Here is a 72,089-nt window from a genome sequence, read left to right on the forward strand (position 1 = left end):
TTTTTTTTTATTTTTTTCCCCCCCCCAGAAAATTAAGTAAAAGACAGAGTAGGCCCCAGGAACAATGCTAAGTGAGATTTGGCCATATCCAAGTTGTGAGAATTGCTGCAAGGGGCAATGGAAATTCTGTGCAGCTGGTGAACCTGAAAAATAATAACAGAAAACAGTACACCTCTGTGTTATACAATATCTTTCATACAACATGTATCCCAAAATGCTTAAGATAGAATTAAAAACAGATTTAATTTGAATAACAGGTAATTTTGTTTATTTAACGGAAAGAAAAGCATAGGACATTAGACTGAACTAAAGCTGGTGTAAATCAAATACGGTTCAATTGAAGTCAAGTGGCTTAAAATATAGATGCTGTAAAATACACAAGGATTGTAATCTGGCCTATAATATTTTACATTTACAGTGTGTAGTTTTGGCCCTTTGGAGGAGGTCAGGTAGAGGCTTTCCCAATTTTCATTCTATTTCCTTTTTGTCCTTATATTGAATATATTATTTTCTTGTGTTCCATTATTTCTTGGTTTTGTCTTGATTTCTGCTAGAATCTGCTTTTTCCAAAATTCCCTCTTTCAAAAAGTTTCAGAGGGAAAAGCAGGGGAAAAGGCAAAAGGAAAAAAGGTGCTCTTCTTTTCCATGTCTTTCTTGCCTCCCTAAAATCCTCCTCTCCCCCAAGAAAAATGAAAAAAAGGTCTACAAGAAATTTAATCAAACTCCCTGGCAAATAATATAAGGGGGAAGTTCATATAGAAAAGCAGAAAGGTAGTAGAAAAGCAATTAAAATGTTGATATTTTTCAGTGCAAATACTAACGGGTTTTTTTCTTTCTTTTTTTACGTTTTTTTTAATCTTGGCAAGAATAAGTAGTGAAACCGGAAAAATTCTACAAAACCTTTGTTTAGGGCCACTCATTTTTTTTTCCATTAAATTTATAAATAAGTTTAATTAAAAGAAACACCAAAACATTTGTAAAACAGAAATATGCATTTGGAAGACTTAAAATTCAAACGTTTGTTCAGTGTGAATACCTGATTTAGAAATAGTACAAGCTTTACTCTGTGGTGTGTCTCCTCTCTATGGGTGCAAATAAGACAAAGAACCCCCCTACTTTTCTTACAGAAAGTACACCCATTTATCCTGAAAGAGATACAAATGTGTATTTCTGTATTGATATATATATATTTTTTTAACATTAAATGTGAACTGAGTACTTGCAGCTCACTCATGTAGTTCTCTGTGCTTGCAGCTGGAGGTCTCACTGGTGTTTAACGTTTGCCCTTTTGCCTGTCAGGCTTCCGTGACTGGGTTGTAACCTCCAGTAATCCTTCTGCCTACTGGAAATCTGCAGGAAGAATTAGCAGTTAAAGCTGAGCATGGGGATATTCAGACAATCTGCCTCCTAATTTGGGGCGTAAGTGCCACCTCTGGAGGATCCCAGGAAAATTCACGGTTATGTACGCAGTGGTCAGGAGCAGGTTTGGTCTCTGCAGTATGGTACATGATGAGAGATTGCTAGTGACCATCCCATGGCATGTCCCACTGACTGGTTGTCGGGGTAATGCTTCTTTGTTCTGTATTGTTAGTTGCAAAATGTCGTTTGGGGCAAATGACTGCACTGCTATGAAATGTTTGACTAACCACAGGCACACACACACAAAGTGTGAGGGCCCTAGCTTCTCCAAACTAGGCATCCAAGCTTAGTGGTGAACTTTGTGGTAAACTCTTTGCCTGATCTTCAGCAATGTGACAGCCTGTGCTTAGTGCACTTCATGCACCACATGCAATTCATGCACCACAACTGCTGGGTTTTGTAGCTGGTTCCTCTGGTAGATCCCCCATGGCATTTAAATGTTTTAGATGCCCTCAATGTCTCTCAAAATCTAGGTTGTAGTGGCACAGTCATAACTCTGAAATGCAGAGATGCTTCTTGTATTTTTGCCTCCATACCATCTTATATGAGTAGATATTGTGAAGTAAATCTGTGTCTTTAAAGGACATAAAAGTTGCTGCAATGAGAAGCATACAAAATACACACCTAGGTTTGGAAGTCTGTATTTGACCAGCTTGAAGAACCCAAGTCATGGTCTGAATGCTAGTTAAAAGTGGAATACACACCCACACACCCATCCACCCCCAATACTAAATAGCTTGTTTCTCTACAAGTATATCTATATATCATGTTTTCATTAAAAAAAACCAAACCACAACAACCAACCAACCAACTCCTTCCCAATGTAGATTTAGTGTTCCGCCCATCTATTTCTGATTTCTTCGGTCTTGAGCAGCATGTTGGTCTGGCAGCAGCTGCCCTGCAGTGAAGTGGGTTGCTGCTTCCTCTGGAGACAACCCTATCAGGGTAGCGAAGCAAAACCTGTTTCCATTTCCTCAGAGATGCTGCAAAACTATCTTCCCTTCAGAGCAGTGAGGTACAAGGTAAGCCTTGCCCTGTTGGAAAGATACTCATTTCCATTCCTAGTAAATAACAATTAATGCCTGGAAACTTGGTTGAATCCAGCTGACTGATGACCTTCATACTTAGCTGAATCTGGACTGAGTTGAAAAAATGAGTTTGGATACCTCTTCTTAAAAATCAGAAATGCTTTGAGCATTCCTCCCTAGTTTTTTCCAAATTTCTAGTGGTTATGAATATATGGGGACTTGGTTATTTACATCTAAGGAGTTGGAATGTGGCTTGATTTTTATATGTATTAATACAAGTAATAATTTTAATAAGGTATTAATAGGTATATATTTAACTAATTTAGACAGAGCCTACTTACAGTCTGGTCCTTTAGGTGCTGTGTGCCTCTCTTTAATACCACACATGTCCATTTATTTCAAGAAGGGCTGAATGATAGTCACATGAGGTCATCATACTGTGTTTTTATTGTCATGGATTCTCTTTGCATGTCTCATCAGTTTATTTTGTCCTCTTTGTAATCTTCCCTTATTCAAGGCAACTCTGGTGGAGAATACTCCACCAATGAATTATTAATTTCTGTTCCTTCCTGGGTAAGAGAAACACAAGTGAGATAACATCCCAAAAATTTGTAATTTGAGGGGGGTTGCAATTGCTGTCACCAAAGTTAACAAATCAGTTAATAGATTCAGAGCCCAGTTAAATATATCATAATTTCTGAGTTGTATCAAGCATTTTGGAGAAGGGGGCTGTTTGAAGTGTGAATTAACACAACCTCCCATATATTTTGATCAATAGTACAGACCCACTTATAATTTTTTCAAATGTCTTAGGAATGAGAAAATGTCATTTTGCTTGTCTGGTTTTTGTGGTCATCTTGCAAAACCTGCTGACTTGATGTTTTTACAAATTTGGCACCATCCATGAAGCAGGACAGATCAGGGCTAAGGCTTTGTGGTGGCATATATGGAGAACACCAGGAAGAGAGATGTGAATTGTAACTTAAGTGCAGTTTATTTGTCCCCAGCAAGAAAACACAATGTGACTAGGGCAGTCCATTATCATAGGAAGAGGAAATGCAGTATTAACTTGTTAGAAATCAGAGAGCTGTCATCAGTTTGTGTTTCTCCACTTGATCCTACATGAATGGGTGGCTGGACATCAGCCCTCCCGTGTTTGTGTGCGAGGCTGCATATGCACGTGTGTATATACACCATGTATGTATGTCTGAGTGGATTGCTTGATTTTCTGTGGCTGTGATTACCCATTTTGTGTGTGTCTGGTGTTTATATGGCTCTCTGCCAACTTTCTATGAAATTATCTGTTAGACCTTTTCTTGTGGCCCTGACAGCTGTTTGCTTTTGGGTTTGGGAGGGGTGAAACACCAGGAGGGCTAGGTGACAAAAGTCAGGTCAAAAACAATCAAAAAGGATTGGCTTTTATCACTTTCTTGTGAAATTGAAAATTCCTTTCTGATCTTTTAGAAACATTTCCTTACAAATGTCTTCAGGAATTATCAGAGATGAAGACAGAAACATAATTTTATTTTATTTAAGGCTGCACAAAGATGGAAGAGAGGAAATGCTGTGAAGGAGGCAAACTTTTTTTTTCTTCCATTCCTTACTCCTTGCAAAGCTAAATCCAGGAATTTTGATTCTGAACCTAATTGTCTGAAATCAACTGTTAATAAAATTGCTTCCAGCTTCAAAGCCAGTAAATGTGAGCTCATTTGAAGCCCAAGCCAGAGCAAAGGTCATGTTCTGTAGAACAATTTAAAATCAAATCTGGTATTGGGGGCTGATATGTCATTTCATTTGTTATTTTAAAAAATAAAATAAAAATCAGTAGTAATTGCCTAAAGTAAGAGATCATTAGATAAAGATTTAAAAAAATAAATCTGCCCTGTGAGATGGGATTAAATCCTCCCAAAGAATTCTAAGGTTTGAGCTGTGGAAAAAGCTGTAAATTAATCTACTCTTTGCAAGATGCTCTGTTTAATACAATACAAGCCCTAACATGAGAACACGTTGCTAGCAGTCACATGTCGATAGACAACATTTTATAAAACTTACCCAAGGTGGTGTGGTTCATGGAGTACTCCCTGCAGAGAGCAACTAAGACCCCAGGACGGCTTCTGCTGACTGAGTGGGAGTAGAAACACTGGAGGCCAGGAGTGCCCAGCTTCTTGCCTTAGCAACTTCCTTTTCCGTGGCTGTTAATTCAGAAGAAATGAAATTTCAGGTGTGCATTTCTTCTTCACTCCTTCTGCCACGTAAAGAGGTAGCGTAACTGGAAAGGATAACTGGTGAGATGCTTAGAGGAGGGACCCCTTGGGAGAGGTGGTAAACGTGAAAATTCTCTGTACTGTTCCCAGCCAAGGTAACGTTCGTACATGAACCTGTGGGACAGCAAGAGGGCTGCTCCTCTCACCATCTTTTTTTCCCTCCACCCCACTTTCACATGTTCAGGGGAAAGACAAGGGCTTGTAGCTGCGCAGTACACAAGTGCCCCATAGTGATGTCCTCTGCACTAAATCTTTTGCAGGTAACAGGGAAAAGGAAAGAGCTGGGTTTACCCAGTTCTGCTAATTTTGTGCTCCGCGTGCCTGTTTTTTCTCCGTGTACCTTTCTTTTTCTGAAACACAGTGTTCTGGCGCTGCGGCAGGGAGCTGCAAGTGCCTTGGAGCGTGTGGGTGTAGTTATTAGCACCTGGATGTTTTTGAGCGATCAGATGCGTGTGCACGTCAAGGACACGGAGCAGGTGGCTGCACAGTAAGTCTCTGGGGTGGGCAGTGGCACTGCGGTACTAGAGGTGTTACGTTTAGGAGTAGCGCGGTGCGTTAGTGGCTGGACGTGCCCTTTAGCTGGGCAGCGGACTGCAGGCGCGGCTGCCAGATTTGGCAGGTTTGCGCCAGCCCCTTACTCGTACCGCAGGCAGGAGTAACGCGCTCTGCGCCTCTGAGCATTTCGGGGAGCCGGAGCAACTCCACCCCCTGCTCCGGGGGGCAGCGCCGTGTGGGGAGCCGGCCGGCACCCCCACCTCGGGGCTGGATGCCGGCGCCGTGCGGCCCGGGCCGGAGGGACGGGGAACCCCCCAGACCGGGGGTGGGACTGGCGGGGGGACGCGACGGGAGGGGGCGAAAGTGGCTGCGCGGCGCGTCCCTCCGCTGGGCTGGGGCGAGGGGACACCCGCCGGCGGCTGTAATAATAAGGGGGGCAGCGAGAGCCTGCCGGGGACCCCCGAGTGCCCGCCGGGGGTCTGCCCCTCGGCCCCGGCGCCCCCGTGGCGGGTGGGGGCCAGCCCCGGGTCCCTGCTCTGCCCGCTCCGCCGGAGCCCCCGGCCCCGCACCGGGCGGGAGGAGGAGGAGGAGAGCGGGCGCTTTCACTCCTGCTGGCTGCAGAGGCTGAGGCAAAAGACAGAAAAGGAAGGAGGAGGGGAATAAAAAGTCAAGAGAGGGGGAGAGAGAGTGAGAGAAAACTAAGCCCAGCTTTTGCCGGTGCTGCTTGGATTGGATCTGGTTTGAGTTTCCTCTCTGCTGGCTTGTGCGGCGGGAGAGGAGGAGTGGGGGGAAGGAACTCCGCGCTCCCTCCCTCCCTCCCTCCCTCCCTCCCTCTTCCTCTGAAGCTCAAGCAAACGCGCTGGTGGGGAGCTGCCCTGGGTGCAGTTGCCTCGTAGCTTATTGCTCTCAGTCATTAAAGAACCGCCTGGACTTCTTGAGGACCTGGAGGAAAAAGCCATCGCTTCACAGACCCGATAGTTGCTCAGTGCCTATAGACTTGACACATCTTTTTCCTAGGAGATTCTTTTTTAAATTATTTTTCTCCCGTGTCTCTCAGAACAGCAGTTCCTTGAGTGTGTGGCATTGAAATCCGTTGCTTCGTTAACAACTTTGGGAGATACTTTTCAAAACTTTTTCCCCCCCCTCTCTTTTGTTTTCTTTGCCTTAAAAAAAAAAAAAAAAAAAAAAAAAAAGCTAATCCTATTGGGGGGAGGGGAGATGATCGTGCTGATGTGGAATAAGTGCTCCTGCTGTCTCCTCTTACTAGCCGCGGTCCTGATCGTGGAGAGCTCCCAGCTAGACAGCTCCAGCTCCAAGGTGAACTCCATCAAGTCCACCCTGATGGGGGAGGCTCCAACTCAGGCAACCAACAGATCTGCAGGCATCCACCAGGGACTGACGCTTTCTAGCAGTAAGAAGGGCAAAATGCTAGAGCAGATGGGAAAACCTCCCAAGCACTATCACCGGCAAGGAGAGGTAGGACATCGCTTCATTGCTCGAGTGTCTGTCCGTCTGCGTGCTATATGCAAATAATTGCTAGTCTTGCCCTCACATTGTTTTCAGCACTTTACAGTGTTTAATTAATTACTTTACTTCATTGGGATTGTCTGGGACAATATCATCTCATAATTGGTGTTAAGAACTGTGCGAATGGGAGTTGGAAGGTTTTAAGCCTTTCATTTTTCTCTGTCGGATGAATACCTGATGGAAGAAAGAGTAACCGAAAAAACTGTAATCTTCAGCATTTCTCTGACTCCTTCAAAGGGCTGCTAGAAGTAAAGGAAGACATTTCTTGTCATTCTTAGACACTAAGTGAACTGAATTTCAATAGGTGAGGAAAATTTGAGCATGAAGCGAAAACTGTGTTTGCGGCAGTGAAACAAGATTGGTTTTAAAAGTCACACCTAGAAAGTTGATCTCTGTTGTCTTTCTCCACGGTGAGAATAAAATACTGTCCCAGTGGTATAGTTTAAGGCACATTCATTTGCTTAATATGACAGAAAATAAGTTCCTTGTCCAGAATATGCTCCAGTGGTTGTGGAAGTTACGTTTGGTTATGTCTAGTTGAGATAAGCAGGGAGTAACAGCCCTGAATTTGAAGTTTGAATGTTAGGAAGAAAGAAAAGATTATAGAAACTTTATGAAAAAAAGACCCTGAGTTGTATATGCAGTCATCTTTCCTCTCTACTCTGCTTGGAATCTTGGAAGTCTGATAGAACATTATCTTTGTTCAACTATCTTTGCGGTAAACTCTAAATCAGCATTTTAAGCCATCAGTTCTCTACTTCCTTATCAAGTCTCAACTTGGATGGTATGAATGTTGCACATTGTGGTGTTGAAGGATGTAGTCTTCAGAAAGTACAGATTTTATACTACTGGGTATTATTAGTACCTCCAAATACAGCTGCTTTTCATAAGCAAGAAACAGTGTAGCAGCAAGGGAGCTGCCAACAGCACTAAAAAGGCAAAACACTCAACGCCTGAAGTGTCTGTATCTTGCCTACATTTTCCTTAAGGCAGCAGAGAAGCTGCAAATGAGTGAAAGGTAATCCACTACATTTGCTAAAGTCTGTCACATCAGCTTCCTAATAATTGAATGTTATCATTTGGGTTTGTGTGCAGGCATAACAACAGTGGTGGTAGTTTTGGGTTTTGCGTGTGAGAAATTTGTTTTTAATCTGCTCCAAGCTTTCTTTCCCTAGCCACTCAATTGTTGTATAATTTACCCAGAATCTGGTTGCCTCTCCTTACCTCTGAGCAGTTTAGTAACAGATGCTGTGCTGAAGTTTCATATTACTGAAGCATTGTGCTCTTTTCTAGTGCACGTTGCAATAATTCCTATGTTAAATCACCTTGAGGAAATACAGGAGCATGGGACCATTTCTTATGTGTTCTCCCTGGGCTTTCTTTTGTTTTCTGTGTATTCACAAAAAACCAATATATAAGACCTATCTTCCTCCTGAGTGTTATCTCTGCCTCATGAGTTTCAGTGTGGGTTCTTGTGGGGCTGCGCTGTACAGCCCCAAACACAATATATAATTTTTGCCTCTTGGGGAAGTCTTGCTGCCTTTCCCTATGTGCAACATCTTTAGCACTTCAATGTGTATTCAGCACAATGTTGAGAATGATTGATTATAATTCACCCAGTTCCTGGAAAACAGGTTGCACTGCCCACCAGTCGTACTTGCAAGATTTGCCCCTTGCCAACCTGGATTGTTTGCTGGGGACTTCTAGTTACTGGCATGAACTCACAAGGTACACTGCAAGTCAGAGACAACACTGTAAGTATCTGTAATGGTAGAAGAGGTGGCATGCATGTTAAGATGTCCCGTTTGTAGCACAAGCAAAGACCCCTGGAGAATCAGCGACTTTGCCTCTCAGGGAGCAAAGCCTGACCTCCCGTCAAGGGATGTCAGTGCTGGTTCCACCCTCCCTGGGACTCCATCCCTGGCTTCTGCACAGGCTCATGCAGATATAGTCCACGTAAATGTTTTCAGCCATCTGCCTGAAGCAACACAATTAACACAGAACTACAATAAAAAGAAGAAAAGAAAGGAAGAGAATAGAAAAACAAACAAAAAAAACCCTTTTGTGATAATTCTTTATCTTTAGTAATACTTCCAGTTGCGGGGTTGGTAAACTGCTGCATTTTTTAACAGCAGTGTCACACATCTCAACGAATTAAGACATGAAATTTTCATAATTTTGTTTTAAAGTATCCTTATATTAAGTTAGTACTTGATTTGTTTAGATTATGGGACTTTGTGCTGAAGTTTTGCATGCTGTTTGCTAAAAGAACAGGTTTATGCTTTTCTTCCTAAAACAATCTATTGCATTAGTTGAATTTATAATGTGTCAGAAGTGGGAGTACCTTTTATATCTTGGTAACATTAAATGGTGAGCTCAGCGTCTTGTTTACAACTAGGAAATAGTCTTAGTAGGGACCAAGGATATGCAGCTTAAAAGAAAATTAATAGAATTTTGCTGTATCAGCTCTGAGCTGTGCGTTCAAGTCTCTGCAGATATATGTAGTGGAAATCAGAGGGCTCTCGCTAAAACTGATGAAAGACCATCAGCCAGCAACCTATTTGCTTATTCAGTATGGTAAACTAATGCACTTTCAGAACATTTCTCTAACATGTTAATGTAAGAGTTTCAATTATGTTAATTCTCAGGACTAGGAGCAACTTGGGAGTCTTTAATCAGCAATAAATCATAAGATACAATAGTTCATGGCTTATCTAGAGTGCTGATATATTTCAGCTGGTAGTGTCAGTGCTTCTGCCCAGAAAGAGAAGGTCCAGCACTCCTTCATCAGGCAAAGTTCCAGTTCAAATTAATGAAAATACTCACAGGAGCAAAGCAAGCTGATCCCGCTTGCTGGAGGGACTGGCAGAGAAAATGTGGATTTTAGTAAGACTTGCATTTTTATGTCTTTCTGAGGAATATTATATATTTTCTGTTCTTATTCCCTTTACTACCTTGGATCAGTAGAGAATAGAAGCACTGACAGGCTAAATCAGTGAGATTTCACTGTCTTCGCTTTCTTCACAGTCACTCCTGTTTTCTCCTTTCTGCAAACCGTTAATGTTCCCCCAATTTCACAGAGAATTGGAAAGTACCTACAGCATTTGCACACGGGAAAAATATGCTCTGAAATAGGAGTGTACAGTGCATGTTAGACTGGGTTACTTTTTGGGGGGGGCAGTACTATATAGTGTCTGCCATCAATTTCCTTTCAAAACTTGATTTAGAGAAATGGCTTCTAGGAACAGCTAACACTTCAGTACTGTAGCCACTCTGAGAAATTGTTCTGGATATATAATCTTTCTAGATAAATATGATACGGTAAATAGGATCATATATGAAAAAGGACAGATTAGCAATGATGGTGGCTTAGATTTTCTGCACGTTGGCTACAGCTTCCATTGTGTTAGGGCAAGCTCTTCCGTGTGAGTGCTCTTGCTCAACTATAGAGATGCAATTTGAAATGGAAAATCCCACGTACCGTAGCTGTGAGTGAAAGGCATAGCCATTCCATAAATTCCTGAATGATGGCTCTGTAGCATCTTTAATTCACTTCACCATCTTTTTGACTGCTTGCCTCTGGATTATAGTCCCCTCTCCTCTCTGAGGCTTGTCTCCTCCATCAGTGCTAGGGTCTGCATTCCTTCACAGTCAACCACCTTTAATGATCTCGTAGGCTGAGACCTACCAAACGTTATTTCTAGCCGTTTTCATTCTTTAATCCATGGGCGATATTATCTTCTGCCCTTTCCAAGTCCTGGCCACAAGCCATTGTTTCAGCTCTTTCCCCAGCAAGATGTGTCTCTTGTTCCCTTTGCTGCTGCATAGCTAGTTGAGTTTGTGCTTCCCACTGGGACTGTCCCTCCCACTTCCCCCACATGCACGAAGGGCGCAGCAGCGATGAAGGGAAGAGCTGGGACAGCCAAGAGAGGGGACCGGCACAACTGTGGGGCTGAGTAAGAAATGAGGTCTGGAAAAGGGAGAGAGGAGTGAAAAGCTGGGACAAGTTTTAGCACTGCAGAGGCACAATAGACAGATCTCAGATAAATCTTTCTATTCCAAATGTACTCTGTTTAAAATGTACTTTTTTTTGTTTAAACTCTATCGCAGCTTGAGCTAAGAGGCTTGAGACCACAGAAGCCAAACTAAAAAGGCATTAATCCAAATGGCTAAGTTGACACTGATCTCATACCTATCATCGCATGGACATACATGTGTTTCTTGAACAGGACGTAGTTACCCACAAGGACTTGCTAGAAAATGCTTGGATGATGCTTTGTAGCAAGTAAAACAGCATGAGATGTAGTAATTGACTGCAGTGCCCTGAGAATGTTACAATAAAATGTACCAAAGACACCAAAAATGTAACCACAATATCTTAAATAGCTAGCAACCAAGACAGTATAAATTATTTCTCCATGGAATTAAAAATAAATTAATTACAATACCTAGACATTACATCCAGAAACAGCTTGCTTTTTTTTTTTTTTAATACTACTAATAAAAAACCAACAGAATTGCTAAATCTGCAGAGGTCACCAGAGAATGTGTTCTTTGCTCTTGCTGTTTGCTGTTAGGAATCTGGGAGGCATACTGGTTTACTGGCAGCAGTCTTGCTAAATAGCCGAGTGGCTTGTCTCTTGATTGCAAAAATGGGATGCAGAGTATTATCTCCTTCCTGGGTCATGCTTCATGTCCCCTTCAATTTGTTGTTATTATTTGACTTCTTCATATAGAGCAAAACCTCCTATAAAGTGGCTTTACTACAACTATTTCCTATTAATGTTGCATCAATGCCTAGAAAAGTTCCAGGACCTTGATGTGCTATTGGGTGTGCAAATACTTAGGAAGAGTCAGTCTGGAGAGTCTGTCAGAGTCTAAGGACAACACAAAAGATGATGAAGAATGATTACATTTTGCCCTCAGAAAAATGAGTCTGATTAACTCATTATGTTTGATTAACTGATGTTTTGCAGATGCAAATACAGCACAAGTTTAATTTCGATTTTAATTATCTCAACACCGGATGTATCTTGCAAGCACTTCATATCTCATGGTTTGTCAGTTGAGCCTTTGGTCCTTTTACAGTTGTACTTACAAATGCCTCACCCTGGAAATGTCGTTTAGGAGGAATTTAACTCTGCAAAGGAGGAGTCTCATGAAGCTCACGCTTCTGTTTGTTTCTTGAGCATTGCTTTCCTCTTCGGGTTTTGCGTATCTGAGGTTTTTTAAAGTATATCCAAACAAGTTTTATATGTATGTAAAAGTGTTAATTTGGACAACACCTTCAAAGCAGAAACCTTCCCTTCCTGCCTCAGCTTGCCAAGCTCATGCTACCCCTACATTTACACACTGGTTGTGGCTGGCAAAAGTCAGGGTGTAGTGGGCTGGACTTGGAGGCAGCAGCCCCCACTTGGCTCCATCCTCGGCACATGGCTTGTCACCACGTCCTGCTCCTGGGGAGCTTCGTGTTGGTGTCAGCACTGCAGTTGTTAGACATTTGATTTGAGGAGCTGAAGTTTGTATGTCACTGCAGAAATGGGGAAGAAAACCAGAAGCTGCCTCTGCTTTTCCTGCATCAGTAAAACTAGGTGTATTTTAGATATTTTTAAAATATTTATTTTTTTTCTTTTAGAACTGAGGATAATTCTTTGGGTATCCTTGTTTTACAGTGTTATGTTCTAGGCCGTGTTTCTGGTACTTTTAGGTTGAAAACAGCTTCTATGAGCTTCATATTCATGGATGTGAAAGGCCCATACAAAAGCTAGGAAGATCAGAAGGTTTGTTTTGTTACTTTTTAAAAATTAATTTTGCCTGCAAAAGTTTTTATTTCTACTAGAGAACACGAATATTAATCTCTTCTTTTTTGATCAGTTATAGGATGCGCAATGACTGTATGTGTCCCCAAAGGTTGCTTTTCTTCACTATAATTTTCCCCTTTCTGATTGAAAGGCAATCAATGGAAAATTTCATGAACACAAAGCAATTTTCAAATCGCAATGAAATGCAAAAATAAGTGAATTTGTGATACTTCCAAGTTCATTGCAGAATCCTTTGTTCAAGAATGAGCTACAGAAAGTAGTGTTAGAGAGAGAGAGATGGCATAGAAGGATACATATGGTCATACTAAATGGCCAAAGCACAGCTATTTTCAAATAAAATAATGAGTTTTGTTCATCTCAGTTACAGTATTGATGGGATCAGCCCTAATCCCATCTATGATTTATACAGTTGTGTTCACACACACAGAACTTGAGTTATGAAAATTAACAGATGTGAACACAGTGGGGATGGGGAGTTCACTCATTTAGCAGCTATTTTGTTCTTAGTAAAGGAAAGACCAGGGCAACGCTACAAAAAAGAAAATCAAGTTTAAGAGTTGTTGGATTTTTTCCCCCTCAAAGTGCATAAGCACACAGTTCAGCCTCTTGGGACTTTCTTAAAGCTAAGCTTTGATATGATTGAATTTTCATATGCACAGTAATGAATCTTGGAGACATGCATGTTGCACATATGTAGTGCAAATGGCACTGGTTTAGCATTTTTAGCAGTTAGCGAAGGTGGACTGTTCTGCACATGCTTGGGAATGAGGTGTTGCTTCACTCTGGAAGCCCTCTGCCTCATTCTCTGTGCATCATGTAAGTGTGAATCAGGCTGTGCATGCTTTTAAAAGTGTATTTATCGGTCCAGTGAATGAGCAGACAGGGTTCAGTTCTACACATTTTGGCAGCTTGCGTTGAGTAGAAGCAGTGACTTGCTGTCAGTGTGATCTCTTCCCTGCAAGTCTGAAATGCCTAAAGCGGAGATCTCTTAAAAGGAATTGCAAACGGAGTATGTTTATGTTGCAGCAGGAAACTTTTACTCTTGGAATCTCATTCTTAGCTAGAATGGCATCAGGGAAAGTAATGCATCTGATGGGGACGATGCTCCTTTATTTTTCCTTTTGCACAGAGCAGGGTAGTTTCCAGAATTTTTTCTTTTGCTATGTGTTCTTACAGGAAGTGGTGCACCTCTTCTTGACAGCCTGCAAAGGTCCTAAAGCTGGACATTTTGCTGTAAAACAAGGTCTCTGGAAGCCAAGGAGAGAACCATATGTAAAACCACTGACAGAAATACAAAATGCTAGTTCTATCTAGTAACTGCTTTAGTTGGCATTAACTTAGTTAAATTAATTCTCAGAAGTATCAGAAAAATTTAGACTGTGTAAAAAAAAATAATAGAAAAAAGGTACTGACAGATATGCTACCATCTTGTATTTACCCTCTTTTGCTTCTGTATGACTTTCTCCCCTTCTTTTAGCATTTTTTTTTTTTTAGAGCAAAAATCTAGTGTTTCATGAAGTACAGCCACGGTACTCTAGATGGCCAGTCAAGTGTTCATGTCAGCTCAAAAGAAGCCATAGAAATCTAGGACCTGGGCTTGGGTCCCATCTCAAATAGCTTGTTTGCTGAAGTCACTACTGAAAATAGATTTTGGGCTTCCCAATGCTGCAAGTTCTAAGGAGGACTGCACCTGCACCCACTCTTACAGCTAGATTTGCTGGCGTGCCTGAGTGCTTTCCCTGATTTTCTTACCGTGGGTGTGTCCATATGGACCATAACACAGAGATGCTTTGGCTTATATGGTCTCTATTCAGGGTGAGTTTTTATAGAGCATGAGTTTAAAGGAGGAAAAACCTCTTTCCAATATGACATAGAGCTGCAAGCAAGAGATTGTGTTGGGGAGCCTTGGGCTTGGCAGAGAGTTTGCCTTCACAGTGTGTCTTCGGTAGCAGCTGAGTGAAAAACAGCCAAATGAAGCTTCTGTTGTTCTGACCTGGCAGGGCTAGCACAGGCTGCAGAACGTGCTGCATTTCTTTGTTCCTTTGCTTTCATCTTGAAAACGAGAGAGCAGAGCCTGCCTCCCATCCAGTTCATTGTGAATTTCCTGGGAGACTCAGGATCTTAAAAGAGAAAAGTTTTTGTTTCTATCTTGTGGAGCATTGGGTTGTCCAGGACACAGAGTCAGATCTGTGGATCTCCTACTTCTCCTCTGGTAGGAGGAGTACTGAGGTGGATACTTACTTTCTTTTTCAAACATAATCTCCCCTGTCATTCTTCAGGCAGGAGGGAAGAAGAGAGGAGATGTCAAATGACCATTTCCTCCTTCAGAGGTAGACAGGACAACGGCATTCCATACCAAAGAAGGAGTTACAAATTGTGATTAAATAGTTAATGTACAGCTTTCACATAGAGAGAGAGCATATGGTGGGTAACATGAAGGGATAATCATAATGGAAGAAGCAGAAGGGAAGAAAAAGCTGGCTACCATCCTGTGCTTGCGTCAGGGAACGGGGTGACCATTTGGCAGGCTAGAGCAGGTGGCATGGCTGGTATGTTCTCTGATGATAAATTCATGGGAGATAAACAGCGTGGTGTCATTAGTCTTCTCTTTGTGGGGGCATTATCTCATTAACTCCCTGGGGTGATGGGAGCCACCAAGTAGATGTGAAGACTGTTTCCTTTATTTAGCATAGCCTGAAAGTTTTACCAGACTTGTCATTCTTAAATTTCAGTTTGCCATCCACTCAGGTAGCAATAATTATACCATCTGACCCACGTAACCAACCACATGCCCTAATGTCTGAGCTGAACACTATGGGGTTGCCCAGCAAGACTGCAAGTTGTTCCTCCAGACTGACTCAGTTCCTATTACTCCCCAAAAAGCTACATTTGAAATGTATATACTTCATAACCACATAATTCAACCAACTTGTGTGGTGGGGAGAGAAAGTGGATGTGGGTCAGAACTGAAGAATGGAAATCCTGGGAGCTGTGGAAGGACTGGGAAACCAGGGGGTTGCCACACCTTTGCCAGGGTGGAGCCAAGTTTTGATGCTGTCTTGTGTGTCATAGTTAGGGTTAATGAGGAAAACTGCCTATCAAAACTTAGGCTTAAAAGTCTACTTTATATTTTGATGGAGGGGCTAAACTGCTTAGCTGCATAAATTGTCTGAATTGTAATTGTTTGAATAAATAGAGGGTTTTTGAAATGCTGTTCAGGAATGCTTGCAATCTTCTGTGCTTGGTTTTGTCGCTGTTGCTATCTTACAGACATCCCACTCCTCGCCAAGGAAATGGCTTTTTAACAAGAAGAATCCTCTGGAAATTACTTTCTGAGGGGGTCCTTGCCACAGCAGCTGCAACAAATTGAAACTGAAATTCAGTTCCAATTGTTTTTTATTACTAAAAGGATAAGTGACCAAGTGAATACTTGTATTATAGCTTCACGACAATTTATTAAGTATCAAATTGTAGTGTGTGGTGGTGTCTAACCAGAAGATTAAGGTTTTCTCCATGGAGGGAAATTTCTCTCAGACTTTGTACCAGTGCTTACGCTGAAAGAGGCTGCGGAGGTCTTGCCGATCCCAAACTGTCCTGTGGTTAGGCCAGATTAAAGGTTTCCTTCCACGGAACCTTCCACTGAGCCAGTGATGTCAGTGCAAGCAGTGTACAACCAGCACGAGGCAGCCCAAAAGAGAAGTCATGGCACTGCAGTCCAGTGTGTGCTGATCCACTCCCCACTGCGTAAACAAGTCCCTGGGGGACATTTTCTGAGCAAGCTGGTTTTAAGTAGCAGCATAGCTTTAGCATAGTTCAGATTATGTTAATTGGGAAGCATTACTGCGTGATTTTCCACATAAGCAACATGGAGTCCAGGGAGGTCAAGGAAGGATGGAGTAAAAACTTTGGATGGTACAGGCTGCTTCCTTGTGTCTTTGAGCAGGGTTTGCTAGCTGGAAACGAGTCACAGGTCCACTTGCCTTCCCCTCAGCCTCCCTGCTCCAACTTCAGGGTCATAAAGGTAGATGAAGGACTCTAGAGAAGCGACTAGCAGGGGAAAGAAGATGCATCTTTTATTACATGGGAATAGGAGGTTCTACATTTTGGTATTGCACAACTATATAAAATGTATTAGTGCAAAATTTTCTAAGGACTTCAGAGGTAGGAACTCAGACTTTCTTAGCCCGTATTTATATGCATAAGAAAATCTTGGTTTAAGTATTATCTAAACAACAGTGATAGAGATAAATCATAAATCAAAATGCATTAATATTATTTTTGAAAATGCAAGAGCTTTTTTTATCTTTGCATTTCAATAGAAGTATAGAAGAAACAGCTGGCTAGAGCACTGACATGGGACAGTTATCAGGTGGTTGGAAGAATGAGTTTGAAAGTCAAAGTTTCATGTTTAACTTTTCCCTGCTTGCTTTCCTGGTTTGCCAAACAGGGAAAGACATATTTGGCCCTGTGCTTGACAGGAATTTTGGATGGCTTTATTAAAAAACATTTGTAAAATGTTTAAAGACCTTCATGCATGGAGAAGCCTGATAGGCAGAATATGTTAATTTGAAATGTAATGTCAGTTACTGGTGCACTTCAATGGATTCAGTTATGCAGGGTTTAAATACGAGACAGCAAAACTAGAGGCACTCTTTAGTCCCTGGGAAAGCAGATTTTCTGATGAGCTTCACGGGTCAGGTTCCCTCCTTCCCCAGGCACGCTGGCCTTACTGTCACTGCTGTAGGTTTGGGATTTTGGTTTTGTTTTGTTCATTACAGTTGCAAGGATGGTGCCTTTTCTTAAACACTGTCCTCTTAAGTTATCAGTGAAAGATAGATAAGAGAATCTTTATTACAGGCGCACATGTGCACTGCAGGTGTGAAGGGAGCTCTTAAACTGTTTATGAGTGCACAAAGCCCCACGAACAAAGCAGCAGAAAAGAATGTTGTCATTTTAAGGAAAAATATGTTTTAAGGCCCTGTTAAAAATAAAGCCAAAAAGGAATAGCGAATGGGCTGCAGATTGCGTAACAAGGATTAGCACTGTGAAAATCTTTAAATTTTCTGAACAGGTATGTATCACAGACAGGGCCAGCGAGCCCAGATGCCACTTGACACTTGCAGAGCTATCCACTTTCAGGCTTTTGTCTCAGTGAGTTACCCACGACGCCCCCACCCCCGCAATAGGAACAAATGGACAAAGAGTAGGACAGCACTGTCTTGGCTCTGTTCTAAAGGTTTTAGATGAATAGAAGTCAATGCATACGTTGTATGAACAGGTATGATAGTGAGGTGCGAGTTCTAGGTCTGGGGTGCAGTTGTCACTCTTGAACGTGGTGGGGCTAAAGTCTATTTTACAGCTAAAAGGTCAGAACAGAAGGGTCAAGGATGGGAAAATGGGAGAAAACCCGTTATCTTCTATAGCAGCCATATGATGATATCTTCACTTGTTCAGGAACAGCTTTCAGGTCCACTGAGGGGAACGTCCCTAATGGTGGTGACAATTCAGTACTGAAAGAAGTGATGTAACTCAACTCCCCTCCAGCACTGTTTCCCAGCAGATGCACCAAAAAAATGTGGCCACAGATGCAAGCTCATGCTGGCCAGAAATGCCACACTTTGGCTCCTTACTCTGCAAAATGTGCTGTCTCATTGCCCGTCTTATCCTAGAAAAGCCACATGCTTCTGCGCAGAAAGCCATCTCAAAGGTTGGGCCCTGTTTATAGATAGGATGAATCTGAAGGACATTTATGTACCAAACTCCCTGAATGTTTTCAGTGGGAATTAGGTTCTGCATGCCTTTAGGGAGTGGGATCATGGCATTTTCCACACAGGAGAGGAATTCTGCTCAGAGGAAATCATCCGGTTGAGACTCCCTTACTGGAAAGCAAGCTTGAGGACAAGGAGCTCTCGCATCTTTCATCGCCTATGTAAGACAGTCTGCATTTGGTCATCAGAATAATTTATTGTAATTATTATCACAGAAGAAGTTAAATCAGAATAATTTACGCTCTTCCCTCAAGATGAAATAATGATATGAAAGATCAGTGATATATCTAGGTCTAAGGTACCAGGCACAGTTCTTCTGGCCTCTCTGTATGGGTTTCGATCTCCATCCAGAGTAACCCTTTTCTTAAAGCAGTGCTTTTTTTTTTTCAGTGTAAAACTGGACAAGGATGCAGAGATGTTGCAAGCAGAGCTGTAGCGTTTCTCTTTAATGAGCCTCTTCCTGACCCACCCTATGTAAAGCAGTTGACACATCATGTGTTGTGCAGCTGGGACGGCTACCCTGGCACATGTATCTCACACATGAACGTATTCAATGTGGCCTTTTGGAAGCATCGGACCCATGCTGTTCTCCAGAGATGTATCTAAGTCATTTCCCAGATACTGTGGATATAGCAGCGGTAGGAGCAAAAGCTGAAGTAGAATTTACTAACTCAGATTTAGCTGATTCTGTGAAAACAGATTGCACAACAGGGACTGACACTCAGTTTCTGGATTTGATTTCCTATCTTTCCCTGATTTAACCTCCAGTGCTCCTTCTGGCTGTTGGTCAGGATTCATGTCTCAGGTTGTAGATTTTGTGCGTGTGTGGGTTTTGGGGGGGGGGGGGGGGTTGGGGAGGTTGTTGTTTTGGAGGGATTTTTTGGTTGCTTTCTGTAATGCAAGACTTTTGCGAGGCAACACTTTAAATTTGAATTTTACCCCTTGACTGAAGGGCAGACCAGTTTCTATGAGATGCCAGCTGGAGGGCTGTTTAGGTGGCACAGGGTGGAATTTCAGCCAGAATGATCCATACTGCTGAAACAGCATGAGCAGATAAGACCAGCCATGAACATGGTTTGTACACTGTCAGTGGTACCACACATGTCTGTGTTACTGCAGGACAGGGAGCTCGGCTGCTCCTGGTGCCGTTGTGTTCACTGGAAGTCTTTGTGCTCGTATGCTTTGACCACTTGTTAGTAAAATATCACACTGCTTTTACTTTTGATCCCCTTCTGTCCTAAATGACCCTATTGGCAGGAAATTAGTTTAAACAGTAGCTACTAAAAGACATTTTGTGAACATTTGCTTCTTCTAAAGTTTATTTTCACAGTATGTTTCACCTGAATATTTTCCAGAATAAAAAACCTCAAACACTCTGCTGTCCTGGTAACATGTGCGAGGGTGAGGCTTCCCTCTTCATTCCAGCCTAAATCACAAAACACTCTCTTAATACACATCCTTAATCATATTTGTAAAGATAACATTAAGGTTAATGTTTCAAAACAGCACTCTCTTAACAGCCTAATGACAAATCAAAATCAAACGACACCATTTCTGGCAAGTAATTTACCAGTGCTCTTCAAATACTTGTGTGAATGGAGCTATAGCTCAAGTACAAAGAAACTGAGTTGCCAAGGGATAAACCATTTCATAACTGATTAGAATAACTAGTGCCTGAGCAGTAGACAGGAAAAAATAAGCAGGACTAAACAGTCAGCTCTCAGAATGCAGCGAGTCCATAAGCAAAGTTGCGCACAAATCTTTTAGAGACTGATGCTGTTCAACTTACTGGTAGATTGTCTGGAAAATGGGGGATTAGTGAGGCACAGAAGTTTTTAATGAAACTTATTCAGAACAGTACGAACTTAAACGGACTACAAAGAGTGAATTGCTGGGAATGTCAGTGTACTGAGCATCTTAGAAATAAAACCCAGAGCTAAAATTCCATTTCTATAGGTATAAAGCAATGTACATGGCATAATGTGATGGCAGTTAGGCACATACAGTGGTAACTGCTAAATTAGAGTCACTTCAGCTATCAGTTCATGGTGATGCAGCAGCAGAGAGAGGCAAATTTTTTGTATTTTTTTCAAAGTGCTAAGCAGGGTATCAGGCACTGGAAACAAAACAGAAGGCATTTTTGCACTACTACTAAGTTCATGGTGCTGAGTAACTGTTAAAAGGATGCAGAAGCAGTCAGGGTTAGATGGGGGACGAGGACAGCAGGGGTGATCAGAGCAACAGGAGAAATTAAATAGGATACAATGTTCCTGTTTGAAACATAGATGCCCACGGGAGAACAGGACAGAGATATAAAATAATAGTGAGGAAAAGGTGAGTGGGGAGCGATCAGTCAGGATTTGTCCTAGAAGAAGAGCAGAATGTGAAATTATCAGACAGCCAGGAGCTACTTTTTCATATTGTATAGCTCATTGCTGCATGATGCTGTGGGAGCCATATGGAACTACTCAAATGGAGATGAGACAGATGCAGAGACAAGAGATTGCACTGGTAGGTACTAAACACAGTGGTAATACTTCCAGCTTCAGATGTGTCTAAGCTGTTATTGGCTGAAGCTGGGAGAAATCCTTCTGTACTTGCCTGTGTTCTTACTCCTCGGAGTATTTGCAACTAGCAGGACACTGGCCTGACCACTTTGCTCTGACACATTATGGCAACTTTTATGTACTTATGTATTTTATCAATAATTTATTATGTTTATCAACATAATAGGTCAATATCAATTTTATTTTATCGATACCATAAATAATCCAGCTTGTTACCTCCATTTATCAGGAAACTTAGGCATATGTGTGTGGTTCAATGTAAGTGTTTGTGTTGTCTTGTTTACCTCAGTTAGGATGTGCATATATCAATGTTAGGTAAGTACTTAACTACTTTGGTGGACTTGATCTTTGGGTCTAAGACAGTGGGCACTGATTTTCATATCCTCTGTAATGCCCATGGACATCAGTGTGAATACTCCCACAAACAGCTGTGTGGTTTGTTATCCAGAGAGACTTCTAGGCAAAATGTTAAATATTCCAAAGAGATTGCTGCAGTGAATGGAAAACATGACCATAATGAAATGGAAAAAAGAGGCTTAGGACAGATTTACAAAGTATGTAGCACGCACAAGTCGGGGGAGACATTTTCAAAGAATTTTCCTACCATTTAGTCAGCTACAGAAGTAAGTACTTTCAGAAAAGGGTCAGATTTTCAGATCATTCATCACTCAGGATGAAGGGTTTTGGTTTTGGGGGGTCTTTTTGCTTTCCTTTGTTACTTTCTTAAGCATTTTTTACTCATGATTGAAATCTTCCCTCCCAATTTATCATTATACATAGGGCTGAGTATCTTCATACTTTACAGAAACTTCACAAATACATCCTGTAATTCTGTAGTTAGCTTCTATGGTAAACTCTGTATAACTCAGTGAATTGACTTAAATTTACCTTCAGAATCCACCTTCTTTTTCTTCTGCTCAGACTCTCAGCTGTTCTGCATGCACAGTTATCTTTGAAGGCAGAGTTTGCCATAGGCAAGGTCAGTAAACTTGGACCTGACAGCGGAGTGTCGCTTCCTTGCTAGCTCATGCCCGAAGCAGCCAATACTTCCTCCTGCCTTTGGTGAAGTATATTCTAAGATGATGAAAATACACAACTCTGGAAGCAAAAATGAGATTTTCCTCTTTTAAATATACTCTTCATTTCAGTACTGCATTAATAGAACACTTTGCTAGTGCAAATTATATTTATCACTTCTGACGTTAGAACAGCCTTACAGCTTTTTAAAAAGTCTAACATACCAAAAGTTGCTACGGTTTTGATGGAAATTACTCTCGTGCCAGGGAAGTACAGGGTTGGTAGGCTCCATGTGCAAGTAGATGGAGACAGCTGAGGACAAAGAGCCCAAGCATCTCCTCCTTTATCTTTCAAATCTATTTGACCAGAGATTTTAGGGAGCCTAAATAAAAGTCACAGCGTTATAAGTGCTGGCAGGGTGTGCGTCTTTCTCTGCTTTCACTGGATCTCCCTCTGCATCAGGCAGAAGTGGGGATCTGCAGTCTGACAAATCCTGTGTTCCCTTGGCTGCTCCCTCTAGCTGCAGTCTCCAATAACCAACTCTGACTTAATGAATATCAATAATACTAAAAAAACCCAACATTTAAAAACTTAAAAAATCCTCTTCCACCTGCAAACTCCAAACCAGTTAAGAGCCATGGTTAACAAACACGTTTAAAATACTTTAGCATTCAAACCTGGATTCCAACCACCCAAGTTCAAAAAAGAGCTTGGCAGAGCCAGTGCCTCTCCCTGGCACTTGACAGCAAGATGTGATGTCTTGTGAGTAGTTGATTGATGTGATCAATCTTGTCACATTTATGGGTAATGCAGTACATGTTTTTTGAAAGAAGTGACAAGTCCAGTCTGCTCACTTCTTTAAAGCAGAACGGGAAAGGATTTTGCTATCCTAAACTTGACTGCTTGTTAAAATCTCTGATTTTGACACAATTTTTGCTGGGAAAAAAAATCCCAACTAATGGTCTGTATTTGTTAATTCTGCTGGTTTTGTGCATATAGCATATATGCATTATCTGAGCACACTGTTTTTAATGGGCACGTGATGTAGTGTTTACACGGGCCACAGATGACTGGTTGGTTTGTTGGTTTTGTTTTTTTTAGACTGATGTGGGGATGTCAGGTCCCTTTTACATTTTTAGGTACGTAGTCTGATTTTTCAAATTGAGATTCTGACAATACTTCTAGGTTGTAACTGGAAGGCACTGGGTGCTTAGTCACTTTTGAAAATCAGCCCACTTCTCTAGATGTGTGGAGAAAGCCTGAGTCACAGCTCCACTCCGTTATCTGTGTCAGTTCTTATTTTGGCAATTTAAAAAATCTATCAAAAACTCCAAATTCTTCCCTTGTGTCCTCTCGAGACAGTGGTATTATGCCTTTGCAAGACAGTATACTTAAAAAAAATTGAAAAAAGTTGTTAAATAATTACAAAATTAAAGTGCATGAACCAACACTGCACAAACACGTTCAAGAAACAAAGAGAGTTGGTATTAGACCTCTAAAAAACCCAAACTTATCTCCTCTGTGTTGATGGACTCAGGAATGGAGAAGTTCCCAAGCCCTTTCTAGCCTGTGTGCAGTCAGCCACTGAAGCCAGTACAGGTCTGCATGATGTGGTAACAAAAACATTGGTTCGCTGCTTGCACCTTGACACCGCAGCATTGCTGTTGCTAATAGAAATACATCAGTGAGACCAAGAGAGATTTTGGGTTTTGGAGATTGTTTTTGGTTTTGCAATGACATTTCTTTGCTTAAAAAAAGATAATTTAGAAATTGTTTTTATGACACAGAATTTGAACTAAGAAGTAGGCACTAATTCCCCAGATTTGGAGCAGAAATCCACCTCTCTTTTTCCTAAAGATATCTACCCAGGCTTTTCCAAGTCTCTTCTTGTGATTCAGCAAGACTTCCTACATAGGCAAAAAGAAAGATTTTAACTTCAGTGTTGTATTACCTTCAAAGCATTGTATTATTAGTATTAAAGGGTGCAGGAGCAGAAGTTAAACTGAAATAGAAGAACCGAGTCCTTTAAACAGTCTGAGCGCACAAAGTATTGGAGAAAGAGTGGAATTACCTTCACAAGACAGGCCACTGCTATGTGAGTATAAATTAAACTAAACGCAGTGAAATTTGCTCTAAAAGCTGTATTCAGTAGATGACCATCCCATTCAAAAGTGTAAAGGGACCACTTGATTCACCCATGAGTGGAAGCCTGTCATATTAAGCATAGTATTTGTTTGGCTCGGTTATGCTAAACTTTTACGGCATTGATTCCAAAATCTTGCCATTGTATGCCCTCTGAATTTCCTCATTATATTAAAACACGCTTCTCCGAGACAAATATATGATATTTTAAAGAACTCAAAACATTTGGAAAATGATAACATAGATGACCAATCCACACATTTACACAATGGGAAGTGGAGTATTTTCTGAGAACAAAACCAGAGGTGAATTTAATAAAGAATTGTGTTGTGTCATAAAGTTTAATAGGAAGTACACAGGTTGAAAATGATACTGTTTAAATCAATATTCCTTTAAACAGTAGCTTTTCTAAACTTCCCTTGGATATATTTGTTTTTAAAAGATGCATACCTAACATATTTTCTACTTTTGAAACTCCATTTTTTGACAAAATGTTCTGGTTCCAGAATTCCAGAAACATCAGAACATAGTGCTTTTAGTGCTTCAGAGGAAGCAGAAAAAAAAAAAAAAGGAAAATATAAGACTTCACTGGGACTGCTCCCTTTTCCAATAAAAATTCTTGGGATAAAAAGCTGCTTTTTTCTTTTTAATCATTCAATGAAAAAAACGTGCTGTATTAACAATTTTTACAGATTATAAGCAGAAGAATATCACAACTTATTGCAGATAGGAAAAGTATTTGCTTTGGGAACCTGCAGTTGCTTTTGAATAAGCAGGTTACTGCTGCATTCATTTTCCATCCTTCTTGGCTTTCATGCCCACTCATCCTTCTTTTTGCAATGTTAAATTGTTTAGTTTAGGAAACTCTCGAGTGTATGGAAGTCTAAGTTGCCAGGGCTCTGAAGTAGACTGGAACTCAATTCATCTGACAGACTTTTGAAACTGGGGCTGTAATTCCCAGTTCATTTAGATACTTAACAATCATTTAACCTCCTGCCTTCTTTATACTTGCTGCGTTGCTTTTTAGGCTGTAGAAGTCAGTCAGTCTTCAGATTAGAAGCATGTGGTGCCCTTCCAGCAGACAAACATTTTCATCAACATTTTGCAGAGATTAAAAATCTAAATAAGTAACCCCCAAGGTTGAAAAGAGCCTGTCCGCCAAACATTGGTAAAATAATTCCACAGGAAAAAAAGATGTCCAGCAAAATGATCTTTCGTTTGAAATTTGGATCCAGATTTTATAAACTGAGTGGGGTGAACAATTGTGTCAGATCCAGGGCGATGCGGTTTGTCTGCAAAGTGTGCTGCCACAAAGTGGTAATGTTCTGCTTATGGAGAAATGCAATCTGGACAAAAAGTAAACTGTTCCTCAGCGGACTGTTGAAACCATGATGCTGTGAATGCTATCCCTCATGAACTATACGCAATTCATGTACATGTGCTATCTACCAGCTAGTTCAGAATAATACAATTCAGGACAGATTAATCTGGCAATATATCATTTTGAAAATGAAGATTTCTATTCTTTGAAGGAAGATGGTAAAATCATCATGTCTAGAAGGCAACAAAAATAGAGCACAATGAGACTTCTGGGAAAATCAAACATTCAGATCCCTGTTTATCTTTTGTTCTAATGTCGTTCCTTGTTTAAATTCATCATTATTGCCTCTATATTCTCCTTTCATGAGGAAAAGAATTCACTTCTATAGTGGAGCTAAATTTAGTAGTAGCATCTTATCAAGGATGGAGGAAAGTAGTGCAGGGACTTAATGGCCAGTTATTCTATTAAAATGCAGCATTATGACTCTGCTGCCTCTTAAAGCAGCCATGTGAATTTCAAATCCAAGGTTCTTTTGTGAAAAAACTTGGAAAACCTCATTCAGCCTGAATTGCATTGATCTGGTTCCACCTGTGCAGGTCCTCTGAATTGAAAGGAAATTTCAGCAATACAGTACTTGTGAGTCTGTGATATTTAAAAGGGCTAAATCCAGTAGCTTTGTGCTCCAGGCTAAGGTGAATTTGTGCTGCAGTTGACTTAGGAAGTGATTGGTCAGGCTGTGGAACAATATTTTCGGAAGGTAACTAAAGCATTTCTATCTTTTGGAATATTCCTTTCAGAATTTTAGCCACTTAATTTTAGGAGTGGTATAGTAAGGAGAATGTCTCTGGCTTTTCCACTGTAATAGTGTATTCTGATTTGGACTTGTATATTATTTTTAGATTATATCTGGCTTATATATCTCCTCACCTATGCATATATATACTAAAAGTGTTTATGGTATATGGATTAAGCAGGAAGGTTATGATGTATTTTCTGTTTTTTAGCAATACTCTGATATTACTAGAACTGATTTTGAAATCTCTAGTACCAGGAAATGGAAAAATGCCATAAAAGAACATTTGTTTGAGAAGTTTTGATAAAGACACAAAACCTTCAGTCCTTGTTAGGGGAAAAAATATCTAGAAATTAGGTCTCTTCAAAACTATCTTATTCATAATTCTAGATTTCATTGTTCAGTCTTATTCACTACTCAAATGATAGCACATTTTCTTTTTCTAAATAGCTTTTGGGGATAAGTTTGAAGTTTGGAATTAAAGTAAAATTATTGTGAAAGAAATTTCTTTAAAAATGGCATGATGTGCTTTTATATGGATTGTTTTCCAGCATTTCAATTTAGTCAGTTTACAAACAGGATGAGGATGACTGTTGGAGATTAAACCTTTCCTGGGATCTGGCTGTGCACATTTTCTGGTTCGCTCATCACCAGTAATAATAATTCTGTGATTGTTAAGAATTTTGCCAGTCATGCACATGCTAGAAGAGATTTCAGTTATTTAGCTGGATCCATGTAAACAAGAGCAATAAATGGGGGGAAATATTTACTGTATTAATAAAATTCAGAAACCAGCTGATTCTAGATGGATCTGATGGGAAAATTTAATAATCCCTTACTTCAGCACCCTGATTTAATGTGGAAAGACTAATTAAGAGTTTTGAACTGCAAAACTAGTGTTTCTTTGGTAAAAAAAATCCCTGTGACAACAGTTGTGTTTTTCATTTTGGAAAACAAAGTTTAGAGAAAAACTTTGTTGTTAGCACAGTGCCAAGAAAAAAAAAAAGTATTTGCCATCCTCTTTCCCTAGTACTTTTGTCATTTACCACCTTGCTCAGTTTTGTGGGCTGGGCTTTTCTTGCTTCTGTAAGGTGGAGTTTCTTCTGTAATATCTTCAAAGCAATGGGCAACTTTTAATTTTCTTCTGTCATAGCCACAGGGCTTCAAGTGGAGAGACACTTACATGGGACTCATTGGAGGACAGGGCATTTTCTCTGCATTAAGACTTTGAGGAAAACCAGAAGTAGTGAAAGAATTTCCTGAGTGCTGTTGAATCAGAATATAATTTCTATAGAATTACAGCTCATCATACTGCCTCCTGTTTTAGAGGAAAGCTAACACAGGTGAGACTGAAGATGGCTAAAATACATATACTCTTCTCCAAAGCCTAGCGTTAACTGATTCCAACTTGCAAGCAATGCTTTGACTTTGACTAAGGTCCCCCAAAAGAACAAACCACAGTAATAATAAGTGTAGTTGATCTTGTATAGCTATGCAAGAAATCTGGAATGTGAAGTACAATTTAACTACTTGGTGCAACTTCACATATTCCTGTGGAAATTGGTGGGAGACTGCTGATTCCCACCAACAGAGAATCTAGCACTGCAAATAAATTTATCTTCTTTTAATTCCTATCGCTCCCCAACTACAATGCCACAAAACAAACCTGCGTTAACTGTTCCCTCATGTAAGTGTGTATCTTGGCATATCTGACACAGAACAGTAGTTAGGGATATCAGCTGGCCTTCCATGTCTGGTTTTGTAAAATTGGATGTCAGTTGAAATTGGCATGCAAGTACATGTTGTCTTTGTCCTACTCCTCTGCTTCAAAGTCAAATTTTAAACCACGGCTATAATACTTGTTTGCTGGTAAGGATCTGTTAGCTGGCGTTGCTTCTGTCTCATGCTTCATCATGAGAATGCATTGGGAAACACAGTTGTTGGTTACACAGAATTATTTCTAAACAACTTCCTACTTGGTAAGGTAAGGATGGGATTGATAAAACAAAGAAATGTCTGTTTGGCATGTGGTGCTGTGACTTTCTGGGTAAAACTATTTGTGCAGTGTGGCATCAGTAGGTTTTTGAACTACATCAGGGAGATATTTATCAGCACTGCTGTTTTTGTGGCACTGAGAAAGGAATAAAGAAGTATAAAGGAACAGCTTTTTAAAGTTCTAGGAGAATTTAAAGCCCATATTTTCCAACAATGTGAATGCGGCTGCATTTGAACACTGAACCAGAAAGGTTTATAGTGCATATGGTACCTATTTGAATTTTTTAAATGTCTAATTTCTGCTGTGGAAATGGAGGCCAGCTTGAGTTATTTATTGTGGGATGCAGAAGGAAATCATGACCCTTTGCAGGGACACGTTAGAATCCCTGCACCATTCAGCCAGTTTTCTCCTGTCACACCTACTTAAATTTTCAAAAAGACACTTTAATGTATTGAGTGTGCTCTGGATCATACTAGTTCCTGAGCACTTATGACAGCTTTCAGGGATTGCTGGTGGCTCCCAGTAGATTGTAATTCTAGAAACAGGAGCCTGATGCTAAGCATCACCACCTGTTCTCTATTATTTTCCTTCAGAAGAAAACAATGCAAGTATAAGATTACATACTAATGGAACCCATTTTCACTAAATAGGTACATTTGGTCACATGTAATTTGGTGGCCCATAAAAGAAAAAAAGAAAATAGTAAGCTGTTTTCAAAAGAGAGAAGCAAATAAAACTTAAATGAAGAGTTTCCTAACTACGTTAACTAAACCCAATTCTTACATGGCAGGTATACCAATATGCAGTATGTAAGTACATACAGATCCCTTGTTGGAATAGCTGTGTTTTCAATTTGATTTGTTGACATATCCTAAAAGACTCTGGACCTCATTCAGCTCTTTGTAAATCCACTACAGAGCTAGATTTGAACCCTTCTGGCATTTACACTGGAATTCCTAGTTCTACTTTGCTTAGAACAATGCAGGTTTTGTCTCTAACCGAGGTTCCTTTGCTTCCTCTCAGTAGAAAAAAAAAAAGTTTATAATATTGTTATGATGATACTTGCAAATTACGTAGTAGTTTGCTATATTCTGTTATTTGCCATACATCAGTATGATCCCATGTTATCTCTCTGCCATATGTTCATGTGACATATATTTGGATAAGTGAAGGAATATTAAAAATGAAATCATCAGTGCATTTCTGTATAGGTTTTAGCATGTGGCATAGGTAGGTAGTACATTTTTCAAGCCTGGAAGTCTATGTATGTCTTCCTCCCCTGATAATCCTGAACATGGTAGCATTCATTTAGAACCTGTGACAGCCTGGCTCATGGTAGTCACCAGTCCTGGTTATGGATGCAGAGCAGTCTTTAAACAGTATCTATATCGACTTCTTAACGTGTTTTTTTTTTTGCTAATTTTCCTTTTGCCAATATGTTATTCCTAAGGTTGTTATAAAAAACCAGTTGTTTGGTTTTTGTTTTTTTTTTAATAACAAAATTCCTGCTTGTGCTGCTTGGCGATTCTGCTTGGAAAGTCCACATCCGACTGTTGGTAGCCTTTCTTGGTAGCAAGAAGTACTGCTTCTTGCAAACTCTTCAGTAAAAGGTGATGGGTTTTTTTGAAAGAATGTTGGTTTTCTGAAGTGTATTAGTTACTGAATTTTGAAAATGAGATTTAGCAGTTAATTGAAAGGCAGCAAATGAAAGGTCATGGTGCTTTGCCCACAGCTTTGCACTTTTGGGAAGATGTGTTACCAGCAGCGTTTGTTTGCTGTGTGGTGCTCAGGAGGTGCTGCCTGCCTGTGCAAGCCCCATGCCTGCAGCTTGGTGCCCTGGCACCCTGCTCGGGGCAGCTCCAGAGCTCCCCTGGCAACAGGCAGCTGCTGGGGACAAGCACAGTGTTAACTCCTTGCAAACAACAGTAAAAGTTTGCCAGTCACTTTAGGCCCCTCTTTTTTGGACAAAACTTAGAATCTGGAGAACTAAAAGGTTTGTAGTGCAGACTTTCCATGTGATCCGTGGGAAGGCATCCAGCAGAGACCTGTGAAGGAGTAATGCTGTGCACTGAAGTTAGAGCTGACAGTAGACGGTAGAGATCCAGCCCCCTTCACAGCCGGGGCTTGATTACAGACCTACAGTTTTTTTCCTGATATTTAAAGTACAGAGCTCCTGTATCCCCTCATTTAGGGCAAAACCTTCAATCAGTCAGCCCATCAGAATCGATGGGGCTATGCGTGTACTTGGCACTTTGTAGGTGCTTTTTCTGGAGTAGGTTTGGTGGCTCTACAGAGCAGCTTAGATGTAAGTACTGTCTTAGCCATAATTACCGATGGAGAAAGGTTTAGGCTTAAAAAGTAATCTGGTTTATGCTCTCAGATGTATTTATTCTATAGTATCGAACTGAAGTCTTAACTCTGAAATTGGAACAGATTTTGCTCAGAGGAAGCAGAAAAAATAGATTTATGGAGTGCTCTACAGCTGATTTTTCTAAATGCAGTAATGTTTTTTAAAGTATTTTTAGATTTGAAAATGTGCCTAATGACTTAAATATTTATAGACTTGGTTTGTCTACAAAAGCAGATTATTAAACACTTTGAAAGCATTTAATTTCAGATGTACAAAATGGATTTTTGAAGATACTGTTAGACCACGACATTACTCTGTGCACAGATGAGTAGACGTGGTGTTTCAGAAACATTGACGCAGTCTTGGCTTTTCTGTGAGCAAACCAGACCGTTCATATGTCTCTTTTCAAAAGTTTGTCCAAACTGCTCTAACATAACTTAAAGTGAATGCTTCCCACTAACACATAATTTACATTTCATAATATTTTTATGCTGTCATGTATTGATGACCTGCTCTTCAAATTTTTAATCATGTGCTAAGTCTTTAATAAGTAAATCTGTTGTGAAGCCCAGTGAAACTATGGGATTTTGTGAGGACTGTTTGCATTAGGGAGAGATTACACGATCATGCCTTTCTAGCCTTTTGATTTCCTAAATAAATTAAAACCCTTGTTCTGAATTTGGCTGGAAAGCCCCTTTGTTGGCCAGCCACAAAATTTCCATTTGTTTGCATCAGATTTTTTTTCTCACAGAGCAGATAACAGCAGTGCTGGATTGAACATCTAAAAGGCAGCACTCTGGCAGAGTGGGAGCCTGCACCCCAGCAATGAGCACTGTACAAATAGCTTTGGTGTTATTCATGTAGCTTGCTAATGAAAACAATGATCCGGCAGAGTCATGAACAGAGTTCTGCCTAATGGAGTCTCATTAAAACAGCAGTTTGCTGCTTTTCTTTTGAACTTTTCAAAAGCCTTTCTTGAGTTACACCCGATAGGAATGATAAGGGTACTACTGCACGTTCCTCGGCAAATCTGTAACACGCAGGCGTTTTTCCATTTGGGGGTGTGTGTGTGTGTGTATTTACATGAAAGACAGGCCTTAGACAGACTCTCATTTCCAAACCAGATGTACTTTGACTTTAAGACTTCAAGATGATGAACTTGAGTTTTTTGGTATACAATAAGCAACAGTGGCTTAGCCATGAGTAAAAAGAAGCTGACACTGAGAAGAAATGAGGAAAGCAGGTTGGCAAAGGTTTGTATAAATAACGGGAAGAGGTGCTGAGGAGGATCCAGGTATTTGTGTTTTGCTCCTAGCATGCAGTCCCTACTGGCCGTCACTCTACAAACAGCTGGGTTTTCTGGGTGTCACAGACTGTTTCACTGCTGCTGATGCCCATATTTGTCAGTGCCTTCAATTTCCCTTCACTGAGTTTCATAACGAGGACTTAAAAAATACAGGAGAGAAATAGTGAGGTCAACGATTGCAAAGAGGGGTGTGTGTAGACCAGCTTTGTCCTCTGTTTAAGAAAAATGGTCTAACTGCATTAGCATGTGCTTCTTCCTTTTTTTTCCAATCTCATGATCAAGCAGGGTAAATCTTGTTACTACAAGATGAGGAAAAATCAGAAAAGTTTTGGAGAGGGTTGTTTTGGAGGAGAGCGATTTTATTCTCTCAGGATGTTCTAGAAAAAAATGTCAAAATAGCAATGTGATTGTATTTGCACATTCAGATAATATTCTAAAGTATACAGAGGCCTAGCTGATGAGCAGTACTTGTATGATACGGCTTACTGAGGGGCTTTTCTCACTATCTACACTGGTATCAATGATCCCGATGCTCTTTTACACATTCAGCCTGTAGGCTTCCACATGATTACATTGATTTAATTGAGAAAAAGAATCTCTACTACTGAATAAACCTGGATAAAAGTACTTAAACTAGATGAAGTCTGTGCTATCTAAAACTTAAGCTAAGTATCAAGTTATTCATACGCCCTATTTTTGCAGCTCAAGATAGCCTGACAAGCTCAAATGAAGAATTTTGACTGTTTTAATTATACTGATGAAAATGTATGTTTTCTCTTTAGTGACAAAGCTTACCTCTCTACAGTATATCTCCTAATTGTTAACCCTTTAAGGCAGAGCACTGTCTTGCCTTTGGGCCAAGTCCTGAAGTGTCATGTTTAAATGAGGTTCTGTTGATTAAAATGAGAACAGAGCACCAAAGGGACCAAGTATAGGTTTTCATTAATAAAACTAGTGTTTGCTATGCAACATACCTATATAAGTAAAACAAAATAAATACATTTGTAACAGCAGTACTCTAGCATGGCCTCAGAGAGTCCAGGCTTTGGAGGAGGCTTTACAGGACTATTCAGAGCAGCAGCTTTCCATAGTGGGAACTGGGACTCTCTAGGAGCTCTTCCCTCCCCTGCAGGGCACTGAGGGTGAAGGGATTCATTCCTCCTTCCTTTAGCCTTTGCATTCACAACGCAGCACATGTAGCATTGGTACCTGTAAAGCAGACTGCAATAGAAGCTGATAGCTTCTGGGCCACTGATGCCAGGGAGAGCAAATTGCAATGAAAATGGCATTTCAGCATTTCCCCGGAGCAGCTTTTCTACTCATACTCATCTGGACAGGGGTCAAAATGCAAAGTTGTAGCAGCAAAGTACCACAGAGGTCTTGTACTCTCTCCTCTCCTCCCTTCCTATGCATGTAGGAAGGCCGGCAAAAGAGTGGTTTAGGTAATGATGGCAAAACCTGATGTTTGCCCTCTCTCCACTATATTCTGGTGACCATTTTGCGTCACTCGGAGGAAGCTGAATTCCTGAGTTAATGAAGCAGTAAGTGGCTGCAAGGCTGTGTCCCAGCGCCTCTGTTTTGAGAGATCCTCTTAGTAGGATAAGTGCTGTTCATCTGTTGAATTGGTTTCAAGGAAAATGCACCTGGTTTAGGAGGCACTAAAATTTTAATGCTGATACTTTGTTATTTTATGGACATTTTCCTAGTTGGGAGAAACTTCTGAAGCCAGGAGGAATTCTGCCTTTTTTTTTGGTCTGAGTGGTCTGTGGGAAAGGGCCTATTTTCTGCTTTTTTTTCCTGCATGTTTTCACAAAACATGCAAACACTTGGGTGATCTTAGACCCTTGGATACGCAAAGAGCTGCCTAGTGGTTTTTGCAGCTCTTTCAGCAGAGCAGGTGTGTAACCATCACTGACATACCTGTTGGTTCAGTGCAGGTGGAGAGATCCTCAAGCCTGAGTGCTCGTCAGAGCATGGTGCAAAGGGCACCTTGCCAGGGAAATATGCTGTCTCACTTGTTTTGAATGCAAAGTATTCTGTGCAGTCCTGTCTCCTGGAGAATTAGATGAGCAGGAAAACATAAGGAATGAAAAAAACCCAAACAAAACTAACAACGAAACCCCTTAAAATCTTTTCTGCCATTGTTTGGTCCTGCTTATGTAGACTATCTAAAGAACTGACCATGTAGAATTATAAGAAAGCACAGCAGCTAGACATTGCCTCTGGGTGTGGTTATAACAAATAATACCAACAAGGAGTTCAGATATGAGTTGACTCTGTGTTTGTACTCTGGGGCATCTAAATCTGAAAAATCCTTGCTCACAAAGCATGCAGTACCCTGGAGAATCCAGCTCATGTAGAATAAAAATTGTCAAGAAGGTGGTGCAGTATTACCATGGTTCCTGTTTCTTTGGCTTTCCTATAAAGTATCAAATATACATGGAAGTTTTCATTACAATAAAGTTGCGTGAACTAAGAAGTAGTATCAGGTTGCTGCATCTGGCTTAACTTTAGAAGTGGAAATACAGTAATGGGATAAATGAAAGGGCCACCCACTATAAAGTGTGGGTGACCAGTATTAAGAAAAAAAAATAATTAATGGATATATATTCCAAAGGCTGTTACAAAGAAACTGCTCTCAGACTGATGTAGTGCCAAGCATAGAGGATTAAACTTTTTAATGACTTTTTGTTGATCAACATCCAAGACATCTAGGAACAAAGAAGAGCTTCCGTAACTCCACAAAAAAAATATTATTTTCAGGCAAGAAGACAGTGCTTGAAGACTTAAGTTCAGAAGATACAGTAAAATGTAGTAGGGAAGAGGGTAAATACAAGTCTCAGCTGCAGAACAGCTAATTTTGAGGGTGGAGAACAGATTTATAGTTAATTTGGTGTTAAATGCCAGAATCCTAGGTAATTGCATGCTGACAACAGCTAGAATAGGACAATGTCTATTTTGGCTTGATTCAGATATTGCACAGGATTATTCCTGTTTCTCTGCACTTTTGGTTTGGGGGGGGGGGGGGGCGGTTTGGGTGGGACTTTTTTTGGTACCTTTTATCAAGAAATGACTGTCCTTTGTATCGAGTGGACCTGAGTCTGGATTTTTCCCCCCTCTCCTTTTTTCTCTCATTTCTATGACATTACTTGTTTTTTCTATGAAATATGTATTTTTTGAAATCCTGTTGTCCTGTGTCTCTTCTGCGTTATGGTCCCTAGCGCTGAAGGAAGTCTTGCCTGAAAATGGAAAGGGGCCCATAAGATCAAGAAGAGGGTGTAGTCAGAGTACAATGTCTGGAATGAAAGATGGTCCCTCAGTGGCTATTGCAGACTGAAACTAAGAGCAGTCCCTACGAACGCAGGGGCTGCAGACATAGATGTAGTCTGAAGCCACCCTGTTCTTGCCTCCTGGACTGCATGTGCTCAGTTCCCTCTTCTGAGAATTGGGGCCTGGGTTTGTTTGATTTAATAGTGAAGTCATTACACTATGTAAATATGTTAGTGTTCATCTGGTTTTACTCACAAGTTATTCTTGCCTTGCTGTGTTATTCCTGTTTTCTTGTTTGTGCAAAATTATCCGGGAGCATTTTAAAAGAAAAGGGGAAAAAGGGTAAATAGTGTTGAAACCTTGATTGCTGTGTTATTTACCACAGGCTGAAATTGGGTAGGCAGCTCTAACTTAATCATATAATAAGAGTACAATGATTTTTTATTTTTTTTTTTAATGATGCTGTTAGGGGTCCTTTCCTTTTCTGCCATCTTTGGCCTCCTGTGAGTAAAGTGTGATAATTTGCCTTAATAGCCTAGTATTATATTTTTTTCCTTTTACCCTTACTGTGGAGCCAGCTGAACAGTAATATGAGTCTAACTACTTCACAGAGGTTGCCTGTGCCCTCGGGGGGCTGTGACCCAGCACTTTCCCAGGACAGCTGCTCTTTTGCAGGTAGCCCCACTGCATGAGCACTGCTGGCTCCTTGTACAACTGTAACTGCTCCTAGAATGAGTCAGGATGAGGAGCTGTGTTCTCATATTGTAATTCTTCCTGCTGTTATAAAGGGGGAAGCCCCAAGTTGCATTACTGACTCGTCCTGCTTCTCAGTCTCACTTATGCAGACCAAATGTAAATACTAAAGTAGTACCCCCCCCTTTTATTTTTCCTTTCTTTTTTTTTTTTTTTCTTCTTTACATGTCCTTAAAACACATGAATTTCTGTGCCCATGTCTCTGAGTTCTCTGTGGTGGATGAGACTGGAGAGAGGGAGCTGGTGCAGGTGCCCTGGTGTTGTTTGTTTGTTCTGATATTAAAGCTGGGCTGACTGATTTTTGATGTCTGATTTCAATTCTCTGTAGAAGCTTTGGACTTCAAAGGACTTGGTCCCTCTCAGTTCCCCTTGCAATAGAGCAGTCACAGCCACCATGCTGCAGAGGGGCTTGTGTTGAGCAGGAAAATAGGGATGGTGTTTTGAATATCAGATGGCAATGATGTTTTCTGATGCATAGGGAAAGAACTGGGGATTCAGAGAGGTGTATGAGCCAGGTGCTCTCACATAAACGACCATCAGGGAGACAAACAATAATGCTGACATTCAGTAACAATGTTAGATTGCAGTCAGCAGTCTGCTGAGGTGGACACTCTTTGTTCATCCTTCTCAGACATACAGCATCTGGCTGTCTCTCCAGCTGACACAAACTGACGTTTTCAGGGCTGTCCTTTTAAATGCGAGGGCCAGAGAAACTGCATTTGGTGTCTTAAATGCTTTGTATTCTGCAAGAAACACCTAAGAGTCATTTCCAGGTTGAGGTGCAGATGCTGTGCAAATGTTTATAACCTGGAAGTGTTCTCTTTCCAGGCACTGTAGCAGACAAAGGGAGTTTTTGTGCCGTCTTCAGTAATACAGGGTTTCCCCCTTGCTTTTTCTAGATTGTGTAAATGTTTAAAAGCAAAGGAAGTTTACTTCCTTAATAGCAATACTACAGAAGGTAAAGCTGTCATCTCATTTTTCTTGCTGTGAGCGCATGCTTGTGAAGATAGCTCAAAAAAAGCTCCGCCTTGAAAGTCCATCATCATTTGGAGATGTTCAGACCCAGGTGTTTAACAGTAACTTACCGTCAGTTCCCAGCAGCGTTATTCTACTCCCAACCACCATATCTGAGTATCTACCTGTGGTTTAATGCTTGTTGCTTTGTGAGCCATAGGATCTGCTAGTATTCTTAGATTAATAGAAAACTCCATACTTCTAGAGTTAATAGACCCAGAAAGAAAACTGGTTTTGGCAACCTATTGTTCATCTAATGCAGTAAACGTGTCGATCAAAAAACCAGCAGAATTTCATTCTGGAACAGATAACAACTAGCCAATTAGAGACAAAACTAAAAAGCAAAACCATCAGAAAAGGGGTGGGGAAAAGGCAAAAATGAAAGGGCAAGCATAGTCTGCTGAAAAGGCTGGACATAGAACAAAGTGTGCATTAACAAACCTTTATTCTTTGAGCGGTAGGTGATGGATTTTAAAATGACACAAAATCAAGACCTAGAGGCTTCCTGTCACATCTGCTGCTACATTGTTGATTTCAGAGATTACCTAATATCACTTGGATGATCTCTGTTGTAATGCTGCTGCTGGTAGTTCACCAGACAATAAGAATCGTACACATTGAGAAAAAGTCCATAAAAACTGGGGGTCACACTGACTGTTCACCAAAATTCTGAACCTTCTTTAATCTTGCTTTCTGTATCCCATAGTCACAATACGAGGTAGGGAGCAAAAGGTTGAGCACCTGTGTATGCACACTGTGTGTGGGGCAGGAAACATTGCACGCTTCGTCTGAAATAGCAGAAAATTCAGCAGAGTGACACCAATATGGAACCAAGGTTGATAATTTACATTAAAGGTGTGGTAGAACAGGAAGACCCATGGCTGTGCTGCCTTGGGAACTACAATGTATATGCTGTGTCCTGGTGATAGCTTTATGCTATTCTGTTGTATAAACCACATACATCTGGGCATAGTATGCTGCCCTTTAAGTCATTTGGAAAGGTAATTCATTTCAGGTTTTACCTAGATGAGGAATTGAAGGTGAATCAAATTGAATAAACTTGTAAGGTGGGTTACTTTAAATGCCTTATTAAATCTTTGCGTTTATACTTTCATAATACATGTAAAATGCACTAAATTACGGTCACTTTAATTCAGATTATAGTATCTACCCAGGAATTTAAATGATCCGCTTGCAGTCTTTCAGATTATCTTCCCTGTATCTCCTCATGAAGCCACGGCCAGCATTAAACAGACACTCCCTCCTCCCAGCAGGATGCAAAATGCAGGCAGTTCTGTAAGAAAAGGTGGTGAACTGTAAGCCGTGGAACAAGAGGTTCTGCTGTAGAACAAAAATGCTCGTTGAAATTCACCATGTGGACCAGGAGATCACGGAGGGTCAGTCACAGTGTGAGTGTGATTTCCTATAGGAAAAGTCTTTGGAGGATTTCTGTCTGCACTGAAGGAGGCACCACTTGCACTGGATACCTCTGCTTGCAATGGGGCAACACAGCTCCTGTGGTTATTTTAAGGTATTTGACTGCCTTTCCACCACATGCAGCTGCACATTCCCCCTAAGCACAGCTCCCTGCACAACTGCCTTCCACTTGCGGAACAGAGAGTTGTTTTCCATGACATTTTTGTTGGGACAAGGAAAGCCTGTGTCAGAAACCACCTCAGTCCTGAAGCCTTGTCAGTTCAGAGGGACCTCAGTGAGGTTTGTTTTTTTGATTGTTAAGATCCGAGTTTTCTTTGGCTCTAACAAATCGTGAGAGCTGGACTACTCCACGTTTTAGAAATGTTCTTCCCCTGGTGGTCTATCAGTGGATTGAGTATTACTTTGAAACATGAATATTTATTGTCTTAATAATGCAGGCTTCTGGGGCTATTAGCCACACAGTCTGAAGGAATGATCTTTGGAGGCTGTGGTGTATGTATCCATGATGTAGCATTCTGTGAATCAGACCTCGTGAATGAACAGCTTTGTTTTAAGTAAATTGAAAAATTAAAAATAAGTTATTGCTAGAAGAAAGTGCCTGTGCTTAATCTAGAGGTGGAAGATGGTGCTCTTCTCTCTGGGTCTGGCAGAGAAGTGGGTCAGAGATGTATTATTTTAACAAGAAGGAGGTTTGGTGAGAAAAATTGGATTGTTAAACTTGTCATGGCAGCTGAATGGAGTAAATCTGTTCCATTGCAGCTACTGTGAATTTTGCTTTCAGAAATGGTCTGTGCCACAGCAGTCACTGAGAGTTGCGAGTTTCTGGTGAGATCAGTTTGAGACAGGATCCATTTCTGGAGCTGTCTGAGAGCACAGCATGATTTCCTCCATGGGATAAATTAACCATGGCTTTCTGCTTGTGCACAGTGAGATCCCTTGCTATCATCTATGCTTGTTTTGAGCTAAGAATAGAAAAAAGCAACATCAGCAGTGCTGTGGGAAAATTGCACTACTCCAGATGGCTGCTGATAAACTCTTTTCTCATTTGGGATTAAAAACAAAATAGTAGTAAATGACGGTCATTTCCCCATCCATATCTTAATGTACATGTTTGCTTAGCAGCCTGGAGAAAGCTAGGCTGATTTTTTTTTAATTAGACATGAATTTGTCTGAATACACTTGAGAAGCTATCAGAAACTAGTTTAATTGCCTTGCAGGGAAAAAAAAAACCCAGCCCATGAAGAGTTGGGAAGTTGGTTGGTTTGTTAAAAAACTTTGACTTTCCCCCTCTCCATTTTGCTTTATCACATTTATGTGGTTCTGAATGAAGAGCTGTTATTTCCATTGTCACAAAGGTTTGTATCCTGTGATTGTGTTAGGTCTTCTCGTTGACTTTCATAGAGAGGATCTTCATTCTATCTCCAAACAGGCAAGTGGGACAAATCCCACGTGTGAGGTATTCATCTAGCTCTACAGGTGATATGTTGCCTGCAACTGTCCCATCAATGTTAATCTGTTAAAAGCCCAAACAGATTTGAGATTCCAACTCAGAATCAGGCCCAACCAAGGAGTCAAACAATTACTTGCATTCTTTGTAATTAGTCTTGACAGCTAGCTATTTGGTTAAAGCATACGTTTGCATTTCCTCATTTATTGTCATGCTTTTACTTTGGATTAACTAATTCTTCAGAGAGAGAAAAGCAAAAGTTGACCTGGCACCCCTGTGGCTACTCCATACGTTTGCTCTATGAGGACCAAGTCCTTGCTCAGAAAGATAGTTCTGTCCTGTCCAAAGCAGGATGGGAAGGAGAGGCTTTCACCGTGGTTGAGCCAGTTGGTTGCTTCATCATGCCTGATGGCTGTGGAATATTAAGCAATATGCACATTCCCAAGACTAAAGGGCAAACAAGCTCTAACTTTCAGCTCTTATGTGGAGGGTGGAAACTCTGCCCTCTTGCCTATAGTTCAAGCCAGTTTTGATCATCTAGTTAGCACACTGGCTGTAGATAGATCAGCTTCCACCTCCTTTACAGTCATTATTTTAAAATTTATAAAGGTGTGATGAATTGAAGTAGAGCAAACAACCTTTTTTCCTGATGTAACAAATGAGTAAGAGACTGAGTTGCAGTATAAATTCATTTGTGGTAAGCTGTCTCACAGACATGGTATGAATATACCAGGTTATGTGGATGTGATATAAAAGATGAGTCTTTTAATAGCAGAAAAAGACATTTCTGCTGGATGTGATAAAATAACCCAGTGGCACAGGTATTTGCATAGGGTATTAATAACTAGGGATTCTGTATGTACAAGACTGTGACTAGTAGCCTAAATTTGATTTCTAACACACTGGTACCTAGGAAACAAGATTATTCCTGGGGCAATGTATGTGTCCTTTTTCTTCAGCCATTTGTCTCACCTTTGCAATAGCTACCGCCTCTTCACCAGGTGAGACAGAGTGATGAAGGATTGACCAGATAGCTCTACAGTGCTCTTACTTTCTGGCTGTACAGCTAGCTGTGGCTTTTGTCCTGTTCTTCAGCTCAGTCCCCAGTACCATTACAGGACAGTTGTGTGAGACAGAAGCTGGCCAAGCGTCCAGTACAGTAACTGGAGTGATATTGTCATTTATGTGGTACCTGACACTTTAGCTCTCCCCTAGAGTGCTGCTCAGCATCCAAGTGAAAGGGTAATGAATAACCTCCATGCTGTTTCTTCTGCTGGGAGTGGTAGTAGCCATGATCTCCTGCCAGGACTGACTCTGCACTTGGACTTTATGATGTGTTTAAAAAAAAAAAGTTAACTGCTTCTGGAGGAGTCACTACTGATATCTTTTCCACGAAATCACTTATTTAGGCACAGCTCCTCTCAGCATTGAAGGTGGGTCTGAAGCCAGCAGTGTCTAGGACTGCTTCTGCTGGATACGTGATGACACAGCCTAGGTAAAAATGCCAGTGGGTCTTCCTGCCTTTCTCCAACGGACTTAGGTAGTACGGCATGGAGTCGCTTCAGCATAAAAACAAATAAGACATCATAACACGAGCAAATGAGAGCCTGGTGACTAAGATGCTGGCTGGGAATATTCTCTTCAAATATTTGCTGGAGGCCATGCTGAAATTCAAGCCCTTATCTCCCAAAGCTCAATTAAGCGTGTCTGCCATCAGCCTGCTGACTCACCCTTCAGCACATTACAGCAGCTGTGTTACTCTCCCTCTGAAGTGCTTCTCCATTATGTTTTATAGTGCCAGACAGAGAGACTCAGACTGACTGACTCCATAGCACAACAGCCCCACCACTTAGTATGGCCCCAGCTTGCGGTGACACTCTGTGGTGCAGGATGACCGTATAAAATGGATGGCAAACGACTCCAGCAAAAATACCAATAAAACTTCATTGCATCAAGAAAAAGTGTGAAGTTCAAACTCCTCTGCCAAAAGGGGAAGAAAAATGTAGAAATAAACCCCACTCCTGCGCTTTCTTCAAATCAAGGGAATGGCGTTAGCCACTTAGTCGCAATTGTCAGTCCTTTCCTCAGCATCACTGGGAAGTTCATACAAAAGGAAAAGCCTCAGCAGCCTCGTAGCAGGACTTGCTCAACTATAAAATTCCCCAGCTTTTCTCCTCTATCATCTGCATAATTTTACTTGAGTATTTCTATCTTGTACTCTTGGCATTTTGAATAGAAATTCAAGAATAACAGGAATGGATATTCATATTCTCTCTCCCAAAAAGAAATGTTTAACATGTGTTGCAAAGGTTAGTCTTGGTGGACTGATGTGGTGGACATCTTGGCACAGTACGAGTGGCACTTGTTTAAATATCTAGCCTGAATCCTCCAACAGGGCAAAAAATCCAGTACATCTTTGCTGTACATTTTTGGACGTGCATTCAACAGTATCTTTTATACAAGGATACAAAAGTAAGTGGAGTGACTGAGGAGAAAACTCAGCAAGCAATGCTCTTAATCAGAGAACACATTCTGAAAATGCAGCTCATTATCGCAGGCAAATCTAGTTTATGTCATGCTACGGGTGACTTGATCGCCTGTAATCTGGGCTAAAAAATTAAATAAGATTGTTTAAATGCAGCTTCAGGGAGCGCTACATATTTTATCTTGGTTTCATCTGTTTTCCCATGATATCAAAGCTGTGTTTAGTGGATAGAGATTTACAACCAGAAAATGATATGTATAGCTGAAGAATGTGAAGGATGATGTGCCTTGTAGAATTAGTTATCGTTGCTGGGGAAGTAGAGCTGGTTTACAGATTGCTTTTTCCCTCTCCATCTGGGACTGATCTGCGTCTTCACGTTGTATATAGGAAATGTTCTCTGCAATTCTCTAAGCATAAAAACTGTATTTCAGGCACTGTGGTGTAGGAGATTTTGAAAACCTTGACACATGTATACACAATTGTTAGCATGTACATTTTTACAAGTATTTTTTCTTCATCCCATATATTTTTTCTAAAACTATACATATTTATACCTAGATTGGCTCAGCTACTGCCAACAATGGGGCAATTCTGAACACTTTTCCCCTTGTGTTAGCCAAGGCCGTGTACACACTATTCTGTTTTGGTTTTGTATTTTAATACTGAATGCTATGCAGTGACAGAACTTACTTTGCTGGGAGCAGTTGTTCCAATGAATGTCTAGAGACTAGGAGATAGACACAAGACTACGTAGGCATTTTTGTTCCTAGCTCCTTGTGATTGATAGCTAGGGTATCAAATGAATGGTGGTTTTGGAAGAAAGATCAAGGCAACTGATGGCATGAGGCATTTGCAATAGGATTTTTCATATAGCTGGCTGGCAGCTGGTCTTTTGGGGCTTTGAATGGACTTGCCAGTTGTCTGAGCTACATGTAACACAACTATTTTTTGATGTGCTGCAGTCATCTGCCTTAGCTAGGTCAATGTTTTGGCTTATTTTTTTCATTTTAGAAGTGTCATCTTTATTCAGGATGGGGCTCTAGAGTGGGACTAAAGGCTGAGTTTATGTCACTTTCCTTGGCAGTTTTTAATGTTGAAATTCTCTTTTGTTACTTTTACCATTCTTAAAGACAGAGCTGAGAGTTGGCAATTAGATGCGTATCTTAAGCTAGCCTTTACATGTCACTCAGCCTAAAAGCCAAAAGTAAAACTGGCACTAGATATGGTATGTGAGAGCATTCATTAGCACCATTGAGGATCAGGGAACCCTTTTTTTAAAAGCTGTTTGAGGAACCAAAGGAAAACTGCAAGTAGGCTTCTTGCTGACAAGTTGCAGGTGTATACCACATGCCCATATTGGAAAAAAGATGCAGTTATGAAGGTCTTGATGACAGACAAGGGTCTAAAATGCCTTCATCTTCAGGTTTTAGCTAGTCCATCTGTTTTTTATTTGCATTTCCCCCCGCTAACAGTATTAGTATTTTCCAAATTCGGTATAACCATTCACAGGTCTATGTAAAATCGCTTTTCTGTATTGTAAGATCCTTAGTTTAGAAAGGTCTCATTTAAGTCAGGGAAGTCTTACTTTTATGGTAACTGTATCATAAGTTGTAAGTCAATATTAATGATTTATTTCTGGAGCAATGAAGGAAAGGAATGATGAGGTTGTGGGGAGAGCACTTCAGATCTGCTTTGCTAGAACAGGTAGAATCCACTTATGCCTTAAAACTACTGACCAGGTGAGTGCTACTGTCTTTTATTGCTACTCCTAGTTAAAAGATCTGGCCTTCTTTGATGTTCATCCTCTCGATGAACTCAAGGATGGACTCAAGCGGAAATGTTTATTCTTCAGGGAGAAAGACATACACATACGTCAGGTTACTCCAAACAGCTGCACTCCGGAATCATTCTTCAAAGGCACATATTCAGAGGGCAGAAGTAATGGGGCAGCAGTACTTGGGAAATATCCAGCCAGCACTTTTTGTACTGTAAAGTATATTTTGACAAAGAAAACAACTAATGAAATCACGTGGGAAATGGCATGGTTCTCCCTTCCACTGATGGCACTGGAGAAACTTGCTTGGTTTTATTATCAGACCTCTTGTTTTTTCTGCAATTCTCAACAGAATGGCACAAAACAAGAGAAATAAGTTCTCTGTCTAAAAGAACAATTTTCAAAGCAAATTCTCAACAGCCTCAGAGTTTTTCTTTTCTGAGAACAATATAATTCAGAGGCCTGAACCCACAAAAGCATGAGTTCTTTTGTGTCAACATATGTTTGAGGCAAGAAAAGGTGAAATCATGAGGAAGCTGGTTGTATCTCACTGGCTTTTTAAGCAGATACATCTTCACCAGCAGCATGAACTCAAGGATTGTTATATGGCTGCAGTGAAGCATCCCTACCTGCATCTCCTGGCCCCAGTGAGTGGCATATCAACTGCTGGTTTCTTTGTGTGTTTGGGAGTTTCAGTGGTGGTATTTGGTGTTTGTTTTTTTTCAAATGGGTGGCGTACATGTCTTCTATGAAAGAGTGCTTCACTGTGAACCTTTCTTTAACCCACCAGGCTTATCCTTGTACCAACGATAAGGAATGTGAAGTTGGGCGATACTGTCACAGTCCTCATCAAGCAACGTCTGCATGCATGATGTGCCGGAGGAAGAAGAAGCGTTGCCACAGAGATGGCATGTGTTGCCCTGGGAACCGCTGCAATAATGGTATATCAATAATTTCTTGGTTTTCCTCCATAAAATCAACATTTTGATAGCATCTATTTCTCTGAGTGTTCCCAGGAACAGTATTTTTTTCTGGGTGACTGTGCTTCTGTTTCTAAACCAAGAAAATTTTCATTTTCTACTTCATTCCACTCCATTTTTTTTAATAGCATTTCTATGTTTAAGGCTTGTGTACTCCTAGACTTTTTCCCATTTTGGAGTGGGGAAACCCAAAAATGGTGCTGCCGCTGACTGAAATCACAGCACTATATTCAATGTGGTTTGGTACAGAGCTGTACAGAACCCATATTTTTGAGGAAGCAAAAGAGACTTAATGAATCCTTGATCTACACTCCCGGGGTGGGGGGTTATAACCATCCTGTTTGCATTCCCATACTCTCCTCCAGAGACTGGAGAGAGATGTCTACAAGGCAATCTCCAGGTACTCGGACCATAAAGCCAGAGAGAGTGACAGCAAGACAGCCAGGCAGTGAGCGAGGCAGAGCTGTAGTGCCGTTAGGTGCCAGGGATCAGGGACAGAGGTTGATTAGAGCTGAGCATCACCAAGGCCAAGCCCCAGCACTTTCATAGTCCTGGTTCTGATCCTGGTCTGTGTACATCTCTCAATTGCTTTTCCTCTTGTTCAAATCTTTGACTGGCTGTTTTTTCCTCACAGGTATTTGCATACCAGTAACTGAAAGCATCCTTACACCTCACATCCCTGCTCTAGAAGGGCCACGCAACAAGAAGAACAGTCATTATGCTAGCAAGGATTTGGGATGGCAAAACCTAGGGAGGCCGCGCTCCAAGCTGTCACACATAAAGGGTAAGATCACGTTTGCACTACACTGCTTTGTTCCTTCAGGTTATGAATCATGTTAAGATAGAGCTGTTAAGATACAGCAATGCAATCCAGAAATAAGCAGTAATTTCACAGGGAGTGAATGTCTATCGTGAGAATTCACAGCATGACTCAAAAAGTAATATAACATCAATCAACAGTTCCTGTGATTGAAACAGCCTCTGCTTTCCTCTCTGTATCAGGGGTGGACTGACAGTCCATTTTTCAGCTGTGCAAGATTGCACACATCCTCCTTTTATAATAGTCATGTAATTAAGCACTCTTAATTCTGCTTACAATCCCGTAGCTGAATTTCTCCTTACTAACTCTTATGGCAGGTCTCATTAATTATTTCCTTGAACCTTCCTAATTCATCTCTTCCCTTGTGTTTACATCCTTTAAATAGCCACAGATGGAAACACAATCACTCCTTTTGCTGAGCTTCATTTGCTTGTCAGTCTGCACTGAATTTGCACTTTCACATTTTCCCATGAGGTAAAATAGTTTGGTTGCTCTTTTTAGGACATGAAGGCGATCCCTGCCTGCGGTCATCAGACTGTATTGAGGGACACTGCTGTGCTCGCCATTTCTGGACCAAAATCTGCAAGCCTGTGTTGCATCAGGGGGAGGTGTGCACCAAACAGCGCAAGAAAGGGTCTCATGGACTGGAGATTTTCCAACGGTGTGACTGTGCCAAGGGGCTGTCTTGCAAAGTATGGAAAGATGCGACCTCCTCTTCTAAATCAAGACTTCACGTATGCCAGAAAATCTGAATGAGGATTGGGAAGATAGTATTAAGTGACTGTGGATTTATGTATTTAATGCATTATGGCATGGTGAGAAATAAGGACTGCAAATAAAAGCAGAATGGCTAAAGTAAAAGTTAGGGTAGGAGTAGAAGTCACACCAAATGCATTTCTTTTTGAGCTGGTGGTAAACACAAGCGCAGCTGGAGTTCTCCGACTGTGCAGCTCTTCTGTAAATAACTTCTACGGTTTGTGGGAAATGCTAGTATGCAAACAAGAACAGTGGAAATTAATGTCACTTACCTTGCTGTGTTGTCCCGTGATGTTTCAGGGGTTCAGTGTTAGGGCTGCAGTGGGTTTCCAGTGTGGTAATGACTGCTAAGTAAATTGTATACATTGTACTCCTATAGGAAGCAACGCATGCCAGGAAGGCTCATCTGTCAACGCATTATTTGCCACATTGCAGGTGTGAGAAATGGAAATATAAAGCTACTGTGAATGTCCACACACCCTTGTCATTCAGGGCTCACACCAGCAAAGAAAGCACTCCTGCAGGACAAGAGTGCTGTTTCACAGCCCTCGTGAAAGAGGTGAAAACTTGCCATCTCACAATTTCAAGAAAGCAGCAGTTTCTCTAACAGGAGGCATTTAAACAGGGTTTTGTTTCCTATACATAGGTAAATTGAAATGCTTTATGTAGTTCAATGTCATAGTACGGCACTTAATCGCTTTTATTTGCCTCAGTTTACTGCTAGTATACGGGGGGTTGAACAGGTGAAGCAAATATGTGCATGCTGAATCCAGAATTATATACAGGCAGTCGCTCATTATTCCTAAATATACTTTCCTTGCCTAAGCATACTTGTATTATAGACATTTCAAGAAGAAGTAGCAGAGTGTTGAAGTGCCTAACACGAAGAGCTATGAAGTTGTTTCACTGTTGCTGTTATAACAGATGATGTAGACATTTGTTGAGGTATTTAGAGCATACTGTTACAAACTCAAATTTTTACATTTTATTAGTAGCAACAGGCTGCTGCTGGCGCTCTGCAGAAGTATAATGGATCTGTTTCTTAGAGGCAGCAAAGAAAAAGGAGCTGCTGGCTCTTGTGAGCACCTTCTCTCCTGCAGAAAAGGATGCAAGAAGATGGTACGACTGCAAATGCCTTGTTAAACATCATGTGGTGTCACACCTTACCAGCCTCTAGCATGTATTCAGCCTGAACTTGATGCCCTCTCCGTCTGGACTGTTCTGCCAGGAATGATGGAAGTACAGGGACTGTGGAAACAACTGACAACTCTACGTTGTTTGTGTACTGGTTACAAAAAAGGACAGTCTCTATCCCTTGACTTGTCTCCCAGATCTTTTCAAACTTTTTTCATTTTACTTATTTGCAAGTATTCCTTTGTTGGTAAAGAGACTGATATTTCTTTAAAGAGGTATGATTCTATAGCTGAGCTACTGCTAAGTTGTAATTACCCATTTTCATGTTTTGTAATACAAGGGACTTTTCCGTTCAATCTGAACAATGTTCAGATTCTATTCTGAACAATGCAGGTAGACCAGTTTGTAGTTTAATGTTGAAGACCATGTTACCCATACCTGACACCTTCTTCCACCAGTGGATGTTTTAAAGCTATAGCTTGGCTACACCACCTATTCAAACTTCCTTAATTAGACCTCAGCTACATTGCCTTTATCTTTCGTAAGAGTCTAAATAAGAAGAGTATTTCACATGCCTCTTTTCCCTACTGGGGTTAAGTTTTTTATTGACCTAGAAGCACCGCTCAGAGACAGAGTCTTCTTCGTTTTTATTAGTCTCAGTCAGAGTTTTATCTTGCAGTCCTATCCTTGCAGCTCTGCTTATTTCAGCGTAACTGAAACTTAGAAATAGCATAATTTCAGGATATTAAACAAGTACAGGTACCAATTTTGCAAGTGTTATTTACAATGGCATAGCACATACTCAGCAGAAGAGCTCTATTACTCTCGTTGTGACTACGTAAAAAAGAAAATGATACCCAGCATGAGCGGGTGTGTGTGTGCAAAAATTGGCTTTCAGCAATTTTAAGCTTTTCTTATCATTGGCCTATCCCCCTTTTCCTCTTGTAAGACATAGTTATTTGGGATAATTTATTTACAGGAAATGTTTAATGAGATGTATTTTCTTATAGAGATATTTCTTACACAAAGCTTTGTAGCAGAATATATTTGCAGCCTGTTGACTTTAATGTAGAAAAATGTATAATAAGATTAAATATATTAAATGTCCTTTCTCGGTCCTCCCCAAATATTTTACCCATATTCTTTTCCTTACCTGCTACTTAAGAAGAGTAGTTCTTTCTGGAAAGATATGCAAATCTATTGGAAAAAAACCCATATATTTTAGCTGTACAAGAAAAACATCTGATTGTACTTGTGTCTCAAAGCTGAGTTTTAGGTAAAACAGTAAAACAGTGAAGGTCATCTTAAAATCCCCATGCGTCTTTTCTACAAAACCGGTTTAAGTGGCATCTACCTGTATTCTCTTGATATTCAAGAATGTGTTTTGAAAAAAATGCGCCTGGATGTATAATGTTCAATCAACTGGGTTAAACAGGAAACAGACGTGTTCCCTGGATAGTGATACATATCAGAGAGACTCACGGTAGGTACAGCTGGTATTCAAACTACATGACATTTTGCTATAGGTTACAGCAGACATATGCACTGCTGCAAGATCTGTAACTAGCAGTTCTGAAAGGGCACATAATGGCATTCAGCTCTAGTAACATATAACAATCCTTATGACACAACTGAAAATATTGCTAACTAAAACCAGCCAAGTTCTGATCCCAGGAAAACCCCTGCAGAGCTCAATAAATATTGCAAAATAATGGCTGTGGTTATTGAGCAATGGTCTTAATATCCTTGTTAATTGTTTCTGATAACTCTTTGCTCAAACAGATGTACATTTGGAGGATGGAACAGTCTCCAAGTAGCACTAGTGTTTGTACAAAATAATGAAAAGGTTTTGCTACTGTTATTTGCAATATTTGGTTGGTAGGCCTCTGAAAATTCTAATGCTTTTAACAACTACATAATAAAGCTGTGAGCATCTTCAGAGCCCAATGACTTCAACAGAACCTGAGACTGCCCAAGCCTTCAGAGGCTTAATCTGGGAACAAAAACAATAGACACAGGCCATTCGTTGCACACCACAAATGCTGAGCAACATAGCTGAACCAAATAGCATGCAAGCAGTTTCGCAAAACTGAAGTGTGATTGTTTAGAGGCCATTCAATGTTTTTGGGAAATATACATCAGTTTGAGAATAAAAGAACAGCTAAATTTGGGGATAATTGCTCTCACTCACTGTGTCATCCATCAAGGGAATTGAGAATCACTTTGGCTCAGTAACATTTCAGAAATCTGCTGTCATGACACAAGCACTGAAGAGATTATTGCTGAACAATTCAAATACTTTTCCTATTAGCCTAAAATAGCTTCACAGCAATGCAACATCTCTTTGGAAATACTTACTAATGTTCCTAAAAATAACAGATTTCTACTCTATAGCAGCGTATATTTGATTTACAGTATAAATGTGGGTGTTCCTCTATTACTGTACTATTTGCTTTGTCTTACATTGTTTGCAACCTGTAGTATTTATGATTTGAAACATTTTTAATGAAAGCAATTAAAAAAAATTTATGTACTTACTTGTATAACAACACTTTCAACAGCATACATGCCACACCTAAAACACAATTCAAAGAATTCAAGCCATCTTCTGCATATTCTGACTTTCCTGCTCATTGTCTCAATAGCAGCAAAAAACCCTACTCACCAAATACCATGAACTGTCTTGGGCAGAGGTTTGGAAGAGACATTCCTAAACTGTTCCTTGTCTCCAACCTGCCAGCCCCCTGCTCTCACTTCAGAGACCTGCATCATCACCCCAAATAGGAAAGGTAAAGGCTGTAAAAGAAAAATTCTGTTTTTACATCCCTTCCAGATTCCTTTCCTTCTAGATATCCTGAAGGTTAAAGCCAGCAGAAACTCACATTGCAGGTACTCTGCGCCAAGGCTTTTTGGAGTCTTGAGATCTATCTATCTTCTAACTTTCAAAAAGTTAATTGCTAAGGAAGTTATGTAGATAATAAGACCGCATTTACAAAAAATAAACAAACATAGCTCTTTGGATTGTCAATCAAGTGTTCTGAAAATAACTGTCCACAGTGGGGCAAAACACACCAGCTTTCACCCTCCCTAAAACCCCATCAACCTCACCTGTAGACCCTAACAAAGGGAATGCAGTTGTTGGTTTGTTTGTTTGTTTGTTTGTTTTTACACCAGGCACAGCTTCAGTGAACACAAAGCCATCATTAATTTTGGTTTTAAATCACACTAATAATAAAGTTATGCTTTCTGACCTAGCTCGCCAGTCTGATGTATGGTGTCTTTCAGAGGCTGCATTAGACAGAAGTGAAGGAACAGAGTTAGCATAGAGGTCTGCACCCCCTCTTTTAAATGATAACATTTCTGCTCAAGTGCCTTATTACCTAATACAATTTTTAACACACCCACCACCACCAAAGTGCGCGTACAGTTCAGGACAGACCTTACACCCATTCTTACCTTGTGTTTTACCTTCAACTTTATGTGACAGTTGTCAGCTGCTGGAGTGTGGCAAATGTCTGTTGCAGCCCTCTCTTATCTCGCTGCTCTGCCAGCTTTTTACAGACCTGCTCAAGGCAGCAATGCAGGAGGTAAGGAGAAAGCACAGAATATGGTATTTGGGGTGGGGAGGGTGGACTGAAGAGAGCCAGCCAGAAGCTGGAAAAGGCTGGGAGAGGAGGAAATCTACCTCAAAATTTAATTAGATGCTATTGCATCATATGCATGTGAACGTTCATCGTATCCCACCCAATTATCAATGAAGAAAGGGCAAATGTGCTCTGCCTGTTCCTGAGCTGCATCCTCAACAGCACTAACCCAAAGGCAGGGGGAGGCCTGATGGAGTGGTTCTGGTCCGTCAAAAGCTAAAATGCTGAGCCGATGTCACCCTGGCAGCAGTGTGCCTCTCACCTTGGTCCTCTGTGCATTCAAATCCCAGTCATTCCAGAGGCTTTGGATTTGTCACCAGCCCTCGGACAGATTATTCAGACAACTTTGCTATAGCTCACAGCTTGCCCATGCCTAGGGATCCCACTGGAAGACTGCAGAGAAGGAAGGAAGGAAAAGACAAAAGCAGGAGACAGCTGCTGCATTGCAGAAACTCCAGCTGGTCCCAGAGCTATTATTTTGACCACCACTGATGGACTGACCCTGATGGATATACAACATTGGATGGAGCTCATTGCAAACTTGTTTATTCTGGCAGCTCCCTGTTTTTTTTGGAATTGCTTATTGTTATAGCATGAGTGTCAATTACTTATTTACAAATGTCTGGTACCAATAAACTCTTTGTTTTTTACAGTACTGGCTTGCAGCTTGATTTAGAAGTGGTTTGCTGCATGCCAACTTCCTGAAGCAGAGGAAATAATCTTTTAGAAGAAATCAACATTTTAAAAAGCACAGGCTTTTCCCTTTTTTTTTTTTTTTTTGTTTGTTTTAAGAAAAAATATTTAGAAAAAGAGGAGGAAAAATACATAATTAACACAAAAGGTTCCCCCAACACAAATCTTAGTCTTTGAGGCCTTGGCAAAACTCATACTGTAATTCTCCCCTGCTGTTATCAAAGTTGGCCAAAGAGCAGTCAACAAATCAGAAATGTATACCTGTGTAGCTGCAATGACATGCATATTCCTGTTTTATATTCTTTATACACTATTCTTTATTCCTGAGAGTATGTTATTCATCAATATTCACTTAACAGGCTTGCAAACTTTTTTTTAATCAACTATTAATCAAATATTCAATGATTCAATACAACTCTAAGTGTAGGGCTCACAGATATTGTTTCGTTCCCTAATTACAGTAATTTTTAATGGAGCCATTAGATCTCCATTAGAAATTCATCAGGATGACTGCAAATAACTGAAGCAAGAGGCCTTCCGTCTACTACAATAGCATTTGGCGAGACCTCAAAATATATCAAAACCTATGAATATATCAAATTAATTGTCATTTCTCTGCACCTCTGGATTTTTACTTCTGGCGTAGTCAGATGTGGAAATGCCAAACTGTAATTCTCACCATATCTCCAACCTGACAACAAATACATATATATATATATATATAAAATACTAATAATTCCCATTGTAGAGCCTGTTTTCATGAGGTTTGCAGCTCAAAACATGTATTCAAAAGGTTCAGAAGTTTTGAAGCAGAATCCAGTATTCTTTATATTTATTCAACACCAACTTGCAAACATTTTGAGATTCACTTATTAAAAGCTCTTGTAAAAACATATGTTTATACAATTGCAATCACATACCATATTGTGTAATACACAGAATAAATACATCTTCCAAAAGCAGAAGAAATTAAATGAAGAAATTTTCCCTCTACAGCTTAATGCTGAAGACTAAAAGTCACCAATGACAGAGTGCAATCATTTAGTACTCGTATTGTACAGGAACTCTCTTAATGATTCAAACTAAAAATATGAAAGTGCTTTAGTACAACTCCCCTGAATGCTTGAGCGACACCATAATTCTAACGTTGTCATCAGGGTGCACTGCTGCTTACCTTTCAGCATTTACAGCAATAGGATTTCACCCTGGGTGCATTGCGATAATTACTTCTTGAAAATAATTGGTTATAAACAGGCAGTTCCCATCGTGGTGTCATAAATCTGGCCATATAATTTATGTATCGACAGTCATTATCACCGCTGGTGACAGCCTCTCTGAATAAGTGAGCAGGAAGACACTCATACGAAGAAATCTTGCTTCGCGTGCAAATATTTTAACAAAAGATGGAAGTACTTAAGTTGCATCTTACCTTTATTAAGGGTCATCTTCCCTAGTGTTGTCTTCCCCATCTGAACCGGGAGATTCATTTCATGACCAAACATGTATTTAATGAGCTCCTCAGCTGTGTTATCAGAGTAATTTTGTGTGTCCTAGAAACAACACAGGAAATTAGTTTTCATGCAAGAGTTCCAATTTAATTTTACTTTTGGTTATTAATTCACACTTCTGCCTTTTAAAAACAAAATAGACTGTTAGAATTTGCAAACTGTTTCAGGAATATTCCACCTCTAATTACAGAATTTAAATCAAAGTAATTGCATGAACTGTAGAAGAAACCAAAACTGAACGGTTGTTTTTAATATTTACTGAGCACTAACAAATCGAGTAGACAAACTGTCAAGGAAACGCGAGATGAACTTTGCAACAGCTTGCGATAAATTTTAAGATTCCTGATTCTTACAGCATCTAAGTATTTCCTAAAAGACATCTCTGAAACACTAACACTTAGGCTACATAGAAGCTGATTTACCAATGAGCCCCTAGGCAGAAAGTCCTGTAGAAGTCAGCGGCAGCAGCTGAGGTTTAGCACTCCAGTAATGTTAGAAAATGTCTGTGTGTCACCATGTGGCACAGGTCACCTTTCCTGAAAAATAAAAGTAAAGCCAGAAAACACTCAATGCAGAACTGAAAAGACTTCAGAGATGGGCAGTAACAACATTGCAGGAGCAGAAAACAGTTGCAGGAAAAGTTTCACAGAGGAGAATAAGGAGGATTGGTTCAGGGATCAAGGTTTTATTGACTATTTTAGAAAGAAAATTACTGTGAAGATGATGATGAAGTGCTATAAAGTAAGAAAAGGTTGAGGGAAGGAAACCTGATGCAAGAATTTAAAACTCTGCATGTCAGAAAGGAAGAGTAGGTCATTATACTAACCTTGTGCACAGCAAGCCACTGTATTTTACCTGCTTAGCCCGTGTAAACACCGTCATGAACACTTCTCTAAAGCACAACTCGCACATGATGTCAAATAATATTTCCCTCAAAGTCATCTCAGTTTGAAGTCACCAATAAAGGAGGTGGCTTGTTCTATATTTAAATACATCTGGATTATCCCCATTTGTTTTTATTTGGATTTTTTTTTCCAGATGAAGGAGGTATCTAGTACCTACTAATTTCTCATCATCAAGCTACTTCAACACTGAATGCCACTTATAGTTCATTCTCCTTCTCAGCCTTTTTATCATGGTCCTTTCTGCTAAAAGCATGTATTAGCATTATAGAATAGCTGAAGAGAGGTAGCAGGAGGATTTTGACAGCTATACTGGGGACATCTGAGGCTTTTCCATCTGGGGAAATTGGTGAGACTGTTTGGGATTTTGGGACAAGCATGGTAACTGCTAAAGTGATCAGCAGTTAAATGCTCATATCAGCTTTGTTGACATTTAAATTAGTATCTGTGGAGACACTCAAATAAATGTTGTAGTTTAAAGCTCATCAGAACTAGAGCTGGTGAAAAAAATCATGGAAAAGATTATTTTTTATTATTTTCTTTCACTGCTTCCATTTTGGGGTAGAAAACCTGTTTGATCATGGATTTTTACGTTTGGTCAGTTCTAGATAAAAATATATTTTATACTAAATGCATTTGTTATCGTGCTGCTCCGTTTTTGCAAAAAATAATGCTGCAACATTGATATTTAGAAAACTTCCTCAGTTCATAGCAAGAACTGTAGACTCCAGCCCCCCATGTCTAACCTCCCATCACAGAAATGGTTTCCAGTTTGTAGGAGGTAACATTAGCAATGGGAAACGGATTGTAATTCTCCTTCATTTAACATTCCTTTGTAAGATTAAGTAAGATTGTAACATTCCTACGAGTGTCGGAAAACACATCATCTCTAAGAAACAGTAGGTTTGGGTATCCCTGGGAAATTGAAGTTTACTACATTTTAAGTTGTTATTTTTAACGCCTCAAAAAAGTATAGATACTTAATAAGGGCTTTAGTCAAAGAGGAGGCCTGCACAGGATTCCGTTCAGCTAATTTTAACTGTCTGAAGGTTAGGTGTCATGACAAGGTTAGTCACACAGACAAGAGACGCTAAACAAATAATTCACACACCCCTCCACGTTAGAGCCTGCTCCTGTAGATGACGGTGTGCTGCTTGCCTCTTTCTCCACTCAGCAAAGGCAGAGCTCTGGCACTAGTTCATACCAGACCTATGGCTTTCAGGTGGGTAAGGACAGAGGTGAATTGTAGCTTGGTGCAGAGAAAGGAGGGGTTTGGGCAGTGTACGGACAGCAGGGAGAGCGGGTCAAAGACTGCCTAAGATAATATTTGAAGGTCAATCACTACCCATAATTTAAGCTCCCCATAGCTGAGCCTAGAATGGTGCAGGTTTTGTATGCTTCTGGCCAACATTTCACAAACTGCCTCTCATTGCACCTGGTTCTTGTTCTCCACACCTCTACCAGAGTGCAGGGCTGCCTTGGCCCTCGAAGGACAGCTCTCATGCCCTCCTGAGCACCTGTCCCTCTGGCTCCGGTGCCTGGTCCGATGATGCCCCTGTCATAGACTGCTCGTTAAGTTTTCAACCAGTTTCCACTTTCATTAACCCTTTGTTTCTGGAAGACACTCCTTGTAAACAGCCAGGACACCCACAAGCATCTCTGACAGCAGCTGAACCACCAGCACGGCCCTATTGTTTTGTTTCACCCATTCCCCCCACCCCAAGTCTGCAGGCAGCTCTCTGTACTTGAAGTCTAAACTCATTGATGCTGGGACTGACTTTTTGTTCTGTATTTGTACAGCACTTAGCACAAGAGCATCCTAGCTCACAGCTGAAGGTCTATTATTTTTACTACCATACATAATTGGAAACACAAACATCAGATGGGATTATTTTGTTAACAATTCCTAAAGCAAAATGAAAACACAACACTGTCCTGCCTCACACCACAAAAGTTTTCAGCTTGTAGTCCATCTCTGAACTGCATGTTCAGAGAGCTTAACCTAGAAAGCGTGCCTGTTATTAGTAAGTTGGAAAAAAATTAAGTTTGCATATCAAAAAGAGGCTAGAAAAATACTGTACTAAACCAAGAGTGGAAAACCTCATACTCTGCATAAAGGTGAGCTTGTTACAGGCTCTGGGAAGTTACTCCATCTTCTCAGCAAGCATGTGAACCAAGCAGCAGGTATCTGGGAAGGTACACACCCTGCAAATGCAAGCAAGCTAATGGCAGTGCTTCGGTGTCCTCTCCCAGGAAGGTAAAACTGCTGCTTCTGTGGCTGTACATTTCCATCTATAACAACAATACTTTAAAGCATGTCTTGCCATCACACTTGATACCATGCCAACTGCAGAAACTCTTATTATCTGCTGTTCCCATCCCATGAAAAAACTTATGACCTTTTGCTATACTGGAATTACAAACTTGTCCTAAAGCAATCAGTAATTTATATTCCATCTCCCAGATGGGCAATGCAAACAAGCAGTAGATGGACCTTCCAGTTAGTCTTTTTTTTGTCTTTTTTTTTTTTTTTAAATAAATGATGTGTGACAGTCATATGCTAAACTCATTTGTCAATCTCATTTTTTTATCTATTGCCTGGAAAATGCAGCAACCTAACCCTGGACTGATGGAAGGGAGACTTTGGGGCTGTGAATTAACAACAGCCTGCTAGGGGGAGTGAGGACAGGTGCAGGCTTTGGCCAGCTGTAGAGGTGGAGGAGTTGATTGTGAGAAGGGTCTAGACAGGACCGTTAATTAGGAAGGAGGGAAGGACAGGGCACTTTGTCAAGCCAATTTTAAAACCCATGAACTTTCACCTGAATCACCCTGGTCCAAGTCCAGCCGTGACCAAGAGGACTCCAGCTTGTCCTGATGATGTGATGGTAAAATGCTTTGCACACACAGTGGTTGGTGGTCTTGGACCTATTCCCAGAGAAGTAGACTTCCCAGCTTGGCTCAACTTTGGTCCAACTGGCAATCCTTGTTTTGTTATAATGAGGCCCAAGGTGGAAATAAGCTGGAGAGACGCATTCTTTCTTTCCTCCTGACAGATGCCTCTCCAAGGGGCCACACCAGTCTACAAGGAGCCATGTGAGTTGAGCCAGAGACATCACCTCGAGCTGCACCACGCTGAGCAAGGTGACACAGCCTGGTCACCACACAGCCCATGAGGAGGGGTCTCCTTAGGAAAGGAAGAGGCTGTGCATACTGTGGTTTTATTAAAAACCCTGACCAGGCCCCCAGGAGCACGGTATGTCATACATGGAAAAGCAGAGTGATTTTGTTCATATCCAACACAAGGCAGCCCTCAAGGAGATGTGATGGATAAGCTGAATGGTGCAGACCAGTAGAGCTGTTCGTGTCTCCTGGGGGGAGAAAAGCAAGTGCCTCCTGCACGTAAAGGAGGTTATGGATGTGTGTCTCCCTGCTCAGACAAAAAGGTAACTCTGACACTGACGGACCCATACAGGTGTGGTTCTGCATAAGCCCACTGGGGCTGAGCACATCAGGCCCTGTTGACCAATGCCATGACTCCTATTTGGTGCCCTGTACACTATGCTGATTCATGTTATTAAAAGCCATTCATCTACCAAATCAGGAAAAGGAAGTAAGTCAAAATAAGTTTTGTAATAAGGGAACTTATTATATGATATGAAACATAACAAGATCTAAAGGAAAACAATATTTGCCACCCATAAATTAAATAAACACTGCATAGCTTTTGACCCTAAAATGATGCCAGTCTTCAAAAAGGCAAGTTGGATATGGAAATATATTTTGCATATGGCTGTCATGCCCCACCCCCCCCCAGCAGAACTTCCCTCCTCCTTCCCAATGCTACCAGTCTTTCCTTTACTAGCCAATACCAAATAATTAAAAAAGAGAAATCTCACTGAACTATCACATCACTCCTGCTCCTGAAGGGGCAAGATCTCTGCTCATCATATGTTTCTTGGAGCTTTGACCTTGAAATTGCTTTATTTTTAGTTTTTGGAAAGCTGCTTTGCCTCAGGATAGTTTTTCCTCTGTTCTTTGGTTGATTTTGCAGTGGAAAGGGAAGGGGTGTTTAAACTCACAGACCGTGAAGGTCAGTGCTGGGGTGGGAAGGGCCTTTCGGGTATTTTCTATGAAGTCAGACTGCATCTGCCCAGCGGCTTTTCTTTGCTGGTATTTACAGACCAAGCCTGGAGCTCTGGGACAATACTGCACCCAGCTATGCTCAGATGGTAGTAGGAGACTGAGCTTTTACATATTATCCTTTACCTATTCCTGAGTTTACAAAACTTTCCTTTTTTAAGGGCATTTCACAGAAGTCTATGTATCAGAGGAACATGAGGTCAATGATTCATAAGGAGTTTATTTGGAAGCATCCCTTACTCTTTGAGCCAAGCTGTACATCTATTATCTTCACCATTTTCAAAACAATCCTAAAAGCACTAGAAATACACAGAGGGACAAAGTCTACAGTTCTCGTGGTTTTGGCTAGGATAGAGTTAATTTTCTTCCTAGTAGGTGGTACAGTGCTGTGGTTTGGATTTAGTATGAGAAAAGTGTTGATAACACACCGAAGTTTTAGTTGTTGCTAAGTAGTGCTTACGCAAGTCAAGGACTCTTCAGTTGCCCATGCTCTGCCAGTGAGAAGGTGCACACGAAGCTGGGAGGGAGCAGAGCCAGGACAGCTGACCCAAACTGGCCAAAGGGCTATTCCATACCATAGAATATCCCGTCATGATCACTGCCTGGGGAGTGGCTGGGCATCGGTCAGCAGGTGGTGAGCAATTGCATTGTGCATAACTTATTTTTTGGGGTTTCCTCTCTCTCTCTCTCTTTTTTTTTTTTTTTTTAAACTTTATATTAAACTGTTCTTATCTCAATCCATGGGTTTTACCTCTTTCCGATTCTCCTCCCCATCCCAGTGGAGGGGTGGGGGTAGACGTGTGCAGCAGCTGCGTGGTATTTAGTTGCTGGCTGGGGTTAAACCATGACAACAGTTCATTTCAAATCCTGAGGTAACTCACTCAGTTCTCAAGATAAAAATATAATGTCAGAATTAACATTTTTTTGTTTCTTAATCCTCCATACCATTGTACATCTGCTTATATCACTCTTTCCACTAAATAAACCTAAAAATTACTTTCCCCTTTTTATTTGCTTCTGTTAACAAGCTCACTTCCCTCAAAAAAAAAAAAAGTCTTAAGGACCATGCTTCTACATAATTGAAACAATTTTCAACAGCTTTTGAAAATTTTCAAACAGCGACATCGTATTTTGCCATGGTTTAATGCCAGCTGGCAACTAAGTGCCACATAGCCACTCACTCACTAACCCGCAGCGGGAAGGGGAGAAGACTCAGTAAAATGGTAAAACTTATGGGTTGAGATAAGAACAATTTAGTCATAGAAATAAAATAAAATATAATAATAACAACAATTGTAACAAAAAGGAGAAAACCAAGCAATGCACAACACCACTGCTCCCCACCTCCTGACCAATGCCCAGCCAGTCCCGAAGCAGCCATCGGCTGGCCCCAGCCACCTCCCCCCAGTTTATATACTGACCATGACATTTCTATGGTATGGAATAGCCCTTTGGCTAGTTCGGGTCAGCTGTCCCGGCTGTGTCCCCTCCCAATTCCCCGTGCACCCCCAGCCCTCTGGCTGGCAGGGCCTGAGAAACTGAACAGTCCTTGACTTAGTATCAACATCACCCAGCAACAACCAAAACCACCAGTGGTACCAACATTATTCTCATACTCAATCCAAAACAAGCACTGTACCAGCTACTGAAAAGAAAATTAAGTCTATCCCAGCCAAAACCAGGATGTATTTCTAAGAAAAAAAATACAGTTCTACTTCTATTAGTTTCGTCCCTTCGAGCTTTTTTTCATTGTTTTTTAAATGCATCTGACCTAGAAAAAACAAGGACAAATTTCAGAAATCTGTATCTACTGACACAAATGGTGAAACACTATTTTGGAATTGGTTTTGACTGGTGAAGGGAAAGACAGCCACTTTAACATAATACACAAAAAAGTTTTTGGAATATACTCGACAATGCACAGGATGAAGAAAGATCTTTACGCTACTTAGCTGTTCTCAAGCGAGGCATGTTCTTAGCCAGAATCTAAAAATACAGATCTAACAATCTAATATCCATATTTTGAACTTAATAAAAAAATCTTAAGCATTAAAATTAATTTCACCTTTTATATCAAATATTAAGGGCTAGGTTTCTACTGTATTTTTCCTGTATATGCAGTAAATTGAACTAATCATCTTGTCTGTGAATGAGATCGCATTAAAATGGATGTAATGATTTAACTGAATTTACAATTCTAGGGAAATAAACCTCCCAGTATTTGTTACTGCATGACAAGTGCTTGGCAGAGACAAAACACTTAATGTAGGAATATGTATTCAGAAGTCCTAAGCTGCCAGTCCTGAAATGGGTAACCCTTTTGATTTATCATTTGGCTAAGTTGTCTAAGGAGGACAAATCAGGCGAGGTTTTCAGAGATGCTGACTTTTTAGCAATTTTCTTGGCTTTTGAGCTGAACTTTTCAACAATTTTCATTAAATAAATTCTTTGTATGACTGCTGTAATTGTTACTTTGCTGTTGCAACATTTGCACCTGCCATATCATTAGCAGACATACTTTCAGAATTGCAATTTGAATTTAAATCCTAACAATAAACATCTAATACACTGCATTTAAAGAGTCCATTTACTTTTGTAACACTTAGAAATCCGGTATACTACACCACACTCTTCAATCAAGTGCAAGGTACTTTCTGTGCACTTGAAAGCCTCAAGCTTTCTCAGTCAAACTGGGAGAACAGCTTTTCAAGGGCTCAGTCCAGGGGAAAGGAGAGGGTGGGAGTCCCAGCTGCTGCAGTCCATTCCCCTGCCACACAGCATGCCGTGCCAGGGGCTTGGACAACCCACTGTCAAAGGCAATGTGTGACCCACAGAGGTCATCTCTCAGTGAAACCTCTGCAAGAAGAAAAGCAAGGGAACTTCCTTTCCAGGACTTCTGACAGTGATGAGGTATTCTCTCAAGCTGAGCTCTGACAGCAAGTACTATGGTCTCACCATGTAGAAAAATTCATACCATTAGTCATTTGACTTAAAAGGGAGAGCTGTCTATACTCCTAGCACAGGCTATAATTCTTCATTTATGGCCTAATAAGAGGCATCCATTTCTGATGTTTACTACCTTTTCTCTTTGAATTTCTCCTTACTACTCAGATAGTACAGCTACAATACTTGGTTTCTTACAAACCCGAAAAAATAGAATACAACCGAGACTTCCAATTGTCCCAAACTCCTGCATGTTGTTGATTCATGGTGTTTTTAAACTGAATAATTACACCAAGATCCAGATAATTACACCAAGATCCAGATAAACTTTGTAACATAATTATAGCAACACCTCAGATCATCTCAGCTGTGCCAGGATATGCTTATCGGCATATACTTCTACTACAGAAACTTAAAAATAATTTACTTTTTAAGATATGCGGGGTAAAGTCAAAGATCCCTAGAATGCTACAGAGCTTTTGCCCCAGAGTCACCAGACTTTGCCAGCTTGTTGGAGAAATCTGGTTTCTGTTCAGTTTATAAGTTAAAAGAAGAAAGATGCACAACGGAAGATTAGACAGTATGAGAAGAGCACAGCATTCCGGAAACCTGGGAAACTTCCTTCAATAAAACTATAAAACAAACTCCCAACAGTGTTTGCCAGGTTTTGTAATGTTCTTACCCATTAGTTTTCTGAACAGGCACTTATGGCTTTGCAGGGCTTCCGTTTGCACCAACCATCATTCTTCTGCCTGGTCCTATGCAGCAATGACCAAGACACCTGTACCGGCAGGTCTCAGTGCAGACCCGTTACTCAGTCCCCTTGCCTCCCCCGAGCCATGACTGCAATGCGCAGCGAACCCTCTCACACCAGACCCCTCCCCTCTGACTCCTCAGCCTCCTGGTTTCTTGCCTTGCCCTTCCCTGAACCGTCTCTTTTACCCTCCTATGGACATCGTCCCCTTGTTATTACCTGCAATAGCCAAAAGCCCTGTGGGTTTTTCGCTCTTGGCCATGTTTCCAGTTTCAGCGCTTCCCTTGCTTTTCGCTCTCCACATGCTAATCAGGGGTTCCCTAGTGGGGTCCGTGATCTAGATGCCTGTTTAACTTCTGTCCTCAGCATTTCAAAACCATTAGTCAGGGGCTGGACTGTGGCCATCAGAATACAAGTACTGTAAGGTAAACAGTAATTTCCATATTTTCTTCACCCCCTGCATCTGGAAGACAAATAATGAGTCCCCCAGTGTACTGTTTATTCTCATCCCATATTAATTTTAGTTATAATGATAAGCTAATGGCTGCTTCTTGGCTATTAGGTGGAGCACAGCGAGGTACCACAAAGCACAAAGATGGGTACCCTGAGATGGGAGGACAGCAGACCTGTGCCTTCATGCACTTTGCCATATTCTGAACCTTCTCTCCCACTAGCAAGCCTGGTCATTGTCACTCTAATGAGTTACCCGTGACAGTCTGCATTACCTGAAAGACAAATACTTGATGCAGACCAACCCACTGTCAGTGCAAACTTCTATGAGTAAAGACCCATTAAATCCCCAGGTGATCATGCCTCGAGCTGCATTGCTATAAATACACATCTATGCTGTTAAGCAGCCCAACTGCTAAACTCATCTGCAAGCACCATGCCTTCAGCTCATCACCGTTAACTCATTCAGGTTGGCCTTGTCTTTGTTTTAGATAATGTCAGGTTGCTTCTCCCTTGGGTGAGATAATACTTCATTTAGTAACTCCCAGTTTGTGGGAAGGAGAGAAGACAACATGAGCTTGTAGAAGACAGAGACAGCCAGAGGAAACCTGAAGACCATCTGCAGCTCTCCGGTCAGTCTCAGGCTCAATACACAGTCTATTGGTTTGCTTAGATTTTCTTTCAGTGACAGCTCTTTCCTAAGGTATCCTTGATATGTGCACACTTTCATATGTGCAAATCATAACATTTTCCTTCATTTTAACTTGTCCCTTTGCTTGCCACCATTACATTTTATTGCAGATCTGCTTTTCACTCTGCATTATGCTCACATTTAGACTATATAAATTACAGAAATATGCTATAGTTTAATAAACTATGTTAAACTATAGACTATTCAAACTACATACAATTTACTAAATATTCAACAAAGTTTTAGGGTCTCTTATATTCATATCCATTTACCTAGCAAGCCTATTCATCTTTTTATCATAATGACAAAACCTGGTCCTCAGCAAGTGCCAGTGATACTTAAATGCATGTAAATTGATTGTATTTCATCAAGATAATACCTAACCTAGTTCTGGTATACATTAATGGTGATCTTCATCACAAATAAAAAGCATGTGAACATGTGAAAATGGAAACAGATGCTTTTCTAATAACTATAATTGAGAAGACCAATTTTCAGACTAGAAATGTTTGTTTGCATGATCAACAATGATGTAACAGCTACGTACTATGATGTATGTTCTGCTATATGTTACAAACTTTTTTGCTTTATGATAAAGTATAAGGCTCTTAACCAAATGGGTTGAAGAAAGACGAGTGAAGGAATTATGCAGAAGCAGGAAAGAGAAGATACCACAGATCAAAGAGAAAACTGAAAGAAGAGTAAGAAAAAAAAATGACCATAATTTGATGGTGGGGAAGACAGGACAGAAGTAAAGAAATTCTACTAGAAAGTACTTCTCTGAGGCAAAAAGGGGGGTGTTTGCATAGTCTTCATACACACATACATTACATGGTCTGGCTCAGTAGTGGACTTTTGAAGCACTTAGCCAAGCTTCAGTTCACATCTGAGTACAACCCGGACTCCTTTTGGATAATACTGCGGTGGCAGATGTATTCCAACAGCTAATGGGCAGTTAGTCCATAGGAACAAGCTTATCCAGAGTAACACTGTGCCCTCTAAAATGGCCTCAACACCGTCCTGTTCTACAAGTTCATTTCTACTGGACGCACTACTTGGCAGGGTGGAAAGATGAGAGAAAGCTTGCAAGGGAGGATGATAGCAGTTGGGTTAAAATGAGTTACCCAAGAGGCACTATTCATTTTTGCTACTTCAAGGACAAATAAATATCCACAAAGGAAGCACATGCTTTCATGAAGCCGAAGAACGTACCAGCATGCACTTAACTATGATACAGATGTATAGTAATTTCAGCGAACAAAATATGAGTACCAATGTTTTCTGACCTAAACCTCGTAAACCACAACTCAGAACTATGTATCTTGTTTTGGTTATCCACTAAAAAGATAGGGGTTTTTTCAGTTTTATGCTTACATTGTTTTCAATGTTATAGTCTTTGTCATCCACTCAAAAAAGAAAAGCAAAAGCAAAATGTTATAGAGGATGAAATGGTATTTTTGGCACCATCTATCACTATTACAAAGGTTATAGATTTTAAAAATCTTGGATGTTGATTCATGCTTATACACCACACGAAAGCTTTCCTTCAATTGCATTGGAAATCAATAATCTCTTAGGATAATATTTCTTTCTAGAGCATATGTTCACTTTCATCATGATTCGACATGGGGTTGCTTTGATGGAAAATCAAATAAACAAGAAATAAAAGGAGCAGAAAAATGTAACTATATCTAGTATTTCAGCAAGAGCCAAGACAAAGACTTATGCCTCAAGACACTACAATCTAAACTGCTGTCACATCTCACTCACTAGATAAACGGGCAAAAAACTCGTGAAGAGGTAGGAGCATAAGACCACAGATGAAAACAGTTTTACTGTGAAAGCTTTACACAGAAGAAAGTTATTTCAAGGACAGGTTTTAATGACACAAAAAGAGTTCCTTTGTGCCTGATAAATTGAAGGTCGGACAGCACAGTAAAGATTTTAAGCTATGAAAGAGAAAAAACAAATTAGAAAGATGTTACTGACGATCAGCAGAGAAAAGCGAGTAAAGACTCTCTAGGGATGTGCACCCCAAGCCCCTTGAATTTAAAAGGAAATTAAATTAATCTCTGTGTAACTGAAGCATAGACTGAAACCCAATAATTTTGCCTTTAGCTTCAGTGCTGTCAGGATTTCTGCTTACATCTATGCATCATAAGCCCAACAATGAATTTAGCCTTGTGGTAAACTGTTCAGTCCACACTAGGGAACGTCATCCAGAATCAAAGCTGGTACTGACCTATGCTGATTTACAGCACACAGGTCCACCAGTTTCAGACACAAACCTTCAGCTCGGAAATATTAGGGGGATCCATGCTTCCTACGAAACATTTAAACCAAGCACTTAAGTTGGGAAGCTGGGCTCCTGACAGCACTGGGAGGAAGATAAGCCCTTAATTCAGGTGGTCTGAATCATCCCCTAGCAGCTCCCCCCGCTCTGCAAGGAGCACCGGCACCAAGGCTCAGCAGGCCCTCCACCATGTCCTTGGAACGTCCTTCGCACAGCCATGGAGGTAACAGAGCATCATGCGGATCCTCAGGTTGTACTGAACGCCTGTGCTTTTCCTCTGAACATGACTTTATCACTCTTACACCATAAGATTAAAACACATTAATGAAGAAACCTACATAACTTCATTTAACATGGAAGAGAACTGCAGTCAGCTCTCATTATACAGTTTGAGCGTTATGTAGCTTGTGCACTGAGCACAGAACAACTCTGGCACAAGTGTTTCGTTGGATTTTCTCCCCTAAGGAGCAGATTCTCTCTCTCTACTCCCCCCAAACGGATGCAGTAACGAAATAAACTATCCCAGGCCAGAAAATGCAGATGTGCTGCTCTGTGTGCTATTGACACCCAATGCCGCATCCACCGAGAGTGAAGCCAGAAATGTTCACCACACCCAAGACAGCTCTGAAGAGTTAGACAACTATGCCCTTCCTCTACCAGATAAAAAAAAAAATATTAAAAAAAAAAAATTACTGGGTTTATTAACTGCTTTCTCTGTTTTCTCCTTTCTTCCCTGGCAGCTCATTTACCTGAATGGAGGCCTCACCAAACATCGTTTCTAATGAAAAATATTTCTTCTCAGAGACACTTAACATTTTTTCCAAGAATTACACTTGGGCTTCCCCATGTTCTGTGCTCTTTCGCACACGGCTCATCTTAGAGTAAGCAAGAAATGACAGTGGTTGGGGGGAAAGGGATGCTAGAACAATAATAAGGGAACAAGTGACTTCCAGAAAGAAAAAGAAACCATTTCTTGAAGTACAAGTCCAGCTACTCCTCCTTGCTCCCTCTCCCTCCCTGCCTGCTTCTATCTCACACACACATGTATGCTGTGCTTTGGGCAAATTGCAGAGCTTTGCACAGAATAAACAGCAGTTATTCTTACTGACAGTACTATGTGGAGCCAATAACTGGGAGTAACTGGGGTCAGGCCCTTTGGGAAAAAGGTCAGCAGGATTCCAGGGTGTTTTCTCTTTCAGCACTAAGCAATCTATCGGGAGTCAAAATTTATCATTATACTGGATTCATGCTTGAACCTACCAACTTTTTCTTCCAGGAACTTTAGTCCATCTATAAATATAGACTACAAATATTCTTACATGCTGAAATGCTTGGCTTTTGTTTCTGAAACAGGCATTCAAATATGGTTGTAAGAGAATAAGTATACATGGACATACGAGCAAGAGTGTATAAGACACAAATCTATGGCCTAAGTAAAGCAATTTTTTTCTAACCATGTGTAACAAAAGCATAAACATGATTTTACTGAGAAGTTATATTTACACATTTGACATTTGCATGCAGTATTATGAAATTAATCTAAGTTTCTTTATAAAATAAAGATAATTATTCAGCTGTAGGATTCTGCGAAAACAGATTTTTTGGAGAGAGAGGACAAAAATCACAGCTCTGTCTATAACTGTGCATGTGGTCAAAAAGCTAGAAGTTACACACAGGGCTTCATTGATAATAAAATAACATAATAATAATGTTAGCTTGTTGCTTCCCTTTTCACAGAAGAACAGCAGAAGAGACAAAAGCTGAACATTTGCTGAAACACACCGAAAACAACTGCAAGAACTGTGCAAACACACACCCACCCACCCATGGTAGGAGGTATCCAGTTCCCTTGTGTACAACTGCCCCTCAGATTTGCTCTCTAATACTTTTTTCCCCTCCAAATGATAAAACTTTCCCTCATGACTGAGATGTTTTCCTTCCACGACTGGAAATTCACAGGTAACTAACACATCCTATCCTATTTTAAAACCAAAATCAATAGCCACAAACTTCCACAGGTTCTCAGACACTCATTCTGAACCACAGGCCGGTCATTTACTTTCAGTTCGGCATCAGTCCAGCAAAACACTTGCACATGTAGTTAACTTCAAGCACATGAGCAGTCTCATTGATTTCAGTGGGACTTCTCACAGGTTTGATGTTAAGCAAGTGCAAAAGTGACTTGCTGGCCTAGCGCCATAGTCTGAAAATTACCCCAGAGACTGAATATTTTCATGCATGGAGCACCTGTCCCATTTTGTGTGAATAGATACTTAAAGATAATGATAATAATCACAAGAACCTCTGCTATTTCAGGTACGATAGGGAATGGAAGATTTTGCTGAACAGAAAAGAAAACAGTCATCCATCCAAATGGGTATGACAGCCACTATCAGGTGTTGTTTCTGTGTTTCCTAGGACAACGAAAATAACATTTTTGTGTTTCCACAGCAACGTAAATGTATTATGTCATGATGCAAAATACATTCACAGTATGAAAAGGAAAAAAAATACCTTATATATAGTAACATTACAGATGAAAGAACCCTCTCCAGCTCAAGTACAGTTTGTCCTCCTAGTAACCTGCATGATATAAAATCGATCTAAAATTTACATTTATCTGTTCCTGCTCTGTGCACTCTCCCAGTTCTACATCACGTCAATGAAGCAACCTGCACTTTGTTGGGTTTTGTATATAGGTTCTTTGCATCGTACAATTAATGATGAGTATCAGCCAGAAACGGTCTTCCTCTGCTTACACATGTAGCTTGGAAATGCTTTTCTGACCCATTCATTACTTGTTATTTGATAAACGTGTAGTACTCCAGAATGGACAAAAAATCAAGCTTGAAACTGTAGGCACATCAATGATTGACTGGGGGCTGGCTCTGAGACTCAGCCCTAAAGAAATCACTGCTGTTTACGTACAGACCAGCACCATGGTGCATGCACAGGTAACCTGCAATGTGCAGGGAGTGCAGCATACACCAAGTGTGCTAAGCTTCCTCAGTACACCAAAATCAACCCCACACAGCGTGCAATAGGCTCAGTTCCAGGCTGGATTTGCTGGACCCATATTAGAACCACATTGCAGGGATGATTTACATGTACAAAGGCTGTGTCATGCATATGCAATGACACTTACTCTCAGGTACACAAAGGTTCACATCCCATGTACCACAAGCACCCACATCTCTGTTCAGGATGCCTCTGACACAAAAATAAAACAATTAAACACCACAAACAAAACAAAACAAAAAAAACACACAAACAAAACTGTCACTCAATCCTTAGCAGAGGTGCCAGTAACTGAAAGGGCTGGAGCTGAAAGAACTGACTTTCCCTATGAAAACACTGAGCTGGATGATGGCTCCTGGAGCTGGGCCACCCACCAGTACTCTGAAACCTGTGAAGACCAGGAGAAACTGTGTTCAAGTACTACCAGTCCACCCACAGATGAACCTGTGATCCCAACAGGATTTGATCACATGTGAGTGGCATGTAACTGAACAAAATTTTTGCCTGCTTTCATAAAGCCATAGCCAGCATCTTGCTAGAAGGAGTAAATTCTTCCTAGCCGTGTTCTTGATTTTACTGTAAAATGTCAGCTTCAGGTGACAGTAAAACTGAAATAGAACTGGTGGGACAATGTAGCAAGGGTTGGCTGGCTGACCTGTTTGCGAAATATAATTATTTCATTTTTTATGAGAAAAGAGAGATCAGGGTCATCAATACAAGTATTTACAAGTGCAAGCTATTATCTTAAGAACTGTAGGATTTAGCTAGGGAAAAATACATTTACTGGAATGAACACTGACAAGTAAAATATTTAATCCCCAAAGTTTTATTTCCCCCAAACATAAAATAATATTACTTTGAATGGTTCATAAATAATATTAATGGAGAGATATTGAATGGGAAATCTCTAATGATATATGAAGGAGGACTTAAATAGGTTTAACTGGGCTCTTTCTCAAACTTGGCAACTGTGTTACAAATGGTTTTGTTTTTTTTTAAAGCAACGTTATAATCTGTTATCTGTTTGGATCAAATCCTAAAGAAGCTTTTTATTCCAAATTTGCAAACACCTCCAATGCAGAAGCAAGTACAGGAAAAAAACGTTTTTATTGCCCTAACAAGTTTAGAGAAAATATTATTCTAGTGCACTGTGGTGTGAGCTCTCTCTCTATGCCAATGACTAGGTTATGCAAAGCCTCATCTGTGTTTCAAAATGATGTACATAAAGGAAGGCATCATAACATAGTCCTGCCTGCAGAAGATGGACAAGCTATTTGTCCAGATTAGCATAGGAATGTTTTTCCTCCCTAGCTGAGGCCTTTCTAGTTCTCAGCTCTACGCCTCAAGCAAAAGTAGTAATACTGAGACATAAAACACAGGTCAAAATTTAAGATCACGTAAACTGACAATATTCCCCCAATGTGATAATTTCAAGCAAAATAAAAATTCCATCAATGATGACTCATCAACAGAGGTTAAGTTTAGGATTAGAAACAGGAATAAAATTGTTGCTGGAGTGGGAAAAGAGACCAAACCACTGTCTCAGAAAGCATGCAATGGATTTATGTGATAAAGACTTTAGGCACTCACCTTCACAGTAAAATTGTGCATTAATCTAACGTTCTCTAGTCTGCATGCTGAACAATTTTGAACCTAATAAGATAACTGTTAACTCTACTGAACTGATGATACATGTATGCCATGGCTTACTCCATTGAAAAGATAAAAATTCTAATATAACTTAGACAAATAATTCAGAAAAAGCATCTAGAGTATAAGTAGCAAATCTAAATCTGACTAGCAACGATTTAAGCATATATAAGAAGGAAACTGTTCAAGAGTATAATTGGGGAGGGGGGAATTCTATTATGTGCAACAAAAATATTAAAATAGCCTAGATTATTTAGATTTGTATTTAACATGTAGTCTCTCAGTTAAAATGCCATATGCAGGATTTAGTTTACTACGTCAACATTCAGGTACCATAATTTCAGTATTAGTAGGAAACACTATTAAAAAAAACATTAAATGAGATTACTACTCTGCTGTAAAATTTCTGGGTTACCTAGATTTTATGCTTGATAAATATTTCAACACTGTGAATACAAATCAAGAAAAAAAATATGGAGAAGCAGCAATTTTTCTGCTCCCCTTTCTATAATATACACTTCCAGAGTAACTTTCTTTAATCCTTAGCAAATTTGTGTTTGTATTGAATGTATTTTGTAGCCCAAGATTTCTTATCTGATGAGATTTTGCCTGAGAATTGCAAGTTCTGAAAGTTTTATCTTTTAACCAGCACTGTTGTGAAATAAATACAAAATAGTAACTGTGTGGATTAGTAAACAGAAAATCTTTACACTTACGACAATGAGCATCTTTGAAGGCTGAATTGTTCGTTTTCTGCTATTTTTACCAAGTTTCATAACAGCATGTTTAGTGTGGCAAGTAACAGTTGTAACATAATGAACTTACAGAAACCACATACATAACCTAGTTAAAATCTTTCCTAGAGATCCCAGTTTCAGTGAGATATTGAAATAAAGGGTTTTTGAGCAATATTTCTGACTGCTTGAAATTACAGTCAACTGAAGTACATGGGTTTAGCGCAGCTAAGCACGGGCATTACATTAAGCACATAATTACTTCTTTCAAAATAAAAGGAACAAGGTATATATTTGGAACTTAATTATCCATTTGCACAATCAGGAAAAAACAGAATTTCTACACAAATCAAACTCCTGTGCAAGGTATTCTGTAACAATAACCATAATAGTCAGCTCAAATGAGATCAACTTGTACTTTTACTATATAGATATTTTATCTCCCCCAATCAATAGTACTTACCCTTTTTCTATTTCAGTGTAATTTATCATCTAGATAAGCTAAACCCTGTCACCAATGAAATCAGTTCTAGGAGAGTCAAAATATTATTCAATGGATCTGTTTCTCCAAGTGTTTACACTCACAAATATCACTCCTCTGAACAGACTTACCCAGGAATACAATCACTACAAAAGAAGAAACCAAAGCCAGTGTGTGAACAGACTTTTTGCAAACAGGCTCTCACTGCCATTGGTTTTTCTCACAAAATGGAATGGAATTTGCAAGGTTTCTTGTTCTCTAACAGCCACCATGAAATAAATACCTTCAGCATCATATTTTTTTCTTTTTAATTTTAACTGCAGAATGGAAATAAAAAAGCCATCACTACACAAGATTTTGTCAGTTGCTGAGATTCATATAGTAATAAGGACAGTAATTACTAAGAGAATATTAACAATCCTCCCAAAACCAAAAACATCCCTCAGAAGCCAAATTAGAGATAGTGTAAATAATTTGTACAAGTCCTGTATTAAAAAGAAAGA

At 40.3% G+C, this 72,089-nt stretch overlaps 1 protein-coding gene across 1 annotated transcript; it reads left to right on the forward strand.

The window, feature by feature from the left end:
• The first annotated feature begins 6,052 nt into the window (after positions 1-6,052).
• On the forward strand, positions 6,053-48,000 carry DKK2 (dickkopf WNT signaling pathway inhibitor 2). Its single transcript, XM_005238049.3, has 4 exons — positions 6,053-6,682; positions 44,786-44,936; positions 45,610-45,759; positions 46,297-48,000. Exons 1-4 carry the CDS (start codon positions 6,425-6,427, stop codon positions 46,545-46,547), a joined length of 810 nt encoding a protein of 269 aa, XP_005238106.1. The 5' UTR covers positions 6,053-6,424; the 3' UTR covers positions 46,548-48,000.
• The last annotated feature ends 24,089 nt before the right edge of the window (positions 48,001-72,089 follow it).

This window comes from Falco peregrinus, chromosome 2, assembly GCF_023634155.1.
Source record: "Falco peregrinus isolate bFalPer1 chromosome 2, bFalPer1.pri, whole genome shotgun sequence".
Taxonomy (NCBI): Eukaryota; Metazoa; Chordata; class Aves; order Falconiformes; family Falconidae; genus Falco; species Falco peregrinus.

Coding starts and splice junctions, on each gene's coding strand:
- DKK2 (XM_005238049.3), top strand. CDS start 6,425: ATGATCGTGCTGATGTGGAATAAGTGCTCCTGCTGTCTCCTCTTACTA. Junction 44,937..45,609: donor TGGGAACCGCTGCAATAATG/GTATATCAATAA, acceptor TTTTCCTCACAG/GTATTTGCATACCAGTAACT. Junction 45,760..46,296: donor CAAGCTGTCACACATAAAGG/GTAAGATCACGT, acceptor TGCTCTTTTTAG/GACATGAAGGCGATCCCTGC.